Here is a 72,089-nt window from a genome sequence, read left to right on the forward strand (position 1 = left end):
CAGCTTGGAGGGATGCTGCCTCTCCGACCAGGTAGGGGACTAAGAAATAAAGTTTCCCCCTTCCCCACCCCCACCCCCCCACATAGAAGACCTCCACTAACATTTTTTAACAGGACTTAAAATAAAATTAAAAAGGAGTAGAGACGGACTGCGGGCAGGCAGCCATACACAGACGGCGCCCACTCCCGCACATCCGACTCCCACATGTGTAATGTGTGAGCCTGCAGCCCTTCACCTCCACCCCCCTCCCCTCAGTCCGACACTGAGATCCTGCTGAAGATGGGCAGCTGCCAGCTGGATGAAGTGGGAACGGGTACCATAGGGGCAGAAGCTGATGGTGTGCAAGGTACGTCTTGTTCTTGGGGTGGTGGATGAGGGGGCGCAGCTCGGGCTGTGGGCGAACTGCCACTTGTCGTCGTAGCGGCCCATCGGGGAGCGGGTTCCTCTGGAGTTGGAGCGGGGCTGGGCTGGAGTTGCTGCTGGCTGTGGGTCTCTGGGTTCTCCCTGCTAGCAGTGGGCCTGGTGGTCGGTGTCCCGTTGGTCCTGACGTCTCCGGTCACCCCCCTGGACAGGAGCTGAGACTGGGAACTGTACCGCCCTTGCCCCCTCCCTCTGCAACTGCAAACAACCCCACTCTCCTGCTCACCTAACCCACCCATCCCCCCCCCCCCAACCTTTCCCTCCCAACTCCAGTCCCGTCTCGACCCCCTGGGAAACTGAAGGGAGCGACTGCCCCGGGGCGACTGGCACTGACCTGCTGGCATCACCGACGTGAAGACAGTGCAAAGCCCCCGTGCCGGTGCAATGGGCAGAGAGCTGGAGAGGGGAGGGAAGGGGTCACACACATGGCCGGGAAGCAGAGGGGTGTAGGTGAGGGTGGTGACAGATAGGGCCAACAATGAGTGGAGAAAGACAGAAACACCGACGTGCAAAGGAGACCTACAACAGTGCATGATCTCTCTCGCGTTATGGCAGGTGATTGTCGCCTGCCCGCTGTTCCTGATGCTAAAGCCTTGGGATCGTTGACCTTCGTGTTGGCGTGGAGGGGGAGGGGGGTATTGTGCTGTTTGATCGCCCCCTGCTATCCCAGGGACAGGGAAACACAGTGGCTTTTGAGACTGGTGGGCAATCACGTCCAAAGTGTCTGCCCACACAGTCAGTACACATCTCCTACACTTGTCTCCCGCACTAAGATCATCCCGCAGAGAATGATCCCAGCCTAACCCAAGAGCCATGTCAGCCCAGACAGATTAATGACGCCCCCCCCCCCCCCCAACCTCTCTCCACCTCAACTCACGCCTGGGCACCAAAGCAGCTCAGGAGGCGAACCCTGAGCTCCGTCTCACAACAATCTGATGTGCACATCCGTCCACATTCAAAGATTTAATCTCCCGTCTCCCCGCAGTGTGTAGACATGGCAGTAAATTCAATTAAAACATATCAAACCTGTCTGTTTCAAACAAATCATAAGTATAACTGCTCTGGCACTGGATGGTGCGCATTTTCCCTTTGTAGGTCACATCAATAGATGCGGCCGCGCTGAATTCTATCTTTAAAACAAAGCCACAGGATGGAGAGGTCTTCTTTAACACTGTTGCTTATTAAAACATAACACTGTTGCTTATTAAAACAAACCTTCAATCAGGATTGGCTCAAGAGTAACTCGGGAGACGAACTTGGAACATCGCAGAAATGACAAGTAAACGGCAAACCTGTCATACCCGTGGGAACTCGGTTAAACTCTTGATCATACACTTGCAATCTCGTACACAACCATGAGTCTTTCACTCGGGGTACCTCTTGTGCCAACTCGCAACGTGAGACTCAGCTTTCAGGGCAACCTTTTCCCATCCGGATACTTTTCACTAACAAATCAGTTTCCCTTCTCTCAGTTACTCTTCGCTATCAGGTACTAATCAACAATCGATCGGAGGGGGTATGAACTACTGGTTGATCAGCCACGATTTGGACTACAATTACAATAACAGACTTAATCAACTATTTATCTCTACAGCCGATTCAAACCGATATAACAAGTGTATCTAACTTTCAACATTTAAATCAAAGACAATGCACAATACACAGTAAATACAATGCAAAGCCGGCAATCTTAATACACCTTAAACTACTACCTCAAAACTTTATTATACCCAGATTAATCTGGAAGGTAATATATACATTTTAAATCAAAATCGATTCACAATTTTAAATAATTATTAACAAGTCTTTACAAGGTATTGATACACAAGTTAACTTGGAAAGAAAGATCTATACATTCGAAATTAACCAGCACCTCAATGTGTGATTCAGAATATTATTAAATTTGAATCGGAGAATTTTCAGTTCGTTATTCTTTATCCAATTGTAATTTTTACGCAAGTTAGAATTCAAAAATTTGTATGGAACATCTTTAGGTAATCGTCAGATTGATTAAAGTATCTTCGACCAATTTATACTTTAATCACTGAATTCCCGATATCTTTTGAGACTCCTTCCTCCGTTTTACAGGGATCCAGATATCGCACAGGTGGGAACTTGAACCCACTAAGGTTCACCTTTGCAAAGGGCTACCCTTCATACCTACAAAATATCGGGTGTCAGCATGTGGTCTCTTCACGCTGGCAGTCGATGCCTATTTTTAGAGCGCGATTCCAATCCGCACCCCCAGCAACGACACAGTACTTTGCTGCTTCGCACTACTTGGACCCAGTTTTGTCTTTCAATATCCCATAAATCGGAAATCCAATTCTGGGGTGGGCCTCTAACCCGAGTTTTACGGGCCTTTAACCCAAAGGAGAGGACCTCTAACCCAACCCTACTTTTATGGGTCTTTAACCCAATGGAGAGGGCCTTTGTTGTATGTTCTATCTTGTTAAGATGGCGGATGTGCGGGAGTGGGCGCCGTCTGTGTATGGCAGCCTGCCCGCAGTCCGTCTCTACACCTTTTTTAAATTTTATTTTATTTTAAGTCCTGTTAAAAAATGTTAGTGGAGGTCTTCTATGTGGGGGGGTGGGGGTGGGGAAGGGGGAAACTTTATTTCTTAGTCACCTACCTGGTCGGAGAGGCAGCATCCCTCCAAGCTGCTTCTTTGCCCCGTCCTCGTGGCCTACCATCGAGAATGGAGCGGCGTTTTCTGTTGGGACCGGCCGGGACTACAGCTTCGGCGGCGGTGGCGCAGCGCTGGGATACCAACACGGAGCGGGCGATGCCTTACCGGGTCGCCGTGCGGTGAGCTCCGGAGCGCTGTAGCCGTCGATCCCAACATCGTGGAGCTGGGGCTGCGGGCGGCGCTGGATTTGGAGCGCCGCAGAGCCAGGGATCGAGTTTGCCGGGGTCGGAACTCCAACCGGCGCGGCCTGAGGACTACGAGTGCCCCGGTCTCCAGGGAGGAGGCAGCCGCTCCAGACTTTTCCAAGCCGCTGAGGAATGTTTCACCCAACGCCGAAGTTCCATCTTCACGGCAAGAGGGCCCTGAAAATCATCGGATTGGCTGCACGGCCACAAATGGGCCCCGACCTCGGGTGTTTCACAGAGGAAGAGGACTTAACTTTCTGGTGCCTTTCCCCACAGTGGAAAGTTTTGATTCTGCTGTGGGGGGACGTTTGTGTTGAACTCTATAATGTGTTGTGTCCATTTTATTCTTTTTTTTTAACCTTTTTCTATGGTTTGTAATGGAACTTATTATTTAATTTATGTAAAGCACTTTGGTGTCAATGTGAGTTGACTTAAAACGTGCTATATAAATAAAACTTACTTACTTACTTACTTACTTTAACCCAATCCTAGATTGGTCTCAGCAGCAGTTGCAGCTACTAACCTCAACCAATAGTTTTACGGGAGGGCCTTTAAAAGAACTCTGCCATTATTATTATGGGCCTTTAACCCAGTAGGGCCTCTAACCCCAAAAAGGCACTAACGCCCTCAATGCTTGACTAGACTCTGTTCTACTGTCTTGTTGGGACCCTTTCCCAAGCCTGCAAATGATCGATCTGCTCCGACTAGCAAAATGACGAATATCGATGCGAAAACCGCACCGTGGCGCCGATTTCTGCACTCGTGATCGGGAACAGCTCAACACCCTTAACCGCAAACTTGTGTTTGGGGGTCCATTGAGATCCCGGACGAGTCCCCAATGTAAATAAGCCCTTTCTAAGCTTCCCCCCAAATCTAGGTCAGTCAATTAGCCACTGATTCAAGCACTGGAACAACTAAACTTTATTTTTAGAGAACACAACATATCACCCTATACGATACGTAAACCACTGCAGGTTCGATCCTTGTATCTGCCTGGCCAAGCCTGTAAGCCTCCTGCAAGCAGAGACACTCCAAAAGGTCACGCAGTCCCAAGCGCTCTTCCAGAAGATCGACAACGGACTTCATGGGGGCTGCCTTTTATAGGTCCCCGAACCTTGAGGGGCCGAACTACAGAGGGGTGGTATATTTACAATCCAATCAAGTACAACAAATTACAATAACACATTACAGACAGGTACACAAACCAATTACAGAAACTTCTTACATTGTTGCAGGTGAAGCTTCCAGAAGAGGCTTACAGAACGTTGAATATGCAACATTTACCCTGGGATTCAATCAAACCAGACAGTGCTTAACATTTCAACCAATCAACACTTAACAGGGTAACTGTCTTGCAACATTATTTACAATATATACAAGGCTCTTGCAGAGAACCAATCAATTTTCTGCATTTAAGTTTGTTTGCAGGGATTATATACATTTTATCAATTAAGGGGAAATGAGGAGAACACCTGGATCCTTCAGCCTTATATATCAATCCACAGCCTGTAAATTTCCACTGACAAAGGTTAAGCAATTCTGACAAATGCAGGGATCCTCCATTTTATGGTGTCTTTAATTTGGTCAATATTAACAAAGTTAGAGATATCAATATTCATACTGCTGGGTTGTAAGCTGCCCAAGTGAAAAATGAGGTGCTGTTCCTCCAATTTGCATTTGGCCTCACTCTGACAATAGAGGAGGCCCACGACAGAAAGGTCGGTGTGGGAATGGGAAGAGGAATTAAAGTGTTTGGCAACCAGGAGATCGGGTAGGTCCAGGTGGTCTGAGCGAAGGCGTTCAGAGAAATGATCGCCCAATCTACGTTTGGTCTCGCCAATGTATAAGAGTCCACACCTTGAACAATGGATACAGCAGATGAGGTTGGAGGATGGGCATGAGAATTTCTGCCTAACCTGAAAGGACGGTTGTGGTCCCTGGACAGAATCAAGGGAGGAGGTATAGACAAGCACTTTAATTTCCCTTCCCACGAGGGCTGAAGGAGGTTTGAGTGATCGGCCTGGCTCATCGGTAAGAGTTTAAAACAACTTCACTCTTTCAACCAGCAATAGACACTTCCCTTGTTTCCCAAAGCCTAGACAATCCATCAGCCAAGAATAAAGCTGGGAGAGAAATAATATAGGGCACAGACTTTCTTGAAACATCAAAGTGGCTGATCCCCTCCTGTGAGTGTGTTGGTTTCAAATTGCACTCCATTACAACAGAAGTTGGTGTGATTCAGATTCCAGATTAGTTCATTGTCATACCAGGGTGTAATGATATTCATTGTTCACAAGTAGTTCAAAGCGTAAACAGCATAATACAAAAATAATAAATATAACTGTGTAGGAAGTGGATGTGAAAATGGGATAACTGATGGTTGGTGTATACTCGGTGGGCCAAAGGGCCCATTTCAATGTTGTATCTTTCAATTAATTCAATCACTCAATAAATCGCAATTAAATTGATGAAACAATGAAATAAATTGTTCTTTTAAAACAGAAATAAAAGCATTAAACTAAAGCTAAACGGCTGGGAAAAAGTAGACTAATTTTCCCTTTGCCTTAATCTTGTAAACTCCATAGCAATCAATGAGTTTTGGATCTTGTGTCAGATTTGACCAGATGCAGGGTCCAAAAGTAATTCCCCATTGTAAATGCTGCAAGTCTAACAAGACTTGACTCTGCCAATGGGATCCATGTGGAGTCCTGTAGAGCTGAGAGCTTAGTCTCGTACAGGGAGTTACTTTTGATTTAATGGTTGAACTTTGGGCAATTTCTGACCTATTATCATAACCGATGGCTCGGCTGAAAGAGCTGCTGCCTTACTGCGTCAGAGACCCAAGTCTGTTCTTGACCTTGGGTACTGCCTGTGTAGAATTTTCACTTTCTCCCTGTGACCATGTGGGTTTTCTCTGGGTGCTCTGGTTTCCTCACATGTCTCAAAGATGCGTGGCTTTGTAGGTTAATTGGCCTCTGTAAATTACCCCTAGCATGTGTGGAGTGGACACAAAAATGGGATTACCTAGTAAACTGGATTGGTCCAGGAACACTGAGACACTGTGTTAGAAGGGGACAGAGCCTGTCTATACTTTCTGAGGAGGCTCCACTCTATCAACATCTGCAGTAAGATGGTGCAGATGTTCTATCAATCGGTGGCGGCCAGTGCCATCTTCTATGCTTTCATGTGCAGAGGTAGCAGGGTGAAGACTGCAGACGGCAACAGAATCAACAAGCTCATCAGGAAGGCTGGCTCCGTCCTGGGGGCGGAGTTGGATTCATTGGTGCTGGTCTTGGAGGGTAGGATGCTCCTCAAACTGCAGAGCATCTTTGACAATACAGCTCACCCCCTCCATGACACTCTGGTCAACCTGAGGAGCACCTTCAGCAACAGACTGGTTCCACCAAGATGCAGCACAGAACGCCACAGGAGATTCTTCTTCCCTGTGGCTACCAAACAGTACAACTCCTCCCCCCTCTCTCATGGGATAGGCTGACTCCCCTTCCCCCCTCCCCCTCCCCCTCTCACCCTCCCCAATCTTTGCACATCCCCAATCCTGGACTTTCCACTCCACACTTTAATTTCATATTTCATGTATTTTGTTTGTGTCTTATGATTGTTGGCAGACCAATTCCCATCCTGGGATAAATAAATAAAGATCTATCGTATCGTATTGTATTGCATTAGCATTCACAGATGATTGATGGTTGACATGGACTCAGGCCTGTTTCCATGCTTTTAATCAACAGGAAACACAAAGATAAGGGGAATGAATGCTGTCAAGTTATGTTTATTGTCATATGCACAAGGATGGTGAGGTATAGGAATAATGAAAATCTTGCTTTCAACAATATCAGGGCCACATACAGATACGCAAAAACACATTTTACATAAATTACACGTAATATTGTGCAGTTAATTCTGGTTAGTTAGGTGGGCAGGGGGGGGGGGTGATAGGTTTTAAAGTTAGAGGCAAACAGATACTCCAAGGAAGTTTCATAGATGAAATCGTCTGTATTCACTATTTACACCTCTAAAAAGGAGTGGAAATAAAAGTATGTTAATGTTATTTATAACTCTTTACAAATGTTATTTGTTGACGACTCTTCCGGAATTATGCATGTGTATGGTTTTATTAAACAAGGGAAACTTTTCTGTGTTTGTATGGCGCTTACAGGAACTACAAACAAAGAGAGTCTTCCTGAATCTGACTTGCTGCCGGTTAATTTAGTTGCAGCAGCAACAGCAACACTACAATAACCGATTCCTCCTAGTGATCACACCCTGTTGCTACTGACGAATGTAATTAAAGGCACCATCAGCAGCTCACTGGGGCCATCTATGTTCTCTGCTGCTAGTTGATGACCTTGGGAGCCACAAGTAGCCAAGATTGTTGTCAAAGAAGGGCTATATTGGTGATTTATGGCTTGAGAAGTTGAATATGAGCTTTCCAAAGCTGCCACAATTACAGACTGTGGCAGCTGTTATTCTTCCCCTACAAGCTGTGGTCATGTTTGAGTGGTCCGATCTACATGTCTTCAGCCTGCCTTGTCCACTTAAAACGGCATTAATCACTGGCTCAGTTTATAAATCAGGGAGGCCAACTTGCTGAGGGCGATTATGAGGTCACAGCGCGGCAGAACTACTTAACCAAGTCCCAGACTTGATATTTTCTCATGGTCAGACGATCCATCATCATCCTCCCTGTGAGGAACAGTGGAGGAGACAAAAGAATGATGGAACAAGTGAAAGAATAAACAGAAGGAATATAAAAAAAGATCCTCAAGGTCCATAACAAATCTCTATGCCTTTTATGCAAAGAAAGTCCATGCTTTATCCAATTTAATGACCAAATTATTTCAGACAAAACCAAGACAAATGCCTTTAAGATATAGTCACAGACAGCATGAGTGGCAGCTGTGTTTTGAAGGCAAAGGCAGTGGGCTAACGACTGTCTGCTTACTGCTTGAAAGCTCTGGGACTATGGTGCTTCTGCTACACCCAAGTGGAACAGATAGGCAAGCTGTATGGGCCTTCATCCTTGCTAATAGCATGCTAGACAGACCCTCTGGGGCTTGTTGAACCCAAGACACCATTAGCACTGAAGCAAAAAGGGACAAAAGAGACTGACAATGGTGTTATTTTAAGCAACAACCTTTTTTGCTTTTTGTCAGCTTAAAAACCCAGTGTTTTACTTCTATAGGCAAAAATTGGTTGGAATTAAAGGGAAACAGAGCTTGACAAACCTAAGTGGAATAGACAGTTTCCATTACCCCTTGTGCTCACCAGAGAATAATTTGTAAAGGCTGGCTAAATTGTGTTTTAAGAAGTGTAATGACGTGTAATAATTTCCTGTCAGGATGTCACTTGCATGTAGGCTGAATGGAAATAGTGGAAAGAGGGGCCTGATACAACGGCCGCTGCTTGAGAAGCTAATGGAGCTGTGATTGTAAACCAGGTGAAAGTATTAGATAAAGGTAAAAGCTGAATAAAACTAGTGCTGCTATTAATTTATATTTGATCGCTTCTAAGAATTCTACACAGTCTACCAGAAGTGGTAACTTGTTTTTGTGTGTGTGTGTGTGTGTGTATATAAGTATGCACATATCTGAGGACATTCACAAATGTCCATGGATATCCTTTACATAGTACAAAAACTTGTCAAAACATAATTAAAACTCACAGGTTTCCAGATCTCATATTGTGGTTAAGTGTCAGCACTCTCCTGAATGAATGCAGTAGAAATCAAAGATAGAACTTCCAACCTATCCCACTGAACTTCCAGCCAGGGCATTGTTGGAAATAGGTAAACTCAATAACAGTCTGGTTCAGGAGGGGATTATCTTTCATAAACTAACAAGGCTCGTGGGATTGCAAGTAAAAATTTCATTGTTCCATTGTCGGTACATATGACAATTAAACATCCTTGACTCTTGACTCTTGAGTTACCATTAATAACAGAAGTCTTGCAGCCTAACAGTAAAATGAATGTTATTTCTCAAGCAAATAAATGTTGCCAGAATTCTCTGTCACACATAGGTCTTTCCTCCAGCTCCCAATTACAATTAAAACTCAAAGTATTTGTGCTATAACTCCAGGATAAGCATTCAACTAAGAAAACCAAGCTCAAAGTCAACGTATTATCTAACTATCTAAATGAATATACCAACTTATGTTAAGGACATAAATAACTATGTATGCAAAAAACAGCTACCTACATGTTAACCAGCTCTTAAATAAAAGAAGGGTCTGAAGAAGGGTCTGAAGATGGGTCTCAACACGAAACATCACCTACTCATTTTCTCTATAGATGCTACCTCACCCGCTGAGTTTCTCCAGCATTTTTTGTCTACTTTCGATTTTTCCAGCATCTGCAGTTCCTTCTTAGACTTAAAAAAAAACTGATCATGTTGATGCAAGTATACAATTGGGGTTATCAAGTGGGCAACTCCCTTCACTGGTGTTTTGTAGTTAGGCCCACGTCACCTCGGGAAGGCTCAACAGTTGGTTCTGGCATCCCAGAACAAACAGGATGAGACAATATTTGCAGCTGAAAAACCTGGAGGTAAAGATTTCTTGCAGGTCCTTCCAAATTTAATGGTAGGATGTGGATGAACTGGTCCAGTAGGCTTTATGTTTCTAAGGACATAAAGGTTGACCATCAAGCTGAGAAGCAGCAAGGACACAAATCTAAATACAAGAGTGTATGAAGATCAAGACTTCAAAACCAACAAGCTCATGACCACACTTGGAATAATGTGAATACTACAGGAAGCATATGGTAACAGTGGGAAGTGCTGAAGAGAGTCGACTGGATGGAGACTGGAATGGAGAACTACAGTTATAAGGAAAACTTGGTTCAGCTGCATTTATTCACACTGAGAGGCTGATCTTTTAAAGATTTATAAGATAGATAGTCATAATATTTTACCCAGGATAGGATACCGTTGTACTTCCCATTTTGCCAACTTGACACCATTTAGATAATAATCTGCCTTCCTGTTTTTGCTACCAAAGTGGATAACCTCACATTTATCCACATGAAACTGCATCTGCCATGCATCTGCCCCTCACTCAACCTCTCCAAGTCGCCCTGCATTCTCATGGACCACCAACCGCAGATATCCCTCCAAGATTCCACCATCCTAACAAGGAAGTATTATCATTATCACTGGGTCAAACACCCTACCTAACAGAACTGTGGAAGCTCCTTCATCTGAAGGGCTGCATTTGCTTAAGAAGATGGGTCAACCTCCCATTTCTTAAAGGTTTTAAGAGATGAGTAATAATTGTTGGCCTTGCCAGTGATGCCCAGGCCCTGCAAATGAATTGAAACAAAGGACCGTTAGGGATGTGATGGGGCACTTAGTATTAGTTTAGAGATGAGTGCTGCTCCAATAACACAAAAGAAACTCAATACCAACAAAAAATGTTTGCTTGATTGGAACCCCATCCACCACCTTCAACATTCATTTGATTTACCATTGTTCCATAGTAGCTGCACGAAGCAACATCAAAAGAATGCATTGGGGTTACTAACCTAAGCTACTCTGGCAGCAATTCCCAGACCTATAATATTTATCAGCAAGCTGTGTTTGCAAGAATGCCATTGCCTGCAATTTCCTCTCCAAAGTAAAAGTCAAATTCCTTTCCCTTCATTGCTGCTCAATCTAAATGCTAGGACTCCCAACACAAGACCTCTGTGATAATAAACATCACCAGAACATCAACAAATGCTCAAACAAAAACAATTAAAGACAAAAAGTCTACTTCCAAGGCCCATCATGGAGTACTGCTGATTGAACCAAGTATTTCACCATTATTTGACTAGTGCATAGATCTCCTTAATAATGTTCCTGTTTTCTGTTTAACATTGTTTGCTAGAAAGGATAGAAATAAAAAAATAGTAACAGAAAACAAATTTCAAACAATAAATGTTCCTTTATTTAGATAGAACATCAACAAAACCTGTTAAAAACGTGGGTATTTCCTGGAAAATCAGATTCAGATTCAGATTCAATTTTAATTGTCATTGTCAGTGTACAGTACAGAGACAACGAAATGCATTTAGCATCTCCCTGGAAGAGCGACATAGCAAATGATTTAAATAAATAATAATAAGTGATAATAAGTGTCCGGGGGGTGGGGGGGTGATTGGCAGTCACCGAGGTACGTTGTTGAGTAGAGTGACAGCCGCCGGGAAGAAGCTGTTCCTGGACCTGCTGGTTCGGCAACGGAGAGACCTGTAGCGCCTCCCGGATGGTAGGAGGGTAAACAGTCCATGGTTGGGGTGAGAGCAGACAAAATCTGTTCATATGCAAATTTGGTGGTAGTCACAGGCGATTTAAATGCTCAAAGAGTGACAAATTTTGAACAATATTGGAATTGTGCAGATGCTTGAAAGGCCACATGCGGGAAGCTGATCCTGACATGGGAATATAAAAGTTTGCAGAATCCCTATCAGCCTCACATGATGCTCCTCCTTTATGTTGTTTGGTGCTGATTATAATTAATCACTAGACTAAGTGGGACCCATTGGGTCCCATGTTCACACGGGAGGGCTGGTCCCCCAACACAATATTCCACCTCTCCACCAATAACAACATTGGTAGCCAGTGGGGGGGGGGCGTTTTCTGGAGCGCTAGTATGGATGTTTTGGGCTGAAGGGACTGGTTTCCAGAGGGCTAGTATGGACATTGTGGGGCAAATGGATTCTTGTGCTGGCAGCTCAGTCACTCAAGCCTGGTGTGCTGGCAGCTCACTCACTCACGGCTGGTGGGCTGGCAGTTGACTCACGGCTATTCCTTGAAATACCATTTCAAGCAGAGTGCAAGGCCACCAAATTCAAGTGCAGTTTCATACCACTTCAAGCAGGGTGCAAGGCCACTAAATTCAGTGTGCAGTTTCATATCACTTCAAGGAGGGTGCAAGGCCACCAAATTCAAGTGCAGTTTCATACCACTTCAAGCAGGGTGCAAGGCCACCAAATTCAAGTGCCGTTTCATACCACTTCAAGCAGGGTGCAAGGCCATCAAATTCAAGTGCAGTTTCATACCACTTCAAGCAGGGTCCAAGGCCACCAAATTCAAGTGCTGTTTCATACCACTTCAAGCAGGGTGCAAGGCCACCAAATTCAAGTGCAGTTTCATACCACTTCAAGCAGGGTAAAACCACCATAAACCCACCATAAAAACACAGAAAACACCACAAAAACCACATAAAAACCACACTCACAGTTCAGTAGACATTCAGTGTGTTCAGTTGATTCACAGCTCAGACTGAGAGTCGTGACCTCTCCCTCCCCCTTCTTGCAGAGACTGAGCCACACCCACACTTCCGGGTTTTATAGTCCCTCCCCCCTCCCACCGGAAGGGGCGCGGCCTTCATGGCGGTGATTGACAGGAGAGAGAAACTCAACATTTTTTAAACACTAATAACTTTTATTTTTCATCGATGGGAAAAATCCTCAGCACCTGATGAGCAGAGGGGGACTCTGAGTAAGATGGCCAAAAATCACAGCCGTACATGGTAGCATTTTTTCTAAAATCAATACACAGCACAAACAGGAAGTGGTCAAGTTTAGACTTTTAATTGTATAGTTAAGTGGAAAGAAAATGATATCTATCAGTTGTGAAGTTCCACAATTAATTTAAACCAGCAGTTTCTTGCCAATCCACAAATCAGTCTTTCGCGTAAGCATTTGGCAAAAATGGTTGGTGTCATTGTTATTTTTATCATTATTGACAATGGTGATGTTGCTCCATTAAGGAAGGCTGAACAGTGTGTTCTCGCCCCCTCCAAAAAGTGGTTTTGTTTAAATTCCAATGTGAACTGTCTGATTTAGCTCCTTCATTTGTGATTAATTGTGCAGACTCACTGCATATAAACAATGGCTGCATTCTTTGTGCCACACTCCAGGCACTGAGCATGCTCAGAAGTGCACATTGTTTTCCATAAAGGGAAAGCGTGTTGTGTTAAAAAAAAGTGCAAAAACAGAGCATACCATAATACCTAAATGACTATATTGTGGCGGCTCCCAAGGGTCTTGCCATCATAGTGTCGAACCCCTCGGCACAGGAGTGGTGCAGTCCGGAGGCGGCCCTTAGCCAGAGGGTTTAAAGGCAGGGGTTTGGATGCCATCTTTCTCTCGTTTTGGACTTCCCTACAACCGGGAGGAACATAATAAAAGGTGCCTCTCAAAACACTGTACTTCGTGCCTCCTTTTGAGACCCACGCACTACAATATAATTAGAGCAGCTGAAAACGTATAGGTTTTTAAGTTAGTGTCTAAATGGAGATGGAATCAAGGCAGGGTAATGGAATTATAAATAGAGAGTAACCATAAACAAACTGAATGATAATACAGACTAGAAGAGATGAAACATAGAAACATAGAAAATAGGTGCAGGAGTAGGCCATTCGGCCCTTCGAGCCTGCACCGCCATTCAAAATGATCATGGCTGATCATCCACCTCAGTATCCTGTACCTGCCTTCTCTCCATACCCCCTGATCCCTTTAGCCACAAGGGCCACATCTAACTCCCTCTTAAATATAGCCAATGAACTGGCCTCAACTACCTTCTGTAGCAGAGAATTCCAGAGATTCACTACTCTCTGTGTGAAAAATGTTTTCCTCATCTCGGTCCTAAAAGATTTCCCCCTTATCCTTAAACTGTGACCCCTTGTTCTGGACTTCCCCAATATCGGGAACAATCTTCCTGCATCTAGCCTGTCCAACCCCTTAAGAATTTTGTAAGTTTCTATAAGATCCCCCCTCAATCTTCTAAATTCTAGCGAGTACAAGCCGAGTCTATCCAGTCTTTCTTCATATGAAAGTCCTGACATCCCAGGAATTAGTCTGGTGAACCTTCTCTGCATTCTTTGTTGCCACACTCCACGCACTGAGCATCCTCAGAAGTGCACATTTGTTTTCCATAAAGGGAAAGTGTGTTGTGTTCAAAAAAAAAGGTGCAAAAACAGAGCATACCATAATAACTAAATGACAGTATAAGTAGAGCAACTGAAAACGTATAGGTTTTTAAGTTAGTGTCTAAATGGAGATGGAATCAAGGCAGGGTAATGGAATTATAAATAGAGAGAAACCATAAACTGAAAGATTAAGAGTGTTCAATTTTCTTATTTAAGATGTAGATGCAGCCTGATTAGAGCAGGTCTCTGGCAGGTGTATCCTTTGCTCATTCTGTCTTGGCCTTTCCTCTCCTTTGCAACGGATTCTACATATATACCCTCCATTTTTTTCAATGTATCTTGGTACATGTGACAAAAATAACAATAAATAATAATAAACCAACTCATCAAGATTTAGTGATGAGCTTATATTGCCTTATGAATTGAACCAGTTGAGACATCTTCGGTGTAATCCAGCACCTGCAGTTCCTTCCTACACAAGATATATTTTAATGTGTTTCCTTTTGTCTACATACTGGGATGCTGATGATGGAGTAACTCAGGGGGGGATCAGACAGCATCTCTGGAGAAAACTAAGAGGTGACATTTCGTGTCGAGATCCTTCTTCAGATGCTGACTCTCTACGATTTCTTAAAGGGCCTGTCACGACTTTTTAGGCGATTGCATGAGACGCTGCAGTCGCCACGTGTTCGCTGGTGGTTTCTGGTGAGTCTCCTTCATGGTCGCGAGGAGTTTCCGCATTCTGGGAACTAGTCGCGGCCTCACTATGGTCGCAGCAAATTTTTCAACATGTTGAAAAATTTTCTGCAACCAAAAATTGTTCGCCTTGGAGAAAAGCGATAATCCTGTGGTGGTAGGTGCAGTGGTAGCGAGGTCGCCATATAGTTGAAGATTGTCGAGATAGCCGTAGGTAGTTTTAGTTAATCTCCTTTGCTAACCGGGCATTTTCATTGGCTCATTGGGGGAAAAAAAGAACCAAGGAAAACCGACCGGGAATGTCAAATGCCCACCAACTTCACAGCTGTGTATCTCTGGCTTATTAAAGGTTGTCTGGCTTCTTAAAAATGTCTCCACTTCTTCACCCCCCCCCCCCCCCGCTCTTTTAAAGGACTTAGCATACACCGTGCTAGCCGTCTTAACCTTCCTGTTCATCGCGGTGTGTGTCTGTATCATCTTGGCTTTGCACCGTGTGAATTTCAGACAGCGCTCTCCCGCTTTCCCTGGCCCCCGCCTTAGCAATGTGTTTGTGTGTGTGTGCGTGTGTATGTGTTCCACTCTTGACACTCGCTGTTCCACTTCCCGGTTTTCCAGCAAGTGCTGCTCGCTTGACACTCGCCGGCAGTCCGTTGAAAATCACCTAAGTGAGACAGGCCCTTAACGATGCTGTTACAATGAGCACTGTTACAAAAGAAAGGCTGGGAAAACAAAAGCTGTCAGATGGAACTGTTTTCCTTTAACTATTGCTTAATAAGCAAAGGAGGGATTAACAGAGGATCTGTGCAATAGTTTATGCTTCATTCACGCTCCAATCTTTGAACTCAGCATGAATCTTTCCAATATTTGTTTTGACTTTAGGCCACAATTTACTCTAAACACTGCAAAATCTAATCTAGGTTGATAGTGATTCATTAAAATCTAGATCTTGTGTTCTCCTGACATTTAATGGCGACAATAATCTCATCACGATATATGTGTTTAAAACAGCTTGATTAATGTAATAGTCATATCATTCTTTTTTTTCCCCAGGAGGACTATAATCAGGGATCAATCTTAGAGCAGATTAGTATATTTTTCTCCCTTGCTGGCTCGGTTTGGTCTTTTGGGACGTGAACTGGAGAAGGCTGTGTTTACATTAGGGTCTACAATCTGCAGTTTGGGTCTGAAACCACCAGCTGCTGGAGGTCCAACAGTATGGTCTGGAGAGCAATTTAATCTGCCATTAACTCTGTTGCGCATCATCTTTAGTGTCACACTTAAGCAGACATAGTTTCACGGTGGCAGTAAGTACAATGTGCCAGAGCAGTGAGGAACTTCAGGTGTACGTTGTTCCCACTTACTTCTTCAGACGTACAAAACGGTTTTACTCAGGTATGAATACACCATTTGAACAGGACAGTCAAAAGACTGAAATGCCCCAATTAACAAAACACTAGCTACCATTATCTGCCCCAGATATATATCTAGCAGACAATCAACACGTAGACTTGAGGCTGTAATATCAATGTTATAACCTCATTGTACTGGTTCAACAACTGCTTGTGTTTATATTGTCCTTCAACATACAATAACAGTCGTAGGCATTTCCAAGAGAATTATCCAACAAGACTTGATTACTCACAACTTAGCCAGTTTTGCTTGTCTTGGTGTATTATCAAAGAAAAATAATCAGTCATAAAGTGTAGCACTTGAGACCACACTATAATTAATATACCATCCAGCTCCTCCTACTCAACTTTAGTTCAGTTTTACATTTTATAATCTCTGGCAGATTCAGCCCAAATGGATCATTAAAAAGAATTTCTGGTCGTTTCTCCACCCTCTTTTCTCAGTATTTGGCACCCTTGTGATTTGCTTCCTGCAGGGCCATAAGCATAGAGTAGCTGTAATTAAAAATAAGCCGATGTACATCTGTAAGGCAAGCAGCTGTTCCGGCAAGAGCGAATTGTCTTGAGATACCCAGAAATAAAGCCACAACATGAGCAGCTTTTAGCGCCATGAGACAGGAAGAATGTTAATTTTCATTATCAGCGAACCGCACGTGTGTATCTTTGTTGTCCTGTGAAGCCAAGTGAACAGCCGGAAGATAAAGTGACATCACGCTTTCCCACCAGTGGTTTGAAATAAAAAAGAAAGGATTACTGCAACTCAGAGGTGACAAAAATCCAATATCAGGGGATAAACAACACGGAGAATAATTGATTCACTTCAAACCATGATTGAGTGTGTTTTAAGGGTGACTGATCCTCAAAAGATTTCATTTACATATAATGACTACTGTTAACATTTGAGTAGGAATGTCATTGCAGCTTGCTGTGTTTAATGATTGTATAAATCATTCCCTATTGGTTACTGCTAATTTAATGGATGCCTTCCCCCTGTTTGTCTGTAATTTCCATATATTGCGTGTGATATAAAAAGAGATAGTGTCCATTTGAAAGGCTTTTAAACACCTTCCCAAGCTTGGGCTTCACTGTTTGATTTTGTACTGTTCTTCAATGAATGTCATGCAATTATTTCTAAAAAAAATTCATATCCTTCAATTTTTTTACTTTAATCCAGTGGCAAGCTGCGAAAATGGATTTCCTGGGGATTCCTACAATACATTAAGCACTCATATTCAATGTGCATTTTTTGTATTTGAAAGGGGTAATGGCATCTTGCAGACCGATAATGTACTCTGAACATGTGACTGGAAAATTATTCTGAATTATTATATCCATCCAAGTTGAAGATGAGAAGTTTATGTCCAGATATTGTTAATTAATGATGAAATAATAATCCTTAACTCTATAAATTGCAATGCAATAAAGGTCTTTCAATAAAACAAATTAATAAATTAGGAAATATGATGTAGAGGTTCAAAAATAAACATTGTCACCAAATCTTAATTCAATTGGTTTTATTCAGTCTTTAGTGTGTAAGTTTGGACCATAAACATATTTCCCAGAATGGTATCAAATGTTTGACGGCACGAAAACACAGTTAATGGGAGGGATGTAGACTGGATAATCCTTAATGCTTTAGTGCAAGTTTAAGAACATTAAAGGGCCTGTCCCACTTGGGCGGTTTTTCAGCGGACTGCCGGCGACTGTCAAGTTCGCGGCACTCGCTGAAAAACCGGGAACTGGAACGGCGAGTATCAGAGTGGAACACACACACACACAAACACATCGCAAAGGCGGGGGCCAGGCAAAGCGGGGGAGCCAAGGTGATACAGACACACACCGCGATGAACAGGAAGGTTAGCACAATGTACGATAATTCCTTTAAAAGAGGGGGAGGGGAAAAGAGGGGAGAAGGGGGTTGAGAAGAGGGGAAGAAGGGGGGAAGAAGGGGGGGGGAGAAGGGGGGGGGGGAGAAGGGGGGGGGGAGAAGGAGGGGGGAGAGGGGGGGGAGAGGGGGGGGGAGAAGGGGGGGGGAGAAGGGGGGGGAGGAGGGGGGGAGAAGGGGGGGAGAAGGGGGGAGGAGAAGGGGGGAGGAGAAGGGGGGAGGAGAAGGGGGGGAGAAGGGGGGGAGAAGGGGGGAGAAGGGAGGAGAAGGGAGGAGAAGGGGGAGAAGGGGGGAAGAAGGGGGGAGAAGCAGTGGAGACACTTTTAAGAAGCCAGACAACTTTTAATAAGCTAGAGATACACGGCTGTGAAGTTTGGCGGGCATTTAACATTACCGGTCGGTGCTCCTTGGTTCTGAAAACTCATGCTTACGTTTTTTTCCCCCAATGAGCCAATGAAAATGCCCGATCAGCAAAGGTGATTAACTAAAACTGCCTACGACTAGATCGACTACCAATATCTACATGGCGACCCCACTACAACTTCACATACGACTACAAAAGTATCGATTTTCTCCATGGCGACCAATTTTTCAACATGTTGCAAAATTTGCGGCAACCATTCCGAGGCTGCGACTAGTTCCCAGAATGCGGGAACTCCTCGCGACCATGAAGGAGACTCACCAGAGACCACCAGCAAACATGTGGCGGCCATGTGGTGATCATGAGGAGAGCGCAGAGTCTCCTGCACTCGCCTAAAATGTTGCCTAAGTTGACAGGCCCTTAAGCTAAATTGTTACTCTTTGTAGAATTGAGGACCTTTACAGCACAACAATAAGCTATTGATATACTGTGTATATATATATATATAGATATGTTCCAAATATCTTGTATGCCAAATATCTTGTGCTATAAATTTAGCTGAATGTTCTTAAAGTCACATTAGGGTGAAAAGTTGTTCCTTGCGGATTACGCGTTCTACATCCCTCCCAATTTTTCAATCCCATTAACTGTGTTTTTGTGCCATCAAATATTTGATACCATTCTGGAAATATGTTTATGGTTCAAACTTCCACACTAAAGACTGAATAAAACCAATTTAATTAAGATTAGTGTACAATGTTCATTTTTCAACCTCTATATCATATTTCCTAATTATTTATTAATTTGTTTTATTGGAAAAACCTTTATTGCATCGTAATTAATAGTTTAGGATATATATATAAGGTACACCAAAATGCTGGAGAAACTCAGCGGGTGCAGCAGCATCTATGGAGCGAAGGAGATAGGCAACATTTCGGGCCGAAACCCTTCTTCAGACTCTATATATATAGAGAGCACTGTTGTGAAATCCAAATTTTTCTTATTACTCCCTCTTGCTTGCTTGTCTCACGCATTAAATATTTATCCATTTCAAGATTCAGATTCCTTTCCACTAGTTAGAATGACCCTCTGTGTCTTTCTCCCCCCAGATAGAGAAAATAGTCTATCCACTGTTATTTTATCTCCAAACGGCCTCCCAACATCAACAGAAACAGCTCCAGTGTCTCACGTTTCATTATCATGAGCGCAATGTGTTTGACCTTTGTGGCTTTAATATTATTTCCATCAATAGATAACCCACACGTTCACAAAATATTTTAATTATGACGCAACCCATGCTTTGTATACACTTAACATTGAGTCTTTACTTTTTCTGTGCAGCCACAAAGTTCTGTTTGCCTTTCTTTGTCTTTATCTCCCCATAGTTCACTTGCCTTCTATTTCAACTCTTAAGATTTCCTGTTCCTTCAAATTATTAACATGTCTTTGTCAAATGAATAATTTCCTTCGTTGGAGTCTTTCCAAAAATGGAGTAAGCCAGGTGGGCACATATTGAATGCAAACTGCACTGTCTGGTTTAAATGTCACGCCTGGGCTATTTTAACTACATATCTTGCTTTGCTTTATGCCTGAAACTGCTGTAAAGAAGGCATAAAGTGGCTGCCTGAAGGCACAAATTGGATGCCCCTGGGCTACCAGCAGTCTTCCAGCTAATTAGTGGGGAAAGAATTCCAAGCACTTTCTGCAAATGGGTAAGGGTTGTCTGGCATTGTGTTTTATTTTGTTTTCTTATGCAGAATTCTATTTTAATCTGATTAGACAAAGTATTTTTGCCCTTTGGAAAAGTCTCTTTTGTTACCAGACTTGCTGTTTTCAAGTGCAAAGTCAAGGTAGCCTCCTCATCATGCCCTGGTTTGAAAGACATTGGTTTTCTATTGATGAGAAAGATATCTTAAATGTGTAACGTTATGAAACTTCCTTTCAAAAGAAGGGAATTACATGTTTATAGAAATGTAAACTGGACTGCTGGTTTATAATCGTATCAATATCAAATTTTATTTCAGTCAGCCTTTTAGGAAAAATGAGCTTCGGTATTGTAGTCTAAATAAATTCAACTTACTTTCAATTATTCATTCAACAGCAGATTTTATTTAACTTTCCTATTTAGTTATGATTTCCTGATGTGGTTTGAAAGGTAAGTGCAGAGCTTGGTTAATCATCATTATAGCTTTTATTAGAATTCAGGTGTTACCATGCATTTGGAACAATTTGCAACTGCATAAAATTAAACATTTAAATAGATTACAGAAATATATTTTCAAACCATTGTCCAAATCTTGTTTCATCCATGCTCCGTTCTAGAATCCAGGTAGCCTGGTTGAAATATCTTATTTTAACATTTACTGTATAAGACTTAAGCTAATGTGTAAGTGTTGAATGGGGGATAACTGCTGTGATAAAGGTAGTGGTGTCCATACCAACATAGTTGACCTTTAAATACATTTCTTTGCAATGCACATTTTATAATTGGTTAATGCATTGCTCTGCAAATGACTAGAAACTAAATGATTAACCTGTCAGTTGCATCATTTTATATCAAGGTAGAAGGAAGTATGAAACAAACCAGTTAACCTTTCAAGATCTCACTGGTGTTCATTGGTAGCAATAACTATGCAAACTCTATTCCATTTTTATATCCTCAATATTCATCATGAAGTTATCTGGCTATACTGTATACTTAAACACAAATGTTAATTTTTGCTTAATATATCCTCATGTGATAAATTAATAAAGCAATATAAACAAATAACAACTCCTGCAATGAATTGGTCTTGTAAAAACAAGGTTATTTTTTCATGCAAAATGTGTGGAGGAATTATTCAGTATCTGTGCCAATATATCCTTTGAGTAAAAATAAAAGACTCCCATTAACTGGCACACACTGTATGATCTAATTACAGATATAAAAAGGGTAGTGTTTTTAGCACTTCAGGATACATTGGAGTATTTCCCTGATTTATTCCATATGTACAGCAATACACAATTAACACCATTCTATTTTTTGTTGCCTAATTTACAGTTTACCATATTAAATTCATAATATAAACTGAAACTTAACTAGCGACGTGTAAAAGGCAAATTAAAACACCATATGACATTTTGTGCTATTTTGGTGCTTTGTTTGGTTAAAAGAGAGCAAGCATCAATTGGTTAAATCCAATCATCATTTCTATGAAATGTAGTTTTATCTGACGTTCCAAAAGTGGAACATAAAAATAGAACATACTTCCTACAAGCCACACGATACAATTTACAAGTTGTTATTTAATAAATAATGGGCATGTAGAATTAGATATAAGTACTTAATTTAAAATATAACTATGCAGTACATTTCCCGAGGACCAAACATTTGTTTAAATTGATTTGAAAAGAAAACATAGTGTGTAAAGGAAATTAATTAATCGCTCAGTGTAACCTAAATCAATATTTTCTTTATCTATAGTAATAACATTGCTAAATCAGTAAATTGCTATCACTTTCCATGCCTTTATTCTTTTACAATTCAGTTGTTTGATCATAAATTGTCAAGTGCAATGACTTGTCTCCTCCACTTTCCAGGCTGGTCAAGACAGATTAAAAAAAACTCTAGCACACCACTGCCGAGTCTCAGCATACTATTAGCATATATACGAGATTTGACATTTTCTAATATTCTCCAGCAGAACTCATCTGTCAACCAATGATGAATTATAAAAACTCACAGCTTGGTTGAGAAAGTCTCTCCTCCCTCTGCTTCCAGTGTCCAACCTGTTTCAGACTATTTCAATAACCTTAATCATATTTTTAAGCGAAAGCAATCCAGCCCTTCGGCAACTCGTGTCTCCATAGTCAGAAAAAGCCTTCGTTAGTGTTTTCAAAATTCTGTGAACAAAAAAACACTATTAATTAAATAACTTTAAGGACAGTTAGTCTTGTAACAATAAACAAGATAACATAAATCAATGTTTGGATTCAGATCTCTATGAATGTTTCTATCCTTGCTTATTAGATTTGTAAAAAGGGCATGCCAGGGATAAATGAAAGAAGATGCCCAATACTTATTTATAGAATGAAAAATATTGCAATTTATTGGGGCAGGACAGTTCATGACAGACGATGATAAGACAGGATTCTATGAATCAACATGGAAGATACCTATACAAAAGGATGAGGACGTTATTTGATTTTTATCTGCTTTAAATGTTTTGCAATTTGGCGCATAGACTTCAAGCATGGTGGGCAAGAAGTTTTTAAAAAAAACATTCCTTTTCAGGTTCTTGACTACCATTTTCCTTCGGTTCAACCTAACAGGCATTGCCCTTAGTGGGCTAAACTATAATCACTGAAGTCAGAACATACCTCGCCATCAGGGCGTGTGTGCAGTGACGCTGTCGATCTCGGGTTTGTCCTGGCAACTTAATCCTTGTCTTCGAAGGAGGAGACATGATTATCTCAGGCTTCTCCCAGCAATTCACCCTTGCCTCAAGAGGAGGTGCTGACGGTCACGAGTTCATTCTGGTGGCTCAGTCTTTGCAACTGTGTGTGCGCGCAGTCCCTAGCTGTTTATGGGCAGCAAGAGACACTAGTGTCTCAGGGTTTCACCGACAACTCAGTCTTAGCCTCAATAGAGGTGCTGGCTGCCTTCCTGGCAGCTCAGTCTTGATTACACAATGGAGCTGGTGGTCTTGGGCTTGTCCCAGTGGCTCAGTCATCCTCAAACCTGTGACGGGAAAACAGTGAGCAGGGAAGTTCCCAACTTTCTTTCCCTCCCTCTCTCTCTTCTTTCATTCTTCTTTTACTCTTCTTTCATTCCTCTTTTTTCACCCTCTCCCTTTTCCCTTCTGGCTGGGTTTATAAGGAGCAGGATGAGAAAGTTCAGGAGGATAACCAATTGATGTTGGTGCTTGACCTCTCCTGGCATGTCAGCCAGTGATAGGGATCAGAGCAGCATCCAAGGGAAGTGGCGCTATCACAGTGTATATAACATTGATGTTATGTGTCACATAGCACCACTACAGCTTCAGCTTGGGAGTTAGACAGTTGCTAAACTTACACTGACCAGATCAATAGTTAAATTTAATTAAGAATGTAGAGCAGAGACTCATAAGTTCATAAGTTATAGGAGCAGAATTAGGTCATTCGGCCTATCAAGACTACATCGCCATTTAATCATGGCTGATTTATCTTCCCCTCTCATCCCCATTCTCCTGCCTTCTCCCCATAACCCCTGACCCACTTACTAATCAAGAAGGTACCATTGAGATAGTGTCTGTAGTGTGCTATGTCGGATGCAAAATAGATGAAACATGATAAAGAGGACATGGTGGGCATCTCCACCAGCTCTGCCAAGACCACAACCCTTACTCGGCCTTGTGTGCAGAAAGAATGAATGGGATTTGCGGGTTGCTGTTAGAATTGAACCTGAGTTTTTTCTGCAACAAAGAAGGGAAAGTGTTGGTAATATTCTTTAGGTGTTTAGGTGTACACAGCTTGTGCCTGTCATATAGAATAGTTGATCTGGAGTGCATCCTAGGTGCCACCTAGGACAGAATTAGCATTGGTCTGCACCAGTCATTCCACCTTCTGCATGCCCACTTTCAACGTGTCCAATGTGTGGGGAAGAACTGCAGATGCTGGTTTAAATCAAAGATAGACACAAAATGCTGGAGTGGGACAGGCAGCAACTCTGGAGAGAAGGAATGCATGGCGTTTAGGGTCGAGACCCTTCTTCTGACCGATAGGGGAGTGGGCAGAAAATAAATGTAGTCGGAGACAGTAAGACTGGTTAGAGAACTGGGAAGGGGGAGGGGATGGAGAGAAAGGGAAAGCAAGGGCTACTTGAAGTTAGAGAAGTCATACTGGTGGGCTACCCAAGCAAAATATGAGGTGTTGTTCCTCCCACTTGGACAGAAAGGTCAGATTGGGAATGGGACGGGAAGTTAAAGTGTTGAGCAACCGGGAAATCAGGTAGGTTTAGGCGGACTGCGCGGAGGTGTTGAGTGAAACGATCGCCGAGCCTGCGCTTGGTCTCGCCGATATACAGGAGTCCACACCTGGAACAGAGGATGAGGTTAGAGGAGGTGCAAGTGAACCTCTGCCTTGCCTGAAAAGACTGTTGGGGTTCTTGGACGGAGTTGAAGGTAAGGGTATAGGGACATGCATTGTATCTCCTGCGGTTGCAGGGGAAAGTAACTGAGGAGGGAGTGGTTTGCGTGGGAAGGGACGAGTTGACCAGGGAGTTGCGGAGCGAATGGTTTCTGCAGAAAGCGGAAATGGGTGGAGATGGGAATATGTGGCTGGTAGTGGGATCCCATTGGAGGTGGCAAAAATGTTGGAGAATTATGTGCTGTATGCGATGGCTGATGGGGTGGAAGGTGAGGATAAGGGGTACTCTGTCCTTGTAAAGAATGGGGGAGGGGGAGCAAGAGCGGAGCCAACCTTCTACTCCATTGAGGAGAGCCTAGTGAGAGCCTCATCTATAATGGAAGAGGGAAACCCCCGTTCCCTAAAGAATGAGGACATCTCTCATGACCTGGTATGGAAAACCACATCTTGGGTGCAGATGCAGCATAGACAGAGGAATTGGGAATAAGGGATAGTCTTTAGAGGAAGCAGGGTGGGAAGAAGTGTTGTCAAGAAAGCTCTGGGAGTCAGTGTGTTTATAAGAGATGTCAGTCGATAGTCTGTCTCATGTGGTGGAGACAGTGAGATCTAGAAACGGTAGAGAGATGTCGGAGGTGGCCCAAGTGAATTTGAGTGCAGGATGGAAATTAGTCGTGAAGTTAATGAAGTCAGTGAGTTCTGCATGGGTGCAGGAGGTAGCACTGATGCAGTCATCAATGTCGTGGAGATAGAGTTCGGGGATAGGGCCAGTGTTTGAATGGAACAGTGATTGTTCCCCATGCAAGTGCCCATAGCTAAACCTTGGATTTGGAGGAAGTCGAAGGAGTCGAAGGAGAAGATGTTGAGGGTAAGGACCAGCTCTGTCAGGTGGAGGAAAGTAATAGATGGAAATTGGCTGGTTCTGTGGTCGAGGAAGAAACGGAGGGCTTTAAGACCTTCCTGGTGGGGGATGGAGGTGTAGGATGACTGAACATTCATAATAAACATGAGGTGAAGGGGGCCTGGAAAATGGAAGTCATTGAAGAGACGAAGGGCGTGTGAGGTGCCTTGGACATAGGTAGGGAGGGATTGAACCAGGGGGGATAGGATGTGGAAATTAATTTAGTGGGGCATGACCAAGCAGAAACGATGGCAGGGCAGTCCTGTTTGGGGATTTTGGGGAAAAGATAAAATCGGGGCATGCAGGGCTGAGGAACGATAAAGTTGGAGGCTTTGGAGGGCAGACAGCCGGAAAGGATGAAATCTGAAATGGTGTGCGATATTAAGTCTTGGTGCTCATCTGTGGGATCATGGTCCAAGGTAGGAGGAGGTGTCTGAGAGTTATCGCCTGCCCTCAGACTGGTAGAGGTCAGCGTGCCAGACTACCACGGCACCTCCCTTGTCAGCGGGTTTGATTATAATGTCAGGGTTGCTGCAGAATGAGTGGAGGGCTGTACCTTCAGAGGGGGAGAAGTTAGAGTAGGTAAGGGGAGTGGATAGTTCAGCATGTTCAATGTTTGGTTCATATTTGTGTAAACTGGCTCCCTTGAGGGAAGATAAATAATTTTGTTAGACCTGTGCGGTTTTCTAATGAATAATAGCTTCAATTAACACGTTTTTCTATGAAAATTTGGAAAAGATCAAGGAATGTAATCTATGGACAAAGCACCTCAGACCATTGAACATTTCTACATTTAAGCATTGACACAAACATACTATTAATTTCAGAGTGAAAATTTGATGTAATAAACCAATTTTGTTTCGCATTAGTATAGTCTTGAAATTACATCTATATATTTGCAGATGACACCATTCTGGTGGGAACGATCACAAACAATGAAGAGATGGAGTACAGAAAGGAGAGAAAACTTGGTAACATGGTGTCAGGACAACAACTTCTCCCCCAATATTGTTGGGTTGCACTGCACCTTGGGTTGGGAACACTTCTGCCCAAGACGGCAAGAAATTACAGAGAATGGTGGATGTAGCCTAGTTCATTACACAGCCAGACACTCCACTATTGACTCCATCTACAGTGTGTGCTGCCTCAGCAAAGCAGCCAACATTATCAAAGACATTTCCCACACTGGTCATTCCTTCTTCTTGCTGCTCCCATCAGGCAGAAGATACAGAAGTTTAAAAGTGCTCACCACCATACACAGGATTCTAAACTGTCCATCATTAACCTTGGGTACAGTCCATTCTCCACCACCTCATTGTGGACATTGGACTTTGTCTCTGGAACGGTTGTACTATAATGTCGAGAAGTGTATTCTGCATTCTGTATCTTTCCATTTGTTCTGCCTATTGCATGAGAAAACTAGAGTTTTTTAATTGTATAGTATTATCTGATTTGATTGGTTAGCATGTAAAACAAAGCTTTTCACTGTACCTCAGTAAACGTGACAAAAATAAACCTAAACCTAAACATTCATTTGAATTCCCAGGAAAAATAATCTTGCTTCCTTGATCTTTTATAGTAGTGGCCTTCAATGTAATATAACATTGCATTGTACAAAGGTATTCATTGAAGAAAGATTCAAAGGGGAGTAAGAGGCGACCGTGGCTGACAAGGGAAGTCTAGGACAGTAAAAAGCATTTGGATAGCAGTAACATGATTGGTCCAAGTCAGCATGGATTTACAAAGGGGAAATCATGCTTGACTAATCTTCTGGAATTTATTGAGGATGTTACAAGTAAAATGGACATGGGAGAGCCAGTGGATGTAGTGTACCTGGACTTTCAGTAAGGCTTCGATAAGGTCCCACGCAGGAGGTTATTGGGCAAAATTAGAGCACATGGTATTGGGGGTAGGGTATTGAAATGGATAGAAACTTGTTTGGCAGACATGAAACAAAGAGTAGGGATTAACGAGTGGGGTACCGCAAGGCTCGGTGCTGAGACCGCACTATTTACAATATACATTAATAATTCAGATGAAGGGATTAAAAGTAACATTAGCAAATTTGCAGATGACACAAAGCTGGGTGGCAGTGTGAACTGTGAAGAGGATGCTATGAGGATGCAGTGTGACTTGAACAGGTTGGGTGAGTGGGCAGATGCATGGCAGATGCAGGTTAACATGGATAAATGTGAGGTTCTCCACTTTGGTGGCAAGAACAGGAAGGCAGATTATTAGTAAGAAAGGATTATAATTCACATTCAGATTAGTTTATTATCACATCCAACAGGGTGCAACAAATTTCTTGTTTGCATGAAACTCATAGAGTAAACAGTATACATGGAGTAATGATAAATACTACGGTAAATACGATGAGTGCAAAAGAACAGAATAGTGCAGGATCATAGTGCAAATCTGAGGAGAGCACAAAATATGGAGAAACCAAATGAGGTAGAGTTTTAAGATATGCACATGGCAGCATATCTGGTGAGGTGGAGTGAAAGAGATTATTGAATCAGGAGCTTGATAGCAGTAGGGAAGAAGCTGGTCTTAAACCTGAATGTCTGAGACTTCAAACTCCTGTATTTTCTCTCAGGTAGAAGTGAGGAAAGGGAATGGCCAGTGTGACAGGTATCCTTGACGATACTTCCAACCTTTGTGATGCAACGTACCCTGAAAATGGTCTGGATGGAAGGAAATGACACAACTATGTTGTTCCCAACATAACCAAGAATTAAGGACCTGATTCCAGGTCTTGACCCAGAAGATTGACCATCTCTTTGGCTCCACGGGCACTGCTTGACAAGCTGAATTTTTCCAACTACTTTTATTTTGCTTTGCAGCCAGTGGCGGACTGGCCAGGGTGTCAGCTTGCCCGATGGCAAGTGGGCCCCTGAATAAGTGATAGCAAGTGATGGCAAGTGGGGCCCTGTTAAATGATAGCATTGAAGTTGTGGGTGGGCCCCCTTTGTCTCCTGGCAACCAATATTTTTAGACCCAGTCCGCCACTGTTTGCAGCCCAGTATCTGCGGTCTCTTGCTTAAGCCATGGGTTAAGTGAGCTCCTCATGTCACCTCAGACTGAGCTAGCTCTAAACCTAGCCCAGCTCCCAGTAAAAAAATAAAGTAGCCCAGCTCTCAATGGTAGGCAAATGTTAAACCAATCCTCAGTCACAACATAAGCAGAACCTAGATTCCAGTGAACAGTCATCAGTGATAACCTTATCATAAATCTCATCCCAAAGACGCCCCAGTATTAGTCCAGTTCACAGTCACGGCCCAGATTAAAACAAGCAGCTGGTGACAACCTGTCTTAACCCCATTCTCAGTGACACACCATGTCACTGCACACGCATGTAGCTTCCTCTGCCAAGCTATGCATGCCTTATCTTTGTGACAGCCAAGATGTAGTCCGCTTTTCTCTCACATCCCAAACTTAGCCCAGCTCCCAGAATCAATCCATACTTAAACCAGCTTCCAATGAGAACTAAGAGTTAGCCCAGATCCTAATAACCCAGATTTCACCCTATTCCCTGCGACAATCCAGTTTACCATTGCATTCTGTAACAATCCAGATGAAACTCAGCCCTCAGTCAAAACCCAGACTTAACCAGGTGGGTTGTCACCAGACTTGGTTCAACCTCAGTGATATCGTAAAATGAAGACAATCAGTCCAGATTTAATCTAGGTCAAAGTGCCAGCTGAGCAAATCCAATACAAAGTTGCAGCTCAAACTCATTCCAGGTGAAGTGTGAATGAAGCCCAGAGCCCTAGGTATGTGGTGGCATCTCTGAGAAGGGGATGGGAAAGTGGTGATTATTGCTACAGGTCATAGGTGAAAAATGAGCAATGTCTTCTCTGCATCTTCCCTTTTCCAAGAATGCACAATAGTTATGCCATAATTTGCAATTTGTAATGCACGACTGAATTATGGATACTGTTGATGTTCTCGATGCAAAGTGACTTCTTCTCCAGCTGGCATTATAGTTCCATAGATGTGCATAGACTGCAGGTTCCTCAATCAATTGCACACTAATATGGAACTTCAGGCCTTTTCCTGAAAGCATCCCCAGATTACTCTGAGGCATAACTTGGAAGTCCTCATGGTGCTTTGTTCAACACCTTCATTCTTAGAGAGTCCACTGTACCTACCATATTTAAGCAGTTGTTCCTCCAGGAAAGTAGCGCTTTGGTAGAAATGAACTATCTTCTCTGTTTTCTGTTCTATTACAAAATGCCTCTAAAACTTGTGCAATTGGCCACGAGGAAAGTATAAAGTGCCGTTGGCAGTGCCACAGCTGATACAGAGATAGTTTGTGCTCTTCCAAGAGAGTGTTTCATTCTTTTCTTATCCTGCACACTGCACACTCTGGCCACCCTGAGGGCTTTGCTGATCTCTGCTGCACAGGGTTAGGAGTTCGGGGAGGAGGAGGAGGAAGCAATATTGGCAACAAAGTGATGGTTTCCGTAGAGTCTAAAGGACCCGTTGATGACAAGGTGACTGTTCCATTAACTCCATTCCCAGGCAAAGAGGCATTGACACTGGTCTTGCCAACACATGACTTTTGAACTTTAAATGGAAACATAATATAAACATATTTGCATTCAGCAATGACATCACAACAATTCCACTTAATAACAGCATCATCTATCTCCAATGTAAAAAACATTACTTTCGAGATCATTTATGATCAGGACATAACGAGGCACTAAAAAATTGGTTCTGCTGTAGCACGAGGAAGGTTGATAATGTAAATCAGAACATCATTCATCTGCTCAGATCACCGACAGTAATGTAATCATTTAATCTTGGCACCTTTGAATGAATCAGACTTTCACAAACTCATAAATCCAAATTTGAGAGTCAGTTGGGTTAACCAGTTTGTTAACTGCATGATCATTGCAAAGTTAGCATGATTCTAAAATATCTCATGGTTTTGGTTCTTGGTTCTTGGGTCCTCCAAAATATTCCAACTGGAATTTAAACTGGAGGTGGTGAAGGGAGGGATTAAGCCAGAAAGGGTATAAAGAACACGCACTATAGAATTTAACATAAAACATCCCCACACAGCAGAATCAAAGTTTCCCACTGTGGGAAGGCACCAAAGTCAGTCTCTTCCTCCACTGTTCCTCATGGTCAGGTCAAGTGATTTATTTTGCCTTCATTGCTGTTAAGTCCATGTTATGATATCACATGTGCTGGAACATGTTTAGGCTGAATTTAGAATTGGTTGCCTTTAACATTTTAATCAAGAAAATGGAAAAATGTGCTCATCCAAAAAAACATACTCGTTTAAGGGATGCCTTTTGGGTATTTTTCCTTCCTGTTCATCGCGGGTGTGCATTTCAGTCAGCGCTCCCCCGCTTTCCCTGAACCCCGCCTTTGCTGTGTGTGTGTGTGTGTGTGTGTGTGTGTGTGTGTGTGTGTGTGTGTGTGTGTGTGTGTGTGTGTGTGTGTGTGTGTGTGTGTGTGTGTGTGTGTGTGTGTGTGTTCGATCGATCCAGCTCGCGGTTTCATCGCTGACGGTCGATCCAGCTCGAGGTATTTCAGGCGAGTGCCCTTGAGCTTAAAGGTCGAAGACAGTCGCTGAAAGGTCGCGTGAGTGGGACAGGCCCTTTACCACTGAATATACAGATGCTTAATATACAATGATAGATTTATTTATCGTGGAAATGCTGGTGATGCCCAAGCAGAAATCTGTGGCTGATGAATTCAGAAGTGACCCACACACATATGCATTTGCTAACTTTATTAATATGTAATAAAGACTAACGTAAAATAATGTGAAGAACTCCACTCAACCCCAGGTTTTGCTCAGTTTTCAGAAAACAGTAATGTCCATGTATCATTTTCCAGTTTAAACTGTCTCATAGTAAACTCAGTGAATTCCCACATGATGAGCTAAAATTTGAATGATCTGAATGAAATCTCAAACACAATGGATAAATGCCTGAATGTTGAAGACACAGTCAAGAGAATGAAAAGGTTCAGCCTGCCATTTCTGTCACTGTCCATATCTTTCAGTAATGTGATTGGCCTGAAGATAAAATTTATTCAGTTCTTTAATAATTTAAAACATATCATCTCTCTGTAGTATTTCGATATCTTAAGTAACAGCAAACATGAATAAAAACTGTGTGAAGGAAAACCATTCCATCTTATTACTTTATTAAAAATACAGATGTTATGAAAACTAGATGGTGTGTTGCCATTTCTAAGGCTGCTTCAATATTTCCCATGATCTCAATTCTTGAAATGTTGCCTTGTAGGTGGTTTGAGTAAGAGGCAATAACTGTGTGCATAAATTTTTTAAAGTTTTACATATAAAACAATTAAAAAACAACATACAATTTATTTGAATGTTGCATAAGGTGGTAGTTGTGAAAGTTGTAGATGTCCATGAGAAGAAGCATTCCTTCTCATTTTCATTAAATGAATGTGCAGCAGCTTGTATCCAATCTCTGATGTTGCATTGTATTATCTTATAATACTGTTTCCTATTAATAAAATGATTGTATTCCTACAGTCAATTTACTTGAATAGCACCAGTCTACTAGGAAATGCAGGCATAGTATGAAAGTTCTAGCTATCTGTCAGTGGAAGCATTTCTTTCATTTTTGATTAAATGACTAAGTGCAGCAGCCTGTATCCTATCTCAGCAATTGAATCTATTGCATTGTATTATTTTACATTTTGATTGAAATGATGTCACTGGCAGATAAAAGTCAGGCCTGGGCTGTAATTGAATCAGACTGAGCTGTTTATTCTACTGATCTACAGCTGTGATTCACTTGTCCTAACACAGAATGCATAAAAGATCCACTCTTGTTTAACACACTGTAGATTTTATCTGTTTCAAATGGAGCACCACAAAACAAGAGACTTTGCATCTCAAAGTGTGGGAGCGTGAAAGGGCATCATCTGGAGAACTTTTCATGTGTGACCAAAACTTTCAATAAATAAATTTCACGTTGCACAGATGCCAAATGTAAGTGGAGTGTGATGGACAATATCTAAATGACAGTAAATAAGAACTTGCAAATTTAATGCTTTCAATGCAGTTGTTAAAATGGATGAGACTCAAAAGATGCATTTCACAACAGAGAATTGCTCAATGCAATCCTACTATAATCAAAAAATATTTCCAAGTTGCAGAGATTTTCTGAACTCGTTGGTGTAATTTTGTTTTTTTATCTTCTGTAAATGAAAGTTGAAATCCATAGTAAAATGGAAACCGGAGGAGGTGCTGTCCTGAATGGCTGCCTGTCCTGCAGCTGTCCGTTTTTTTTCACTTCTTTTTTATTATTTTTAGTATGTCAAAGCGTGTAGTCAGGGGGTCTAATCTTTTTATGTGTGGGGGGTGGTGGGGGGGAAGGGGGAAACTGCTTTTCAAGTCCCTACCTGGTCGGAGGGACTGCCTTCCTCCGAGCAGAGCCTTCGACCTGTCCTCGCGGCCTACCAGCGGGTCCTGGAGCGACGTTTCCCTGAGGGGACCTGGCCAGAACCTCGGCTTTGACGGCGGCGCAGCGCTGGAGCGCTGTTGCGGAGCGGGCGATGCCTTTCCTGGGTCGCCGCGCTGGAACTCCAGTATGCTGGGACCGCCAATAAGAACATTGTGGAGCCGCGGTTCTGTGGAGCGGCCAGCTGCGGCGCTGAACTTTACATCCCGGAGCCTGGGATCTCTCACCGAGATCGCCAGTGTGTGGAGCTCCATCCGGCGCGGTCTGTTGGCTTGGAAGCCGCGGTCTCCGGTGGGAAGGCGGCCGTTCCTGGCACCCCAAGCCGCTGGGGGTTCTCCCGACGCCGGAGCATCATCACCCGGCGAGAACATCGGGTGCCGTGGCGGCGACTGTGGAGGCCTCAATACGCCCGACTCTGGGTGGACAAGAGGATGGGGACTGGACTTTGTGCCTTCCCCTACAGTGGGAACCACTGTGGGGAGATGTTTTTGTGTTTTGATGTTGAACTTCTTGAATGCTATGTTGTATTTTTATTAGTGTGCTGCAAGGATATCTGAATTTCCCCTGAATAAGGGGATTAATAAAGTAAATCTAATCTAATCTAATCTAATCTAAAACTTTATCAATATATGATCATTGGATTAGAACTGTTTTTCAGATCTTGTCTAATGATTCAGTGCAATACTCTAAGCTGAACACCCAGAAGACTCACAGCTCATTCCCAAGATGGGAATAGGGAGCTTCCAACTAATATAGGAAAAGATAAATGTTCATCTTTTTGGGGTATTATTTGCTATTTTGAATACAAAGAGTTGGAAGAATATAACAGTTATTTCAACAAGCCTAATTTTTCCTTAGACTGAAGAGAGGAGAAATCATCCAAGGTTTTCTCTGGTTGCTGCCAAGTTATGACATGAAAAATATAGATGTGTTATGACTGATATGGCCAAAGGTGATTTGAGCTCAGCTGTGATGATCAAATCATACACCGATATGAATGTGGGCGTTCTACTGCCACCCATTGCAGCAGCAATTCTGTGGCTGAATGAAAGTAGAAAGCTATGATCAGTGCTTTTACTATGGACATACATGTGCTGTACATTTATCCCATTTTAACTTGATACAGGTGCAGGAATGCTGTGCCAGCATATATCACCACAAAAAAAACACTTTCATTGTTTCAAACAACCCAGCATAAATTCGTAGTTGCAAATGTTTAACTAATTTACATGCCTGTTTTTACACTAAAAATAGGTAGGGCCTCCATTGGGCAAACTGAGTTGGTGTGACAAAATTAGGAGTGTCATCTTGATAATGGTCAGTTCAATATGTCTTTAATATTTAAGAAAATAGACACAAAATGCTGGAATAACAGCGGGCCAGGCAGCATCTCCGGAGAAAATCAATAGGTAATGTTTCAGGTCGAGACCCTTCATCAGACTGTTTTACTTGTGTTTTACTTAATGTTTGACGTTCTGTATAAAAATTAAATCAAATAGTCCTACAACATCTTACTTTCTAAGCTTCAGAATGAGCATTATCAGTTCATCTATTCTTGATGGCAAATTAAATCTCCCTCAGCCATTCTTGGATGTGTGAGACTCATAATCGCTTGTTGGCATTGGACAAGAAGATTAGATTGGATTAGATTAGATTTGTTTATTGTCATTCAGACCTTTCGGTCTGAACAAAATTTTGTTTCCCTGCAGTCATACATATAATAAAAAATGACAAAAACACACAATCAACACAAATTTAACATCCACCACAGTGAGTTCACCAAACACCTCCTCACTGTGGTGGAAGGCAAAATCTTATAGTCTCTGTCTCTTCCCTCTTTGTTCTCCCTCTGCGCCAAGGTGAAAAAAACGAGCGAAGGAAGAGACCAAAACATGTTTCTCCCACCCCACCCACACACATACACAACTTAATAAAACAAAATTAACTAAAACATGACAAAGGAACAAAAAGAAAGAAAAAAAAACAGACGGACTGCAGGTGGGCCGCAGCTGTTAAGCCAGCGCCGCCATCTTGAAGAAAGGTGAATTAAATGGCTTTGCACTAATCTTTCAAAACCCCTCATATGTTAAATGCAACAAATGCATCGCGTGGGAATAACTTTGCACACTCCCACAATGTTTAATGCAGCAAATAGTGCACTTGACCCCAGCCATCTCCTGATCAAATCATAATCATTGCCAAAGTTGACCATTTTGTCTCCAGACAGACAAGGATGTTATGTATAGGAACTGTAGGAAAGAACTGCAGATGCTGGTTTAAATCAAAGATATACACAAAATGCTGGAGTAACTCAACGGGACTGGCAGTATCTCTGGAGAGAAGGAATGGGTGACGTTTCAGATCAAGACCCTTCTTCAGACTGATGTGTGTCCACTATGGTTTCCTTTTCCTGATCTATTTTTTTAAGATGTTGTTGAAGCCCTCGGCTATACGGTTAGAACAGGTTATCTCACATTCTCAACCTGCACCCAAATCCCTTGATTCCTTCAGTCCCCAAATAAAGCACGTCACAGTGAAGATGAATTCACAACAATTTGTATGGAGAATTCTATTGGTTCACAGTCCTCTGAGAAAAGAATAGCCTTAAAAGAGCATTCCTTTTAGTTTAGTATTATACCCCAGTTCCTTTTTCTCCAGCAAGGGGAGACAGTCACTTGGTATCTCAACTCTAGCTTTCTCCTACATGCATGGTTGCCAATAGAGTAACAAATGGAACATGTCTCTGAAGAGTCCATGAAAAGATCTTATCCATCAAAAATTGGGAACTTCTATCAAAATAGAAAAACTACTCCAAGGTTGAGACTATCATTGGATTGGAATTAAGGGACCAGTCTTTACTTTTAGGGATTAAAGATACCTGCAAAATAAATGAAAACATTGAGGATGATTTGACATATGCTATTGGTATTCTCACAATAGGAGCAATGTAAGAAAGTGGGCGTGCACAGTGCTAGGATTGGGGAAGACCAACCATTCTTTCACCAGCTTTTGCAAGTGCTCCATTTTAAATGTGCTGCTAATTGGTTGAATATATTTAAATTATTCTATATCATTTGCCAGTATAGTACTTTGCTATTACACTTTGAGGGGTTTATAACAACACACACTATACTTGAGGTTACACCACCGAAGATAAAACTTTTTGGATATATTAGGTAATTCAGGATATGCTGCAGAATTTTCTAAGCGGGTGGGGGGTGGGGGGTGGGGGGGGGGGGGGGGGAAGGGGGGATTTAAAAAACACAACTTCATTGCAAATTAAAAACTGGCTATTGTTCATCTGAGGTCCATTTTACTCCATGATAATTGTCCTGGATAGCCGCCAATCCATAGCCAGCCGCTTTGATCCCGCGCTGAAGTTGAATAATCAGGGACAGAATTAGCAGTCACTTGGACAAGTGTGGAGTGATTAGAGAAAGCCAGCATTATCACGTCTAGCTAACACCATAGAGCTATTTGATAATGTAATACTTCTATGTGGGAATTGCATTTGATGTGGTATATCTGGACCTTCTAAAAGCAGATAATGTGCATCAAAGTAAACATCATCAGGATTTGGAAGCCATGGAATAAAAGAAACTGTATCAGCATGAATAGAAATCAGTGAAGTAACAGCAGACAGAGGGCAATCATGACATTTCTTTGTCAGACTGGAAGACAGTGCACACTGGAGCTCGACAGAAGTCCATGCTTTATTTGATATATACTAATGGATATGGACGTGCGTGTGTTGGGCACAAGTACAAAATCTGCAGATGCCACAAAACTTAGAGGTGTGATTTGCAAGGACAGAAATAGACTTCAAGAAAATATAGACAGGCTGGGGAAATAGGTGGATTAATGGCAGACGAAATGAGAGAAGTCTGGAGGGATATGCACACAGTTTGCTGAAAGAAGCAGGGCGAGTTGGCTAAAATGAGCATGAGATCCTGAGTTTTATAAATCATGGGTTATAATCACTTCATATATTATAGTCAATGAGCTCAAGAGTTCTTTTACTTTGGCATTTAGTTTCAACGAGGTTAAGATTAATCTGGTCACCATATCTTCAAAACACGTTAAACCCACTCATGAGCCTAATTGCTTGTTCCGACAAAATGTTTCAGTAAGCATCATTTAAGAAAACCTACAGAACAAAAATAAAGTAATTCAGTGTATTGAGCCTATTCCCTTTCATGAGTAATTTAAACTATTCACCCATGGAATCTAGTGGACTTAGTAAATCTATCAATTCAAACTTCCTACTGGCTTGACAGGGTGGTGGAGGGAGAGGAAATCTGATAAAAGGACAGAAATAACTTAGCAATGTGATCAAAGCAGAACAGATTGCTAAATTGATTTATTTGTACGCATTTTATACTTGAATAACTGGTATAACTTGCCAATTTCTACCTCAAACAGCACTTAAGATTAAAATGAAAGAAGCAAGTAACTGGAATATATAAAGGAAACTTTGCAAATAATTTATAGTGGTGGAATGTATTCAAAGTTATTTGTAAGGATAAATTGAGGTACATAAATTAAGCCTCATAGTATTCACAATGCAGTCTCCTTTACACCAGAGAAAGACATACATCTGCAATTTCCATCAGGAAGTCAATTCTACCTGCCCTTTTCACATAAATTTCATAGTCTAAATATCCAAATTTGTACACAAATCACAGGAAAAAATTACATTTTTTCAAAGGGTATTCTACTAATTTTCTGAACATAAATTGCCATTTGAAGCAATTTGTGCTTCTGGAGCTGCTTGAATGGGTTTTGTTAAGTCACACATTACCTTTATGGTTGGCAAGCACCTTAGATTGGTGCATTACTGTTGGTCTACAAAGCTTCATAATCAGATGATGGCTAATTATGAGTCTAATTTGAGATATGATAGCCCAATATTTTTAACATGAATGTCTCTTGTACCAGTTTGGAGGAAAAACATTTTAAACTCTTGTTTAAGAAGGAACTGCAGATGCTGGAAAATCAAAGGTAGACAAAAATGCTGGAGAAACTCAGTGGGTGAGGCAGCATCTATGGAGTGAAGGAAATAGAAGAAGGGTCTCGACCCGAAACGTTGCCAATTTCCTTCGGTCCATAGATGCTGCCTCACTCAAAAATACGAATGTATAGACAGGACGACACTACAAATGTAAAGGAAGCCATGCGTGCTCCCATTTTTGTGCTTCTTGTATACATGTTTTTAGGAATAACATTTATTTTTTGAAAGAGAAACATTCACCGGACGGCTGGAAGCCATGATACAGCATTTCAAACACTGCCGAGGGTAATGTCTGCACAGGAGTTGGCACACAGGTGGGAGCTGGCACCAGATTCACCAATGCTGCCTTTGGCATCCTTAGCAGAGACAGTCATCCTGCACACCAAGGGATCCAGACAACTGCCCTTGCCAAGATGAAACAGCAAACAAGGAAGCGGCAAAACGTCTAGACAGGGGGTCCCCCGCACCTGGCCACACTCCCTAAAGAAGGTTAATGATCACACTTTGTAGTCAACGTTGGTGGAGCCAGCCAAGAGTCCTCTCTACCAATGCAAGCACTGTATGACTCACACATAACACTGCTCCAGCACCCACGTGTATCTCTCGCAGCCCAAATAACCACTATTTAGCCAATGCAGATACTTCACTCATTGCCGGACGGAGTAGGCTGTTCACAACAAATTGATGTGGGAAAGCCACCCATGAGCGGGCCAGTCGGTTAGAGGAGAGAGTAGTGTATCACAAAGCTGATGACCAGAGGAGAGCTGGAAATTACTAAAGATGACCGTGTGGTCATATCTAATCTGCCTTTCCACATTCAGTCTCTCCATGCTTAGCTGTCTATTCCCTTCAACAGCACCAAGTCCTTGTAACATGTAGGTGCGTCCCTATTGAATGAGCCAAGAGACTCCACAGAGGGAGAAGACACACACACTGTTGCGGAATTTGTCGCTCACATCCACTCACACAGATTGTCTGGATAGTGGGACAGCCCATAAACAAACCTGGTAAGAATTATCAGCACATATTCCCGTATTAAACAGCATCCCTGAATTTCCTAGATTGCTAGGCCACTGATGCTTTGGGAATGTCAGTGGATGTGTGGAGTACAAATGTGGCTGTCCACCCTCTGGAGTTGCTAGTCAGCCAGCTAGGTCAGGCTGCTGCCACTTCTGACAAGGCACTACAGGTTAAAGCCAAGTCATGCTGACCCAGAGCTGCACACAGCCACCCAGCCACAGTTCTTCTCTGCAACAAGAAAACGGAGCGTGGGCCAAATAAAGGCACTTAGAAGATGAGTGTTGAGGAGGTGTATCAGTGTTTAGTAATGTCATTGCATTAATGTATACAATTCTTGCCCATGTTGATTTACTTGTTTCCAGTGATTTCTATAGAAGGAATACTATGTTGGGCGTTAACAGAAAGATTCCAACAGGGGAACTGCTAGTGGGGGGGATTTGCTTTCATTGGCAGCGGTGGATTGTGGTTATTATGGGAATAAGTTTTTGGAGAGCCTGCCTACTCTTTGCTGCAGTTTGGTTGAAGCCTGCTTCCACACCAGCTCCACTTATTGTGCCAGCCTCTGTCATCTGGCAAACTTCAACACAAATGAAGAGTAGAATTTAGCTTTCAAAGTGAGGATGCCATGTAACATGGAATCATCTTGCAGCTATTCATGAACCCTGCCAACACTTATAAGCACAAGAAGTTATTTTGTGAAGACAAATAAAGTGATCCACTGTTGTCATTTTATCAGCCTCACTTTTGTTCTTTCATCCTTGCCTATTCTCTGCATCCCATAACCTACTTCTAGTTCTGATAGAAGTTCATTGATCTAAAACATGTTCTCTTAGTTTAGTTTAGCTTTGTTTTGTTTAGTTTAGTTTAGGTTAGTTTAGTTTAGTTTAGGATAGTTTAGTTTAGTTTAGTTTAGTTTAGTTTAGTTTAGTTTAGTTTAGGTTAGTTTAGTTTAGGTTAGTTTAGTTAATGGAAACAGGTGTTTCAGCCTACCGAGTCCACTCCGACCAGTGACGCCTGCACACTAACACTCTCCTACACACACTGGGGACAATTTACCATTTACAGAAGCCAATTAGCCTACAAACCTGTATGTCTTTGGAATGTGGGAGGAAATCGGAGCACCCGGAGAAAACCCATGCAGGTCTCGGTGAGAACATACAAACTCTGAACATACAGACAGCAGGCATAGTCAGGATCAAACCCGGGTCTCTGGCACTGTAAAGCAGCAATTCTACTGCTACACCATCTTGCCACCCCTTTCTTAGGTAAAGAGAATGATACTCCACAGAATGTTCCTGGTGCAGTATTACCAAGGTCCTATATAATTACAATAAAATTTCCTTACCGGACATGATATATTCAAATACTTCCATGATAAAGGCTAACATGATGTATCGCTTGCTCCACCTGCATGCTAACTTTCAGTGATTTGTGTACAAACACATCTGTCACTTTGAACGGCAACAATACCCAATCTCTCACCATCTAACAAATTCTCTGATTTACCATTATGTAAATCGACGTGGATAACTTCACATATTTCCATCTTAAGAACATGAGAAATGGAAAAAGTGCAGGCCATTCAGTCCCTCAGATCTGCTTCAACATTCAATAAAATCACACCTGACCTTTTACCACTTTCCTGTACTAACACCATATCGCTGGTTCTATCTAAGTATCTATCAATGTTTCCATTGAATACTCAGTGACTGAGCCTCCACAGCCCTCTTGTGAAAAGAATTCCAAAGATTTGCTGGGCGAAGAACTATTCTGTCAGTTCTGGCCTGAATGGACAACTGCTTGTATGGGTCTACATTTGGAGCAAGCCCAAGAGGGTTAGATGACATTGCCTATTCCTTTTTCTTATATTTGTATATAAAGCAGATTTTGTTACATTCTTTTTCATTGTGTTCTATATTCTATATGGTGAAAAAATGGAAAATACGTCCATAAACCTGTCTCACCATATCTTTTACATGTGACTATGGATCATAAATCGAAGACAACTTTTAAATCAAACATTTGCACAGCTGTACTTACAAGTTTGATTCTTTGTTAAGCATTATCCTCCTGCCATTGTATTGCCTTTCTAGTCAAATGTTCTTTGCCTCTGCTTGCATATGAAGAATAACCATTGAGTGGGCCCATGTTCTCCAGCAAGAAACTAATGGCTTCACAAAACAAGTAGACATTTGGCAAAATAACGTAGGTAAGAAAAGTATGACGTGTATTATACCACTGATCGGTACACCGTATATTTAACCATCAATATTAGGAAAAATAGATTAATACTGTGTAAACACAGACTATCTGCGTCAGAAATTAATCTTGAATATCAGGCACAATGGATTCATAACGAATTGTACTGTTTTTTAATATGAAGTAATTATGGACAAGTACAGCTTCAAAGAAGCATTAATATATTAGAAAATACATTGTATTATTTCCCATCAATTCTTTATTTTACGTATGATGCAGGTAATTAACAAGGGGCTTAAATAATTTAGCTCGAAGATATATTCATATTGCTAACAAATCATGACATTGCTTACACATGGTGCTGTATAACACTTCATTTTATTGTCCTTCGGTTTTCTTTAAACAGCTCTTTAAAACATTTTTACTGAAGGATCAAGATCTGAATGAAAGAAGCAATGAATCAATGTAGACTGCTTGATATTCACTTGCATGGTTAAACAAAGGATGTTGTATTTTAATTAGATGTACTGTCAAAGGATTATATGTAAAACTGCTGCCATTTGTTGTTAGTATTTTTTAAAACTATTTTAATACCTGCGTGGTCAGCAGACAAACATTTTCATCCTCTTTTTAAGTGCAAGTTTTTCTGAACAAGTAATGTGGGTCAATTTCAAAAAGGATAATTGTAATCATTAAATCATTAAAATTTTGTCTATGCTTCACAGAGCATGGAGAAAATTAACTTCCCACCAACCTCATTTTTTTTGCTGAACATGAAATAATGATTTTCTGCCAGTATAATTACAAAGCTAACATCTGATAGAGTCAGCATCCAGGGGGGATTATCACATGCATGAGTATTAGACCTCATTACCAGCTTGACTGCAAAATTATTACATCTTGTAATTGGATGGCGAGATTTATATACAGATTGGCCCGGTTCTCTGTAAGATTGTAATTACAAGCTTCATTGGTTTGCTACTTATCACACAGTGCAGGAGGAGGCAAAAAAACAAGCAAAGGAAAGACCATTTCATTAACCTGTAACCCTATCAAGGGAGGAGCACTGTAACATCCCTGTATTTATTAGGGCAAATAGATCTGTTTGCAGACGGAGCCATTTATTACCGGCTGACAAATGGGATTTCATTTATTTAACCCCAGTGATCTATTTCAGTAAAATGTATAAACGAGCCATCCATTTTATGATTCCAGAGTCAACGCCTCAATTATCTAAAGGCTAACTGCCTGTTAAAGCACCCATCTGCTGAGATGAATTCATTGATTTAATTTGCCTCATGTTTCTGAATGATTCCTACCAGACAGGGAAAAAAACATCAGAGTGATTTGGTGTACGAACACAATTCTCTGTATACGTGTCCGTGTCCCTTTCCAGAATACAAGAGGCAAATCAATACTGGCTTAATTTTTTTTGAGACGAGGAGTTAAGTTGTTCAGTTGCTGGCTGAACACCTTTGTTCTCTGACAACAAGTAATCTCTGTCGTGGAATTAATATTGACAAGCTAGCTCCTTTGTAGATAATTTTGTATTGGTGTGCTCCAATCAGGGAGCCGACAGTAATAGAGTTGTTATTAGAGTTCATTACGGAGCCTGTGGATCAATGACTGCAAGGAGAGACAGAAGCCGAGCAGTTACTGGAAGCTCATTTATTTAAAGGTACATAAGATGTGCTATTTATTTTGTTTCTCCCTGTGACTTCACAACAGCCCCCATGATGTCAAAGGATCGTAGGACCCAATGGCAAACATTTACCCCTCCAGCCTCCAGAGCCATTCGGGGAAGTGTGGCTGATCTTTGACCTGGCTCCATATATATTCATTCCCAGCATCATTCAATATCTCTGCTTAACAAAGATCTATCAATTTTGAATTTAAAATTAACAATTCACCCAACGTCAATTGTCACAGAATGATGCTATAGTTAATGTAACTGCACTTCTTGAATCTGAACATGTATGTTCCCTTGTCATTAATCACTTTAATGATTGTCTCTCCACCTCCACCCTTGGTTTCTGCACCTAAACCAAGATAATTTAGTGGTCTGAGAAACGACTACTGGAGTTTTCAACAAATCTTTATTCACAAGTTTGATTGCCAGTATGCAGGTTCTACAGACACGTCTGCACACAACAGTGGTCAGCCCTGAACTAACGCGCGCAAGTGAAAAACCGCGCGAAACAAGCGGCCCCTCCCGAATCACGTGACCGTGGCTTCCGAACGCCAGGTTCGATCTCTGCATACGCCAACAGGCGCCGCTACATGGTCCCCGCCAGAATCCGCAGTATGGAAATACATGGGTAAACGGGCGGTTCGACCGGAACGCGTAGTCCAAGGTCGCGGAGTGAGCGTAACATTAGGGACCGGCAAAACAGGACCGGAGGGGCTCGAAAAACGCGAAGCAGGAATGGGCACGAAAAACGCGAACGAGGGGACTGGAGAAACAGGTAACAGATAACGGGTGCAGAGGGCGGCAAAACAGCTGGTGGACGTCCTCTACGCCGTGGAGTAGCCACTGTCACTGGGCTATCCTCGTCGACGTGTGCTGGCTTAAGGCGGCTCAAGGAGACAAACTCCTTTCTGCCACCCATGTCCAACGTGGACGTCGAGACACCAGTACTGAGCACCTTGTACGGACCCTTGTACACCCACTGTAATGGCGAGCGATGAGCGTCTCTACGGAGAAAAACATAAGCACAATCCCGTAACATAGTAGGCACATGCACCGAAGACGAACCATGCCAGAAAGTGGGAACCGGGACCAAAGCGCATGCCCGCTCACGAAGGTCCGCTAACAACGCTGAGGTTGGGATCTCTTGGTCCTGGGGAACAGGCAAGAAATCCCCAGGAACTCTCAAAACCAAGCCATAAACCAACTCGGCCGAGGAGGCGTTGAGGCCCTCCTTAGGCGTTGTTCTGATGCCTAGGAGGACCCAAGGTAACTGGTCGACCCAATCTGAGCCGGTGAGTCGAGCTTTCAACGCTGACTTGAGGTGCCTGTGGAAACGCTCAACCAACCCGTTGGACTCTGGGTGATAAGCGGTGGTCTGATGCAGCTTCACGCCATACAGCTGCACCATACCGCACCGCAGGGAGGACGTGAACTGGGCCCCATGATCGGTAGTAATATCTGAGGTGGCCCTGAAACGAGCGATCCAATTGGAGACAATGGCCCTCGCGCATGCTTCAGTGGAGGTATCCATTAACGGAATTGCCTCTGCCCACCTGGTAAACCTGCACACGATGGTCAGTAAGTGGGTAGCCCCATGCGAACACGGCAAGGGACCTACCAGGTCAACATGGATGTGCAGGAACCTGCCGTCCGGGACGGTGAAATCCTGGACCGGCGGGTGCACATGTCTCTGCACTTTGGAGGTCTGGCACGGGATGCAGGAACGAGCCCATGCAGCGACCTGCTTCCTTAACCCGTGCCAGACGAACTTCGCCGCGACCAAGGCAGAGGTGGCGCGAATGGACGGGTGCGCTAGGCTGTGGATGGTGTCGAAAATCTGACGTCGCCAAACGACCATGGAGATATCGCAAAGGACTTGCACGCCAGTGGCACCACAGGGCACCTTAACCAGCTTGAGCCCTGATTCAGCATTGCGATACCGGCATCTGCCTGTTGGGCAGCGGCCAGCTCCTCATAATCAACGCCTAGGCTAAGCGCTGAGACTTCGGGCAGCGTTGGACGGGACAACGCGTCAGTCACAATGTTCAGCTTCCCTGCCACATGCCGAATATCAGACGTGAATTTGGAAATGTAGTCGAGGTGCCATTGCTGTCTGGCAGACCAAGGGTCAGACACCTTGGTCAAAGTGAACGTTAGTGGCTTGTGAATGCAGTGAAAGCGTGCCCCTCCAGAAAATAACGAAAATGGCGGTAAAGTGCGAGGAGCTTCCTGTCGAAAGCGCTGTATTTAACTTCGGGGGCTCGCAGCTACCTGCCAGCGGCACCCAACGACTACCTACACGCTGCTCGAGAACGGCGCCTACCGCGAAGTCGGAAGCGTCTACGGTGAGGGCCGTTTGGGCTGACACGCTAGGGTGTTCCAGCATAGTGGCATTGGCCAATGCGGTTTTAGCCCCCTCGAATGCCTTCTGTGCTTCTTTGGACCAGACCAGGTCTTTGGGCTTACCAGCCAGGCATTGGAACAATGGCCACATGATGGCGGCTGCAGATGGGACGAATCGGTGTTCGAAGTTAACCATCCCGTTAAACTCCTGTAGACCCTTGACCGATAGGGGCCTGGGGAAGCGACGGATAGCGTTGACTTTCTCAGGCAGTGGCTGCACACCGTGGGAGGTGATGCTGTGACCTAAGAAAAAAACGGAGCACAACCTGAACTGGCATTTCGCAGGGTTGATCACCAACCCGTGTTTGCTCAGCCATTCGAAAAGTAGGCGGGGGTGCTTGACATGCTCCGCCTGTGAGCTGCTGGCTACCAGGATATCATCCAGGTAGATGAAAATATATGGCAAACCCCGGCCGACCTGATCCATTAGCCTTTGGAATGCCTGAGCAGCGTTCTTCAAACCAAAAGGCATTCTGAGCCATTCGAAAAGGCCGAAAGGGGTAATGATGGCCGTTTTAGGGACGTCGTCGGGGTGGACGGGGATTTGATTATACCTGTGGATAAGGTCGACCTTCGAGAAGAAAGTCGCACCTTCCAGATGAGCCGAGAAGTCCTGGATGTTCGGGATTGGATACCGATCGGCTGTGGTTACTGCATTCAAACGCCTGTAATCACCGCAAGGTCTCCAAACGCCGGATGCTTTGGGCACCATGTGTAACGGGGAAGCCCAGGGGCTATCCGACTGCCGGATGATCCCTAGGTCCTCCATAAGTTGGAACACGTCTCGTGCGATGCGCTGTTTATCGGCCGGGAGACGGCGCTCGCATGTACCGGTGGTCCATTGGTGGGAATGTGGTGGACCATGGCATGACGGGGCGCGGCCCCATTGAACCGGGGCGTGAGCAGCCCTGGAAAGTCGGTGAGCAGGGCTGCGAAAGGTTGCTGGATCTCAGCTACCTTGTCGAGTTGCTGTAGGGGCGTGGACGGGTTGTGCGGCTTGACAGGGCATGGGTCCGACACAGGGACCATGCGTCCACCTTGCACATCGAGTAGCAGGGAGAACGCGCAGAAGAAGTCGGCCCCCAGGATCGGTTGGGCGACGTCAGCAACGATAAACGTCCACCTGTACTGGCGGGAGTGTAATTTAGGTCCGCGGTTCGCGTACCGTAGGTGCGAATATCTCTCCCGTTAACAGCCGAGAGGACGGGTCCTACCTTACCAGCGCAAATATCTCGGGCACTCGGAGGCAATACTGGCATGTGCACCGGAGTCCACCAGGAAACGGTGGCCGTAATGGCGATCGCGGACGTAGAGGCGTTCATTGGGGCCGATCGCGTTCGCCTCTATGGATGATCGATGGGGCATTTCCCGGAAATGAACAGGAGCTCTGACATCTCCGAGCTTTGGGACCATATTGTTGGTGGTAGTAGCACCATCTGCGTTGACTGTAGACCACTGGCCGTGGCGATTCCTCTTCGGCGTGGACAGGGCTTCCTCTTCTTCTCCTCGATGTCGGCTTGGCTGCACCCATTTTGTGACCAGGGGGCGGGCGAAAGCAAAAACGTCCCACTGCCTGTGCGCCCACAGTTCGTTAGCTCACTCCGCGGGTCGCGTTGTTGCGGGTCGCTGAAATCAGCTCAGGCGAGCATTAGCTGGCATCTGCTCCAAGAACGCCTGTTCGAAAAGCATGCCCGTCCATCAGGGCCAACATCTTCGCCATGATGGTTGATGGCCGCCGGTCACCGATACAGTCCATGTGCAGCAGCCTTGCTGCTCTGTCTCTGCGGCTGAGGCCGTAAGCGTGGAATAACAGGGCCTTCAACCCTTCGTACTTGCTGCTGGACGGAGGGTCTCTGATGTAGGGCAACAGCCTCGAGGCATAGTCCTGTGGCAATGCACTCACCACATGGAAATACATTATGTCGTCCGTCACGATGCGATGAAGGTGGAACTGTGCCTCAACATGGGCGAACCACACCTGAGGTTGATCAGGCCAAAAGGCTGGCAGTTTGAAGGCCGGTGAGCCCTGCCTCATGCTGGCCGATTCTGCGGGAACACTCTCTTCCTGCATAATTCTTCTTGTCTAGCGATGGCTAGACAAGTCGGGGTCACCAATTTAGTGGTCTGAGAAACAACTACTGGAGTTTTCAACAAATCTTTATTCACAAGTTTGATTGCCAATATGCAGGTTCTACAGACACGTCTGCCCACAACGGTGGTCAGCGCTGAACTAACGCACGCAAGTGAAAAACTGTGCGTAAAACCGACCCACTCTACTGCACTACGAGTTAAAAAGAACCATGCCGACCAAAATTTTTCAACATGCTGAAAATTTCCCCCTGACCTAGCTGAGACCTCGAACTTCCCTCGAGCATGAAGGAGAGTTCAGTGACGTCATAGGACCTCCTAGGACCACGTGTCGACCATGCTGCGAGTTTGAGTCGAGGGCAAACTCTTCCAAACTCGTAGATTAGGTCGCCGCAGTGGAACAGCCCCTTTACCTCCTCAAATTTCTATTATATCATTGCCACCTTAACCTTAAGTCTACGTTCTCTAGTTCTCGATTCCCCTACTCTGGGCAAAAGTTTCTGTGCATTTACCCAATCTATTCCTCTCATGATTTTGTACACCTCTATAAGATCACCCTTCATCCTCCTGCGCTCCAAGGACTAAAATCCTAGCCTGCTCAACTTCTCCCTGTAGCTCAGGCCCTTGATCCTGGCAACATCCTCATAAATCTTCTCTGCACCCTTTCCAGCTTGACAACGTCTTTCTTATAACTTGGTGACCAAAACTGAACACAATACTGTAAATGTGGCCTCACCAGTGCCATGTTCAGCTGTAACATAACATCCCAACTTCTATACGCAATACCCTGACTGATGAAGGCCAATGTACTGAAAGCCATTTTGACCACCCTAACTACCTGTGATGCCACTTTCAAGGAACTATGTACGTGCACTCTTCAATATCTCGGTTCGACACTTTAACCCTATGTTTTCTACTTGTTGATTTCCTAACCCTGGGGAACCCAAAATTGTGTGCCTTATGATTTAATACACCTGTGAAATCATCCTTTAGTCTCTTACACTCTAAGGAAATTTGTTTTAACCTGCCCAGCCTCTCCCAATAATTAACACCCTTGAGTCCTTTAACATAGTGACCTCACCACTACTAACCACTCCCCATTGTCTCTTGTATAATTGTAGCTTCCCCACCTCCAGCTCTCTCTCTAGCTCCTGTGATGACCACGGACAGCTAGTGCATAGTGTGTGTAGTGCTTATAATAAAGTTATCTAGTAAAAGACTTTGTGTGACAAGCAAGTCATTTTACACTGGCAACATCTTCATAAATCTTTTCTGTACTCTTTCCAGCTTATTGACATTTTTGCTGTAGCAGGGTGACCAAAATAAAACACAATACTCCAAGTATGGCCTTACCAATGTCCTGTACATTTGTAACATAGCATCTTAACGTCTATGTTTAAGAAGGAACTGCAGATGCTGGAAAATCGAAGGTAGACAAAAATGCTGGAGAAACTCAGCGGGTGAGGCAGCATCTATGGAGCGAAGGAAATAGGCAACGAGACCCTTCTTCAGACCTTCTTTAACTTCTATATTCATTGCACTTGCTAATAAGGACATAATGCCAAAAGCCTTCTTCATAACCCTGAATACCTGTTACACCACTATCAGGGAACTATGTAACTGTACTCCTTGCTCTCTTACCATTCACAGAGACAGTTCTACCCGGGTTTGACCTCCCAAAATGCAACAACGTGCCCCAGCCCACATCCAGCTAATCAAGATCCTGCTGTATTTCTTGATAATCTTTCCACTCTCTCTGATACTACTTATTTTTCTGCAAATTTGGTAACCATGCCTTGTATATTCTCATTCAAATCATCGATAGAGATAACAAGCAACAATGGCCCCAATAATAACCCCTGTCACGGGCCCTCAGTCCAAGAAACAACCTCCACCATCATCCTCAGATTCCTACCATTTAGTCAATTATGTATTCAATTAGCTAACTCTCCCTAGATGCCTTTCGATCCAACCTTCCATACAGAAACTTTTCACAGCCTTTGCCATATTGATTAAGTTTACTGATCCACACTCATCAACCTTCTTGGTTACTTCAAAACACACAATTACATTTGTGAGACAACATAGAAAGCCATGCTGACTAGCCCAAAACAAGCCCCTGTATTTCCAAATGCATGTACAGTAAACCCTCATTTTAACGGAACCCTTTATAATGGATTTTGGTTATAGTAGATGGACTTATTGGAGCTGCCAACAGAAACCCCTGCTCGCAGGGTGCGCCAGCGAGCCCTTCTTCACTAGTTGTCACAAGGTCTGGTTAACGGGGCTATTGTTGCAACTTATATTGTAGCTCCTGGTCAGCAGTGTTTTCCTCAGGCCGCTGCCAATGACAGGACGTGTTCGGTCATCGTGGGGCTCCCTCCCCTATCACTAGCTGCCACTTCTTCCTGTCGACTGTCGCTGTGTCTAGTCGGCCTCTCTCCCATCCTCCTTCTACCCTGGAATCTCCGATATACACCACCTAGGAAGATATCAACATCTGCGGAGAATAAGGAGGAGAAGGAGGTAGCCGGTGAAGGAGGGTGCAGCAGAGTGGACAAGATGACAGGAGAAGGAGGTGGCAGTGAAAAGGAGGTGGCATAGAGCACAAAGTGAGGGAAGAAGGAGGTGGTAAACATAGAAACATTGAAATAGGTGCAGGAGTAGGCCATTCGGCCCTTCGAGCCAGCACCGCCATTCAATATGATCATGGATATGATCATGATGGAATGAATAATCATTGTAGTGATGGGGAGAGGCAGGGTGGACAAAGTGAGGGAGAAGGAGGAGGCATTGGTGGAGAGGGAAGTGGACAAAGCAATGGCTGACAGGAAGAAGCTGCAGCTGGTGAGAAGGTAGAGAGCCCTTCGTTGACCAAGCCCATACTGTTATTGACAGAGGCCTGAATAAAGCGCTGCTGGCCAGGGGCTATAACATAAACTGCAACAACATTTGTGCGATAGCTGCTGAAGAAACATAGAAACATAGAACATAGAAAATAGGTGCAGGAGTAGGCCATTCGTTCCTTCGAGCCTGCACCGCCATTCAATATGATCATGGCTGAAAGTCCTGACATCCCAGGAATCAGTCTGGTGAAGGGCTAGCTGGTGCAGATAACGGCATGGGTGCCTAGTTTTAAGGTGAAACGGCACGAAGTGCTTGGGTAACTCAGCACACTGAATCAGTCTGAAGAAGGATCCCGATGACACCTATTCATGTTCTCCAGAGATACTGTCTGACGTGCTGTGCTGCTCCAACACTTTGTGTCCTTTTGTATATTAACCAGCATCTGCAGTTCGTTGTTCCTACTACATACAATGATAATACCTTATTTGGTTATAACGGGCAATCAGCAAAAACGGACACCATCCCCTCCCCACTTCCTCCCTCTCCTATGCTCCGTTATAATGAGGGATAACTGTATATGTTATCATTCAGATGTTAGGCTTACTGGTCTATAGTTCCCAGGATTTCCTCTGCAATCCTCTTACACAAAGGCACAATATTAGCTACACTCCAGTCTACCGGTAACCCACCCATGGGTAAAAAAGATGCATATAATCTCAGAGAGGGTTCATCCAATTTACTTTCTTGCTTCCCTCTGTGTTCCAGTCTGCCCACTGTGTTCTTGCACAGGAACCATTGAGTGTAACCATTGACTTGCCTGAGGTATCATCTCATTGCTCATGTGTCTGGCTGGAATCTACTTTGATGGAATTTGTTGCAAATCTCACTGAGCTGGATGGATGAAAGTAGCATTGTGGACTTTGCTGTGTATAAACCATAACAGCACATCAGCCATCTAATAGGTGGCTGCAGGAACCAAGTGTTCTTTTAGTCTATTACTGAAGGTAATGTAATGGCAGAGATAGACTGGTAGGATTCGAGAAGACTTAGAAAATGTTGCTGCTTCAAATTCTACCATTCATATCGCACTGTCTGCACAGACAGTGACATAGAATATCTGGATAAGGAATTCCAAGTTAAAACCTTTATATGGATAGCATTGGCTAGTGAAATAAATTTAAAGAGTTGGATATAATATGGTACTTCTTGGGTACAGGTAAACAAACTGACAGCTTTAACTTTGCTTTCGATTTTTCATATTAGTTCATTCAAAATCAATGTGTTTAGGATTTTTAATAACTTTTTAGTAGTTCTCAATTTACAATCCAGCACTCTTTAGAACATCCGAGTCAGTGAGGTATATTATGCCATTTGTCACATTAGTCACAAAAGCATATTAGAAATGTATAATATGTCATACAATGTTATTCCTAACTAATCCACTACAGGCCGAAGTCTAATATATTTACATTTTCAGTGGGTGATTAAATTTATCAGGAATCAGTTAATTCCCAACTATCAATGTCAAACTACATCCCAACGTAAAGAAAAACAAGGAATAGGGCTCAAAATATTATAGCAAATTAAGACACTTCTAATGGCAATGTAACAATGAATTATTTGCATCTTTAATCTTTGCCCTTATTACTTTTGTTTCTTTGAATTGTCATCGCTGTCTACTTTATGTCCACTTCCTTGCCCATATTGAAAAAAGATAATTAATATTAAAAATTGCATAATTAACAGATCCAGCAACTTATTTTATTAATTTCCTACAGCACTTCACCCATCATTTTTAAATTCTTTCTCTTTTTGCTGCTGCTTTCTGTACCATTTCTTTACTGGGACAGATTTCCTCCAAGATGCCAAAATTACATGAGGCCAGCATTTTCACACATCAGAAGCTCACATACATGGGGGTTACCACTCTCGCACAATGATGGGTGAAACCTGAAGTCCCAACCATCCTGAGAGTTGTTCACCAATAAATCTCTGGCTGGGGCACTTGCTCACAAACGTTTGGTGCAAGTTCAGTAAAATTGTGCATTTTGATAGAGTGTAAATAGCCAAAGAATACAATCTGAAGTTCAAGATCATCTTTAATCAGTATTCATATTATAGCGGTACAGCAGGTTGTTAGTTGTTAGAACATCGTGACCGCTTTCAAGACTGACCAGTGTAGGAAGTGGGTGTTAGTATAAATTGTACAGTAGGGTGGGGTTAGTGATGCTATTCAACTATGATTGGTTCTCATGCATAAACCAATCTACAGAGAGGATTGGCTGTGATGCAGATAGGTATGTCTCTGGTAGGTTTTCAGTAGCTCCTCCACAAACCTAGAACCTCTGACGGCAGTTCCCAAAGCAAGATATATTTTGATGCCACCTCCCTCCTCCCAAAGCCACACCACATTTCACCAAAAATGACAAGAACAGCAAGTAGACAGGAACAATATTACCTGCAGGATACCCTCCATGTCACAAGCCATTCTGACCTAGAATAGTCTAAAACCTGGAACATCCCACCCATCAGCATTGTGAGGCCGGCTTCACTGAAAAAACTTCAATGTTCATGAGGATGGTCACCTTCTCAAGGGCAATTACAACCAGGAAATAAATGCCAATAATGTCTAGTAATTGCTGCTCTTTTAGCTAATTGAGTTCCCTATAATTTATTTTGTTGATTTATGAGGTTTTAAGTGTCTTCTTTACATTAATAATTTTTCAGAAACATTCAAAGTCATTCACAGCATTCACAGCCGATTAAGCCTGGGGTGTGGCTTAACTAGGTATCAAAGTGATTTTCAGTGCTTCTACAGCAGAACGCTTCTACAGTAGAAGCACTGAAAATGTCTCTAGCATGCAGTCAACAACAGGGGTAAAGCCAGTTTAGTTGAAGTCATTTGTAGACCTGAAATGTGGGCCAAAAGGATAGATAAACTAAGTGCTGGCAGTCCACTGCAATAAGGAAATTCTAGCGATTAAGATGATGATAATTCATTATGTTCAATACTTTCTTTGTGCTTTCAAAGTCTTGAGCTTTATATAACAAACAAAGATACCAGGAGTGATCATGACGAAAATAGCACACTATATTATCCAAAGGCTTTTAGTCAGGAGTTATTAGATTGAAGTTGCATGGTAAGATGCATTTGGTTGTGGGGAAGACTCATGCTTTTGGGCAGTCTAAGATTGAGATGAAAATGCTGTCTTAGACAATGAATAATTAAAGCCACTCCAGAGCAAGGGAAGGAGAAGATATGGTGGTTGCCTGCAAGTTGGCAGTGAAAGATCCTGAAGTAGAGGGACACGAAGTGCTGGAATAACTCAGCGGGTCAGGCAGCACTCTGGAAAAGTCCCTTGAGAACATGTGATGGAAGTAGAGGAAGGTTGTTTTGTAAAAGCATAGCAAAATTGATCTAAGAATATTAGAGCTTTAAAGCACAAAAACAGGCCTTTCGGCCCAACTTGTCCATGCTGACCAAGTTGCCCAATGGAGCTGGTTATCCTGATAGTCAATAATATGTATGATATTACAGACATGCTAGAGACATCATGTGGGCGGCACGGTGGCTCTGCTGTAGAGATGCTGCCTTACAGGGACAGAGACCCGGGTTCGATCCTGACTATACAGGTGCTGTATAGTACAGAGTTTGCTCATTTACTCTGTGGTAATCCAGTTTCCTCCCACATTCCAAAGACATGCAGGTTTGTAGGTTAATTGGCCTTAGTGTGTAGGATAGAACTAGTGTACGGGTGATCATTTGTCGGTGTGGACTCGATGGGCTAAAGTGCCTGATTCCACATGTTATCTCTAAACTAAACTAAGATGTATTTGCAACTCAGTCAACAGGAGTGTTTATTGCAGATGTAGATTGAAATCTCAGTCAACCTTGAATCAATATTCAAATTTAATATATCCAAGGTAGCCACCACTATAAACCTATTCTATGTCTATATCTGACATCGGACATTTTTTCAAAAGCTTCACCATTTGAAATGTTGGGAATCCATTGGGATTTGGTTAACACACAACAGTCCACAATACAGTCAATCTCATTTTAGAAATTATTGATTGCTACAAATAACCCATCAGTACTGCGAACAATTGTTTCACTAATAATATGATATGGACAAAGAATACCAGTAATCCGATGTTTCTAGTTATTTGTATCATTGCTGGAAATGAGTCACAAATGTGGAAGAACACTACTTGCATTATAGTAATGGGCCTGTCCCACTTAGGCGATTTTTTGGGCGACTGCCGGCGACTGTCAACACACACACACACATCACGAACACACACACAAATCGCTTCCATCATCAGCCCGTTATGCAGATGGGGGACGGGGCAAACGGGGGGAGAGCTGTCTGAGTGAAATTCACATGGTGCAAAACCAATGTGATGCAGACATACACTGCGATGAATAGGAAGGTTGGCGCTGTAATTAAGATGGTGAAAGCACAGTGTACGGAAAGGGTCAGGTAAGTCCTTTAAAAGAGGGAAGGAGAGGGGGCAGAAGGGGGGAGAAGTAGTGGAGACAATTTTTAATAAGCCAGAGATACACAGCTGTGATGCTCGGCGGACATTAACATTACCGGTCGGTTATCCTTTGTTCTGAAAACTACTGCTTACGTTTTTTTTCCCAATGAGCCAATTAAATTCACCGGTCAGCACCGGGTACAACCTACGAGAACCTATGACCACCTGCGACCTCCTGTCAACCCACTACCACTGCACCTACGGCACGAGAATTCTCGTTACTCTCCATGGCGGCTTCATTCTGGTCGCCGCTAATTTTTCAACATGTTGAAAAATTTGCGGTGACTATAATGAGGCTGCGACTAGTTCCTAGAATGTGGAAACTCCTCACAACCATGAAGGCGACTACCTGCGGACATTGGCGACCATGTGGTGATCGCATAGTCTCCTGTAGTTGCCTAAAAAGCTTCCTAAGTGGGGCAGGCCCAATAGGATCCTGACTTTGATAGCTTAAACCAAATAACAGCAAGTCAGCATTTCCATGAACATTTTTCCCGATTTTTATTTTTATCACTGCGGTGAACAGAAATAAAAATTAGATAAGTTATTAAACAGCCTACTGTCTCCGCCGCTTCCTTTCCGCCCCTCCCCGACATTAGCCTGAAGAAGGGTCTCGACCTGAAACATTGCTTATTCCTTCGCTCCATAGATGCTGCCTCACCTGCTGAGTTTCTCCAGATTCTTTGTCTACCTTAAATAGACTATTGAGTTACTTTCACCCATCTATTAATATATAAAACTCTCGCCCAAAATTCCGAAACGGAACTCCGTCCGGCTGTCACATTTCTTCCATTGATTCCCTGCAACTCCGAAACTGGACGCAGAATCGCCGACATCTTTTCCATTTCGGTAGAGATTTCACTTTTCTTTCTAAGTATCCGCTCCTCATTACATTCCGTCGTGTTTAAGTACACGTTTTTAATCAAATCCTTCCCCCCCCCCCCCCCAATATTTCAAAACTAAACTGGCTTCACACCCACAGAACCTTCACCAGCCCCAGCCCCTGCTGAACGTTCCATCGTGTGATGTCACAATGCCCAATCTTCACATATGTCCAATCGGAATGGATCCATTTACATATGCCTATGCAGGAGCCCAAGCCAATGGTGAACGTTCCATCGTGTGATGTCACAATGCCCAATGCTCAAAGACATCGTTGCCATAGAGAGGGAGTACAGAGAAGGTTCACCAGGCTGATTCCTGTTATGTCAGAACTTTCATATGAAGAAAGACTGGATAGACTCGCCTTGTAATCGCTAGATTTTAGAAGATTGAGGGGGTATCTTATAGAGACGTTTAAAATTCTTAAGGGGTTGGACAGGCTAGATGCAGGAAGATTGTTCCGGATGTTGGGGAAGACCAGAACAAGGTGTCAAAGTTTAAGGATAAGGGGGAACGCTGAATCGCCGACATCTTTTCCATTTTGGTAGAGATTTCTCTTTTCTTTCTAAGTATCCGTTCCTCATTACATTTCGACGTGTTTAAGTGTACGTTTTTAATCAAATCCTAACCCCCCCCCCCCCCAATATTTCAAAACTAAACTGGCTTCACACCCACAGAACCTTCACCAGCCCCAGCCCCTGCTGAGCGTTCCATCGTGTGATGTCACAATGCCCAATCTTCACATATGTCCAATCGGAATGGATTCATTTACATATGCCTATGCAGGAGCCCCAGCCAATGGTGAACGTTCCATCGTGTGATGTCACAATGCCCAGTGCTCATAGACATCGTTGCCATAGTGACAGTACAGAGAGTCAGATGTGGGCCGAGGAGCCTTCAAGACAACATGAGATGTTCCCATATTGTGTGAAAATATTTACGTCATTCACCCCTGAACCTCGATAAGAACACCACCTGCACATCTTAATTAAATTAGAGAAAAACGGAAAAGAGGTCGGGCATTTACACTTTTAAGGCTCTGTGTGTGTCGAAGCTTCGTGTGTGTGATGCCGCACCGCTAACCCCCCCACCACCCCCCCCACGCGTTGCCGAGACGGACCCGACTTCGACGACTTCAAGATACGATATTTTAAGACGGCAGGGACCCGACTTCGACGACCAAATCTCCCCTGGGGGCTACAGGTAGGGAACGGTCTTTATGCACTTTTCCAACTCTGTGTGTGGGGGTGGTTAGTGTGTGTGAGGCGCCCGCCCCCCACCCCCCCCCCCCAGTGGGGGCTACGGGTAGGGAACGGCTGCGTTGGGGGATCAGACCCAACGGGTTTGCCATTGGTCGTCGTGTTTAAGTGCACGTTTTTAATCAAATCCTACCCCCCCCCCCCCCCCCCCAATATTTCAAAACTAAACTGGCTTCACACCCACAGAACCTTCACCAGCCCCAGCCCCTGCTGAACGTTCCATCGTGTGATGTCACAATGCCCAATGTTCAAATACATCGTTGCCATAGAGGGAGTACAGAGAAGGTTCACCAGACTGATTCCTGGGATGTCAGGACTTTCATATGACGAAAGACTGGATAGACTCGGCTTGTACATGCTAGAATTTAAAAGATTGAGGGGGTATCTTATAGAAACTTACAAAATTCTTAAGGGGTTGGACAGGCTAGATGCAGGAAGATTGTTCCAGATGTTGGGGAAGTCCAGAACAAGGGGTCACAGTTTAAGGATAAGGGGTAAATCTTTTAGGACCGAGATGAGAAAAACATTTTTAACACAGAGAGTGGTGAATCTCTGGAATTCACTGGCACAGAAGGTAGTTGAGGCCTGTTCATTGGCTGTATTTAAGAGGGAGTTAGATGTGGTCCTTGTGGCTAAAGGGATCAGGGGGTATGGAGAGAAGGCAGGTACAGGATACTGAGTTGGATGATCAGCCACGATCATATTGAATGGTGGTGCAGGCTCGAAGGGCCGAATGGCCTACTCCTGCACTTAATTTCAATGGTTCTATGTTTCCCTCTCCGAAACCCCTCTCCCACCCATCCCTCTCTCCCCCACCCCCCTTCCCTCTCTACGCCACCCCCTTCCTCCTACCCCTCTGTCCCTCTTCCATCACTCCCCCTACCCCTCTCCACCTCCCTCTCCACTCTTTCCCCTCTCTCCCCCACCCCTCTCCCCCTCCCTCCCTCCTTCCCTACCTCCCCATCCTCCCCCTCCACCACATCTATCTCCCCATCCCCCTCTCTCACCCCCTACCCCGCTCTCCTTTCCCTCCCAAATCTGTCCCATTTCCTCCACCTCCTCTCCCCTCCCTCCCCTCTTCACATCCCCCCTCCCTCCCCCCACCTGTGTGTTTGGGGGTTGGTTAATATGAGTTTGATGCCGCAGCCCCCCCCCCCCCCCCCCCCCCCCCTGCAAAACGCCGTTGGGGAAACAGACCCAACGGGTCTGCACTTGGTCTAGTTGTACAATAAAATGCTTGGTCAAGCTATTATTTCATTGTGGGAAGATTGCTTATTCCTGGGTAAATTCCTTTCAGTCAGTGTAAAGTTGTAAGTGGAGAATTATTTTATGCATTTAATGAAATTGTAAATCATGTTGGAAAGATAATTATAATTTTGTCAAATTTACAACATGTTGAAACCTTTTCACAAAATGTAAACAGTAGGCGAATGAGGAAAATATTTTACTGCATCTCCTCAGTTGCAAAGAACCTTCAGATGCAATACAATCTCTATGCTATGCTTTTTATCGTTCATGCCGTGTATATACAGCAACATTAAAATGTTACTTTGCAGTCCACAATTTTTGTTTTCATTTTCTTCACGTCAATCAAGAACCACCAATGTGAATCCATCGAGAAATATACCACAATATTTAAATGTAGCTTATTTAAAACATAATTAACTTGCCTTTAATGGATTTTGATGCTAACTGCCCTGATTATTTGTGCAACGTAACCTTCCAGTTTTTATTTTCCATTATAATTTTCTTATTAGGTGTGATTTTTCCAATTGAAATATCTGGCATAATATAATAAACTCTTTCCCAAAGTATCAAAGGCTTTTTCATTTACACTGTTATGAAATTGGACCGACCAAGTTTTATTTCACAGTTCTTTTTTGGGAAAATTGCATGCAATTATATTTCACAGTGCTATTTCATTTTTCGTTAATGCATGCCCAGAGAATGTAACTTTTGTAACTTTGTGCCATTTGCCAATTTGTAACAAGAGATACCTTGCTTCAATTTCCCCCCTTCAATTGAATGCGTGCCATGTGGGAATCACTGAAACCTGCCTTTCTGCGAGTCTGTTTTTTCTGGGCATTAGTATTTTTTTAAGCATGAAATTGGAGCAGATTTTTTTTCTAACTTTTGGAATTCCCATGTCTGTTGCAGTCAATATGAAATCATTTAAGTGAAATGTGCACATTAACCCTGGACAGCTTGTGATAGCACTCCTCATTGATCAGATAAACAGTTTGTGAGATATTTGATTACAAAATGACGTATTCATTTAGCCATCTTTTCATCCATGATGGACTTATATTGAATGCGAACTGGCAAGAAATTTGCCTCCCTGGGGTGCCATCATAGCTTGAGTAATGGGAAGTCTAAAGTGGGGTCTTTCACTAATGCTCCTCAGAGTACAGTTTTACCTTACAGTCATCAGTTAGCGCACACTTTCAAATGCTCTGCTTTACTTTGTCCTCTCTCACAGCCCCCTTTAAGTATAAATAATCCTGGTACATTTTGGAACTTCACACTATTTAAATGTTACCCTGGAACATGTTTACACATCCATATTTGCCCTATCATGTTCCTTGCTGTGTTCTCTGCAGCTGTTCAGCTTTCCATTAGTACTACTTGTTCCGCACCAATTCCGATTAATTAATTTCCATTTTCAAAATGGCATTTAATTATTTTTAATTAATGCGTAATTTTTTTCTCAACTATACCTCACCATGGGACATAAACATACCATACAGTGTGGAAAATATTTTGCTCGCTGCGCTTTTTTTTATGCTAGCATAATTGTAATTTCCATCTGGACGCAAACAGGAAAAACTATGTTACTGTCAACCTTGTGATTTATCACTGGTGCCTACCTTCATTGGTACAGAGCATTGATCAGAAATGAGGGAAGGACTGGTGATTTAGTGAACTTCCTGATTTTACCCACTTCTAAAACTTGCGGAAGTAATTGGCACAAGGAATTTGAACACAACGCTCAATTCTGAAACTGGTAATATTTACAATATTTCTCAGGAGGGCAATGCCTCCATAACAACTCAAGTCAAGTCAAGTCAAGAGAGTTTATGGTCATGTGTCCCAGATAGGACAATACAATTCTTGCTTGCTGTAGCACAACAGAGCCTTGTAAGCATAAATACAGAACAGTTCAGTGTGTCTATATAGCATAGACCATATGTATACACATAAACAGATAAAGTGCAATAGGCTGTTATAGTTCAGATGGCGAGTTTGATGGCGAGTTTAATAGCCTGATTGCTGTGAGGAAGAAGCTGCTCCTGAAATTGGATGTACCAGATTTCAGACTCCTGTATCTTCTACCTGATGGCAGCGGAGAGATGAGTGTGTGGCCAGGATGGTGTGGGTCCTTGATGATGTTGGCAGCCTTTTTGAGGCAGCGAAATCGATAGATCCCTTTGAAGGTGGGGAGGTCAAAGCTGGTGATGGACTGGGCAGTGGTCATGACTTTCTGCATTAGTTTCTGCTCCTGGACGCTCGAGTTGCCGAACCAAGCCACGATGCAACCAGTCAGCATGCTCTCTACTGTGCACCTGTAGAAGTTCGAGAGATTCCTCTTTGACATACCGACTCTCCGTAATCTTCTCAGGAAGTAGGGGCACTGATGTGCTTTCTTTATAATTGCATCAGTGTGCTGTGACCAGGAAAGATCTTCGGAAATATGCACGCCCAGGAATTTGAAGCTCTTGACCCTCTCCACCATCGACCCGTTAATATAAACGGGATTGTGGGTCCCTATCCTACCCCTTCCAAAGTCCACAATCAGTTCCTTCGTTTTGCTGGTGTTGAGAACCAGGTTATTGTGCTGGCACCATTTGCTCAATAGGTCAATCTCACTGCTATACTCTGACTCATCATCATCAGTGATTCATCCCACAACAGTGATGTCATCGGCGAAATTGATGATGGAGTTCGCACGGTCCAGCTACATAGTCATGAGTGTAGAGTGAGTATAGCAGGAGGCTGAGCACGCAGCCTTGAGGTGCTCCCATGCTGATTGTTATCAAGGATGACACATTTCCATCAATACGGTCAGACTGTGGTCTGTGTATAAGGAAGTCGAGGATCCAATTGCAGAGGGATGCGCAGAGACCCGGATCTGAGAGCTTGGTAACCAGCTTGGAAGGGATGATGGTGTTAAACGCCGAGCTGTAGTCAATGAATAACAGCCTGACATATGAGTTTTTGTTGTCCAAGTGGTCCAGAGCGGAGTGGAGAGCCAGTGAGATCGCATCCACCGTTGATCTGTTGTGGCGGTAAGTGAACTGCAGTGGGTCGAGGTTCTTGTCGCGGTAGGAGTTGATAGGAGCCATAATCAACCTCTCAAAGCACTTCATCACCACAGACGTTAGTGCCACTGGTCGATATCATTGAGGCACGTCACCTTGCTCTTCTTGGGCACCGGTATTATCCTGATAACCCTGAGATCAATGACTAAGTGGCTAGTGGCTAATATAGAGAAGGGTACTGGAATTTAAAGAAAGATATCAAATGATTGAGGCAATGTTAGTTTTAATATTTTCTAAAGTGCAAATTAACTTGACAATGTATCAAGCTATTGTATAGAACTGCAGCGTTCATCCAAACAGAATAAATCTAATAGAAATCAATGGGAACTTGCAAAAACAAGACATAAAAGACACAAAATGCTGAAGTAACTCAGCCCATCAGGCAGTATCCCTGAAGAACATGGATTGGTGACAGTTTGGATCATGACCCTTTTTCAGGGGAGGAGAACTTCTTCAAGTAGGCATACCTTGAGGAGGTTTCACAGTGGAGCCGTTACAATGTGGGAAAAAGGAACTGCGGATTCTGGATTACAAAAAATGACACAAAGTTATGGAGAACTGTAACAGGTCAGGCGGTGTCCCTGGAGAAAATGGATAGGTGATGTTTTGGCCAGTGATGGGAGGAAGAAAAAAGGCTGTGAGATGAAAGAAGAGGCCAGAGGATTCTGAGGGATAAGATACATTTGGATAGACAGGCTAATTAGGGATAGTCAGTATGGTTTTGTCTGTGAAATCTGATTGAGTTATTTGAAGAAGTAACCAAAAAAGCTGATGAGGGTATAGTCTATATAATAATAATAATACATTTTATTTATGGGCGCCTTTCAAGAGTCTCAAGGACACCTTACAAAATTTAGCAAATAGATTAAAAACATGTAAGCGGAATGAAATAAATAGTAAAGACATCACCAGTACACAAATTAAAGACAGAATTCAATCCAAAGACAAAAATCAAAAACACAATATGAAGAGAGAGCAGCAGCTGCTAAAGCGCGCCAGCGTACACTCTCCCTTCCGGCAGCCATCTTGGACACAGAATAAAATAATCATTTACACACAAAAAAACATCCCCCCACAATGGTTACCACTGTGGGGGAAGGCACAATGTCCAGTCCCCATCCCTAGTTCTCCCATAGTCAGGCCTATTGAGGCCTCCACAGTTGCCTCTACAGAGGCCCGATGTTCCTGGCCGTTCTCGCCGGGTGGTGTTGCTCCGGCGTCGGGAGAGTCCTCACAGCGGCTGGGATGGCTGGAACGACCGATTCCCTACCGGAGTTCGTGGCTTCCGAAGCCGACAGGGCCGCGTCGGTTGGTGCTCCGAGGCTCCCGATGTTAAAGTCGGCGCCGCCGCCCGCGGCTGGCCGCTTCACAGTCCCGCAGCTCGACGGTGTTGATCACGGCGGTCTCAGCATACCGGAGCTCCAGCGCGGCGACCCAGCGCGGCGACCCAGGCAAGGTATCGCCCGCTCCGCTCCGCGATAGCGCTCCAGCGCTGTGCCGCCACCGAAGCTGAAGGTGCTGGGCGGTCCCCGCCAGGAAAACGCTGCTCCACTCCCGCTGGTAGGCCACAAGGACGGGTCGACGGTGCAGCCCAGGGAAAAAGCTGCCTCACCGACCAGGTAGGGACCTAGAAAATAGTTTCCCCCTTCCACCCCACATAAAAAAGTCAAATTCCCCAACAAACATAGGACAAAATTCACTAAAAACTAATTAAAAAAAGTGAATTGAACGGACAGCTGCTGGTTAGCAGTCGTTCCCCAGGATGGCCCCTCCTCCTTTTTGGACTTCATCAAGGCATTTCATAAGGTTACCCATGGTGGGCTATTCAGGAAAGTTTGATCGCACGGGATCCAGGGAGAGATAACTAATTGGATAGACAATTGGCTTCAGAAGGAAGGAGTGGGTGATGGTGGAAGGTTGTTGTAAATACCTTAGTCTCACACAGGTTAAAGCACAAGCATCTTTATTGTCTAGTTCATCATCATATGTGCAGTACATCACACGTTCAGTCTACTGCAGCTGCTGGAAGACAGTAGGCGAGTTCTTACACTATAAATCATATAATTAGGCGGAGTTATAATTACTAAGCATTCTGATTGGCTAGCATGCAATAGCCAATCTACAGGTGTTTTTTGGACTGGAGGCATGTGACTAGTGGTGTGACTCAGGGATCGGTGCTGGGCCCATTGCCCAGGCCGGTACCTTCACAATAAATATCAGGGCCCTGGGAGTGTTGTAGAGGGATCTAGGAGTGCAGGTACATAGTTCCCTGAAAATTATATCAAAGATAGATAGGGTAGTCATGAAAACCTTTGGTACATTTGTCTTCATGTGTCAGAATATTGAGTAGAGAAAAAAAGACACAAAATGCTGGCGTACCCCAGCAAGTCAGGCAGCATCCCTGGAAAACATGGATAGATGATGACTCCCTCTTCTCCCCTCTCCCATTAGGCAAGATGTACAGAAGTTTGAAAACACATACATCCAGATTCAGAGACCGTTTCTTCCCAGCTGTTATCAGGCAACTGAACCAGGATGGCCTAATTCTTCTCCTATCACATGAAAAGCCGTAAGGAGTGTCGGTTTACTCATAACAGAAAACTTATGCTCTAATCTATTGCTGTAACATTATTTATGCAGCTGGAAATACTCAATAGATCAGACTATGTCTGTGGAAAGAGAAACCGAGTTTACATTTTAGGTTGATAATCTTTCACCAGGGTTGTGGTAGATTGCCTTCAGCGATATGGGTGCTTAGCATCTTGAACTACCAGAGAATCTGTTATCCTCATAAGCTGCCGTTCTCATTCTTCTTGCTGCACTCTTTCCATGGAGAAGGAGATAAACTCAGCTGGATCGGAAAGCTTCTGCAACCTTCCCAGTGTAGTAACACACTGAAATTAGAGAATGTATTTTACATCACAAGCTCCAGAAAGAGCCAGAAGAGTGGAAATTCAGCAGCATTGTCGTAGGGTGATCCTGAGCTTTAAGTAATTTAATGATAGCAAGATTGAAGCACTGTCCAAAGTCTTTAAGAAGTTACTTGCAAACTATGAATTAAGGTTTGTATCCAGTTTAACTACTGAAAATAACTTTAAGTACTGAAAGTCACATGGATGGATTAATCCTTCCCTATTTGTCATGGGCCGTGGAGCGTTTTTGAAAGTGTGGGGGGGCTGAGCGATCACTGATCACTGGCCTTGGGGATACCTGGTGAGGGAGTGGAGCGACCAAGTGTGGGTAGGGGGGGGCCCCCCCCCCCCCCCTTCCCACGGTAGGGACTTTTTGAAGTTTGATGTATTAAAATCATGTTTTAGTGCATTGTAGAAGTATGATTTTAATGTTTGTTGTTTGAAGTATTTTTAAGATAATGTAGGGCCTACATGAGAGATAGGAGCAGGTGATTATTATTTTAGTTACTGTTCGACCTCCAAAAACTGGGGGATAATAATACAAGCCATCCCCCACCTCAAAAAGTGGGGGATATATCACCCATCCCCCCCTCCCCCCCCCCCCACCACCCATCCCCCCCTTCCCCCCCCCCCCCCCCCACCACCCCCCCCCCCCCCCCCCGATCAACGCCAATTGCCCAAAAAGCTTTTAAATGTGTTATAATTTCAAGTAGTTTGAAAAAGGGACAAGAAATAATCATAAAATTTCTTGATTTTGCAAAGTCATACAAATTATGTTTTGCTCGGGGAAAAAATCAGGGTATTTTGAAAGTATGCATTCTCCTTTTGATGTATATTTTATTTTGATTTGAATTTAGAATCATCAAACTATGGCATTAATAAAGGGGGTATATGTTTGTGGAAACATTACTTTTTTAAAAGTAAGACTTTTGAGAAATCTAAAATGCATTAGAAATATACATTTCTATGCACGGAGTCTCTTGCCCAGAGTAGGTGAATCGAGGACCAGAGGACTGATTACGGTGAAGGGGAAAAGATTTCTTAGGAATCTGAGGGATAACATTTTTCCACACAAAGGGTGTTGGGTGTATGGAACAAGCTGCCAGAGGAGGTAGTTGAGGCAGGGACTAACCCAACAATTAAGAAACAGTTAGACTGATACATGGATAGGACAGGTTTGGAGGGATATGGACCAAAAGCAGATAGTGTAGCTGGGACATGTTGGCGTGTGTGGGCAAGTTGGGCCGAAGGACCTGTTTTCACATTGTATCACTCTATGACTACATTATGCCTCCAACATGCATGAATGCTTCAAAGTCAAGTGGGCGACTCTCCAGCAAGACAAACACTCGCCAGCCCCGGCACCCCGTACACATCTGCCCTCGCTTCTGCTTCTGCTTCTATCCCTCCCTCCGCCCCGGCTCTCCAACACCCACGACAGGTTGATCAGAGCACAGCAGCACCTCATCCAAAGCCGGAGACATGTCTAGCCAAAAATGTGGGGGGCTGCTGCCCCCCCCCACCCCCGGTTCCACAGCCCATGTTTGTACAGTTATCCTTACGTTAAAATTTTATTTTCAAGTAAAAAACATTAAAATTATTGTGAATGACAACATGAAAATTAACAATTAAAAATGCAGTTTACATATCCTTTACTGATGAAGTAATTCAAAAATATAAATGGGAAATATTTTACACAGGCATGCTGGCTATAGCAGACCATTTTTTTCCAGCAAAGCATAGTGGAATTGCTTCCCAAATATTGATATAATGCATCTTGGCTTGTTCTCCATCTAAGGTGATGGTAGCGCAAGAGGGCAGCAGATCTTCATACTACTGTTCTTGTCAGTGTTCCACATGCAGAATAGTGCTTTTCTGCTTTTCAGTGGTAGGGAAGTACTGGCATTAAAACCTTTCTGCAGCTGAATCTTTTCAGTTAAGCACAGTAATTTCATCTTTGTTACTTCGTAAATTATACCAAGTGATGAAAGATAACCTTCTTCTCAATGGACTTGTATTTAAATAAATCACAATAATTTAACACATAAATTGAAAAACTGCTGCATAGGTTGCCAAGTAAAATAGCAGTTGTATGCCTGATGGCATTCTTAGCAGGATCATGGAAGGATTTTAATTCCCAAAGAAATTCAACAAGGCAATAATTTTTCTGAGAACAGTTCCTATATTTAGTATCATCATAGTTTAAATCTACATCTGTATTTAAAAAGTCTGGATATTAATTAATCAGTAATATGTTCAACACAAATTACGTAATAGCAATCACCATACATTTTGATCAAGCATCTGGAGCATGTATAAGTGTATTTGCTTCTAATATATATTCTCTTTAATCTGTATATCTTGTCTGAAATGTCTGGATATATTAATTATGCACAATGTTCAAGAATTAAAGAAGAATTATCTTCATTAGCCACTTATGTGTAATCTTAGTGCATCAGTAACTGGAGTAAATAGTGATGCATTTTCTCAGATCAACCATTACAGCATGAACCTGCTATTATTACCAATATGCCTTTGGAGGTTGGCCAATTTGATCATATACACTGTATATAAACTCTGACAAATGCTTGTTTTATCTCCTTTTTTAGGAGGTATTACAATTATAATATATATCCCACCAGAAATTCAATGACAGCTTCATTCCTGTTTGATTCAAAGATAACATTCAATGTTTTTTGCAATGACAACAATCAATATCTGTATAATTGAAAAGATCTGAATACATTCATAATGTATTGTATGAATAGGTAAGATCCAGACTGTGTGCAAACTATGAAAATAGTTGTGAAAATTTGTGATAAATGGTGTATTTAACTCTTATTAAATAATCACAAACTAAAATAGTAAGATTAAACGAGAACTTACCAGTTTGAAGTTTGATCTGTATTTTATGAGGAGTTACGATGAGGGATTACGTGAAGAACCCGCTCAGTGCGCAGGCGCGGCATACTTCCAAGCAGCAGTGTGGAATCACAGATAGACACAGTTATTTTGAAGTAAACATAGTAAAGATAAGGAGACATCAATTTATTAGTTTGATCCATATAATGAGGGTGGGAGCGGAGGACACGTAATCCCTCATCGTAACTCCTCATAAAATACAGATCAAACTTCAAACTGGTAAGTTCTCGTTTAATCTTACTATTTTACTTCGGAGTCACGTGAGTGACTACGTGAAGATTTCAAAGCTCTGTGATTTCAAACCGTGTAACAGTTTCATTTCACTCACTGCCGAAGTTCTTGAGGGAGGAAGTGTTATCGTAATGAACCAATGAGTCTATTTGTAGAAAAACACAATGGTATTTTTTAAACAATAACAACAAAGAATTAAGTTGCTCCCCTGGGCTTAAATTAAATATTTGCAGTTCGTAAATCTTTACTGCAAATAAACCAGGTTTTGCCAACGGCTTATTATAAAATTTCTGAACGGTCTTTTCCCTGCCCACCATCCTGCTGTAGCCAGGATGTGGTGTATAGGCATGTCCATTCTTTAGCCGTCGACATGGATGCTGCCCTGGTGTAATAAAATTTGTACATGTTAGTGTTTATCCCAGCAGTTTCTAGCACCTGCTTGAGCCATCTCGCAATGGTTTGGCTCGTACCCCACCATAAGGTTTTTGTGACTGACCCACAAGGCTTTTCATCTCCCTCGAATATTCTGGTTGTGTCTATGTAGGATAGTAGGTAGGTCATGGCACATAACCGTGGTTCTGGTGGGTAAGCCACGACTGGATTAGGTGTTCCTGGTCTGCTCTGTTTGACCAGTCGCTGGATAACGACAGATCTGGTCTGGAGCTGTGATCATGTTGTCCAGTCGCAATAGGTGTAGTGACTGGACCCTCTGAGCGGATACAAGTGCCATCAACCTAAGCGTCTTTAGTGTAGCTTGCTCGAGGCCGGGGGATCTGGCTGGTGGCCATTCCCTGAGATATGTCAGGACCACACTGATATCCCAAATATGGGTATACCTGGGCTTAGGGCTTGATATTGTAAATGCCCTTCATCAGTTTTACCACCAGTGGATGGGATCCCATCGCCTGTTGTCCTGCCGCTGGTTTGAGATAAGCAGAAAGAGCACTCTGCGCTGTGTTGATGGCACTGTAGCTGATCCCTACATCGTGGTGTAGATGGCCAGGAACTCCAGTATGTTGGTGGCTGTAGCTGTTGCGTATGTTGTCCATGTTTCCTGGCAGTACTTCTCCCTTTTTTGATGCTGGTTAAGTACTGCCTCTTGGTGGATGTTCGAAGGGATGCCGACATGGTGGTGATGGTTTGTTTGGACAATCCCAGTTCCAGGTAAGGTCTGTTCAAACTTGCAACCCTGGCGTTTAATTTTCTCATGGCATGGGTGTTTAGCTTACCTGGTAGGTAAGTAGCTGATAGCCAAATATGTCTTTCGACATACCATTGCCAAATCATGTTGACCAATTTGTCGCATGATAATGATTTTATGCCACCCATATGGTTAATATAAGCCATCACCGTAGTATTTATCAATTTGTAACCGAACATGCAAGTGCTGCATATTAGATACATATGCTTTTAAACTATAAAAGGCGCCCAACATCTCTAGATAGTTAATGCCCAGTGTAAGTAGTAATGATGACTCTAGTTTAGTCCATCTACCATTTGTGCTGGATATGGAGTTAGTCGCTCCCCAGCCTTGAGCACTGGCATCTGTTTGAATAACTAAAGTAGGGTTAGTGATAAAGATAGGGCTGAAACTATGCCAAACGTTTTCTGCCCACCACTGTAGCTCTGATATTGCTTCAGTGGGTAAGTTCATGACACGATCATAGTGACCTGTATGTCGTTTTATTGCCCGTACCTTTGCTCTCTGTAAAATTTTTTGATAGTGCAAAGGTCCGAATTGTGTAGCCGGAAATGCTGCTACCATTTCCCCAATTACTCTTGCTACTTGTCGAATAGTTGGTCGCTCGTTGACCATTAACTTGTTGCATGATTGTGCTAATTCAACCATTTTTGCCTTTGGCAAGGTAACAGTCATATGGACTGAGTTAATTGTGAAGCCCAGGTAGTCCATGATAGTGGATGGCTTCAACTTAGATTTATCTGGATGTAGGACGAACCCCTGAGTTTCGAGGAGCTGTTTTGTAGCTGATACTGCTGCCACAGCCAATTCCATCGTTTTCCCTACTATGAGAATATCCTCCAGATATGCCATGACAATATGTTTTTGTTTTCTTAGTATTGCCATGGCTGGGTTCAATATTTTGGTGAATAATCTTGGGCTGAAGTTCGCCCATAGGGCAATGCTTTGTACCATCCAGATAAATTTAGGTATCTGCGATGATCCTTGTATATGGGTACTAGATAGTAAGCATCTTTAAGATAAATGCTTGCCATGAAGTGTCCTTTGGAATTCAGTTGTTTGGCAGTAACATATGTCTCCATTTTGAAATGTATATACTTAACAAATTTGTTTAGTGATGTTAAGTCAATGATGATGCGACAGACACCATCTTTTTTGGTTTTAGTGAATATATTCGATACAATTTCCAAAGGTTCATGTTTGGTCTTTTTGATGACCCCCTTTGTGATAAGTCTCACCAGTTCAGCTTGTCCCTCACGTTTCTCTTTGAAAAAGAGGGAGAAATACCCTTTGGGGCCATTGTTGAACTGGCGGCGTTTTTTCTGACATGAATTGTATTTTATATCCTGTAATGTTGTTGAGTATATACTTGTCACTCGTGACCATACCCCATGCTTCTTTAAACAAGTGTAATCTCCCCCCTGTTAATAAAGCACTCTTATTCTCTATATGCTGGTAGGGACCAGACCCACCTACCTCCATGGTTATTGGCGATTCTGTTTCTTCATTTTCCTGAAGATTTTGTTCTGACGTGCTGGTGATGTTGGGGGGAAGCGCATTTTCCAGAGGGTCCGCTGCGGGCCCTGATCTGAAAGATCTTTGGGGATAATGTGCGGACCCCAAGCGTTCACCAGTCCCATATTACGGACGTCGACTGGTGGATGCCGTGGGGTGCTGCCACTTGGGTATCGGAGGTCTTGGTTTGCTCGTCCCGGGGCCTGCCCTCATTAGGCCGAAGGTTTTTGATGCTTCCTGCATCTCCTTCAGTTGTTATTGAAATCTTTCCCAAATGGCAGCGCGTCCGTCTCCGCAGCTGGGGCTTTACACAAGCCAGCAAATTTGGGATTGAGGGCAGGTCTTATGTTTCCCTCCGGAGATTGTTGATCTCAAATTGTGTGGTACACATTAATGCCAGCACATCCTGCTGGCAGGTATCCATCTCCGTGGTCTCCACGGAACGAGCAAAGGCTGTGATGGCTGACGTCAGGAGCCTTAGGATCCGCTGTAGCTTGAGTTCTTGGGTCTGGATGTGTGACCCACATGCCCCCAGATTTGGCTGTTGACACTTTTTACTTTGAGGGCCTCACCGTTTTCTGGTGCTGTGTTGTTTCAGCACCTCAGCGAGCACCTTTTCCAGTAATGGTTGATGCTGGCCGCCATTCTTGGTTCCAGCGGTGCTCCGGCCCGTGGGGTTGCTACAAGCGGTCCATCACACCCAACAGCTCTTCATGTTCCTGCACCCCTGGCATACTCCCGAATTCGTCCGCCTGCCCCTGTTCCAGACCAGCCCAGCCCTGGTCACCAATGCTAGCCTCCAGTAATGAGGGAGCAAAGGGCAGTGCATGAGGCACTGTGGAGGGGGTGCCTGACCTCCCTCCGCGAGAGCGCTCTTTCTGCGCATCTCGCTGGAGCTGCTCCAATTGCTGTTGGATGCAGCTCAGGCGGCTGTCTCTCCTCCATTTAGGTGGAGACATGTCCCCGTCCGACGAATCGGACGCCACCGGCCGGATGCCTGTTCGGATGGCTAGACATCCAGCCCGCAGTTCAGGCACTAGCGGGACTGGGCTCGGCGCGGTGATGGGGATAGCGGGGCGCCCGGTAATTGTTCCTACCGCCTGTTGCTGCCCCCCCCTTGCAATGGAACGCTCCTCCGCTGGAGTCGAGCGGGGGACAGGTTCTTCTGGAGCTTTTGCCTTGTAGTAGCGAGAGCGCCCCTCAAGCAGCGCGTCTCGCAGGCACTTGCTCCGTGAGCCGCTCCAGCGGCTCAGGCGGCTCTCTCTCCCCCCGTGCGGGTGGAGAGACGTCCCGTCCGACATCGGGAAACACCTGCCGGATGCCTCTCGAGTGGCTATGCGTCCAGCCCGCTGCTTCAGGTACTAGCGAGCTGGCCTCGGCACGGTGTCGGGGAATTACGGAACACCGGGTAACGCTCCTACCGCCTGTTGCTGCCCCCCTCCCCAACGGGAAAACGGGGGACAGTTTTGTTCCAGAGCCTTTTTCTCTGCCTGTAAAAACACAAGCAGAAAAAGGCTCACCTGTAAAAGTAAACCCGACCTCAGGATACTCACCTGACGGTCCGGTTCATGCTGTAACGGGACAGCCTAACTCCCGTTGCAAGCCGCTGTTGCACTGCTGGCGTAATGCCGCGCCTGCGCACTGAGCGGGTTTTTCACGTAGTCACTCACGTGACTCCGAAGTAAAATGAATGCAGAAGTAGCTTATTTTATCTTTTCAAATAACATATGCTTTCTGGACAAGGAAAAGTAGCAGCAATTGTGAAACAACAAATCATTAAGTGATTGTGTGGTGTCTGAGAATCGGCAAAATTCAGTTGAGAGATACAGAAACTATGCTGATAACGTACCATCACCCTAAATCCAAAGTAAGTAAGTCTCAGTGTGAAGATTAGCAGTTTCTGAAGCACTGCCAATATATCAAATGCTACAAAATAAGTTTGTTTTTAAACTGGAATACTGTGTTAATGGACATTTACATCACTGTATTCAATTCAATTCAATTCAATTC

At 43.5% G+C, this 72,089-nt stretch overlaps 1 long non-coding RNA gene across 1 annotated transcript; it reads right to left on the reverse strand.

Annotated features, from left to right (window-relative positions):
• Positions 1-22,015: 22,015 nt before the first annotated feature.
• On the reverse strand, positions 22,016-43,413 carry LOC116984366. The gene is made up of 3 exons (XR_004415001.1): positions 43,314-43,413; positions 28,135-28,148; positions 22,016-22,026 (listed from the first exon to the last, which is right to left on the reverse strand). It is a non-coding gene; the product is annotated as an uncharacterized LOC116984366 (long non-coding RNA).
• Between the last annotated feature and the right edge of the window lie 28,676 nt (positions 43,414-72,089).

The sequence above is a fragment of the Amblyraja radiata genome, chromosome 2 (assembly GCF_010909765.2).
Source record: "Amblyraja radiata isolate CabotCenter1 chromosome 2, sAmbRad1.1.pri, whole genome shotgun sequence".
Taxonomy (NCBI): domain Eukaryota; kingdom Metazoa; phylum Chordata; class Chondrichthyes; order Rajiformes; family Rajidae; genus Amblyraja; species Amblyraja radiata.